The 72,089-nt window shown below is 34.6% G+C and overlaps 3 protein-coding genes and 1 long non-coding RNA gene across 8 annotated transcripts; 1 reads left to right on the top strand and 3 right to left on the bottom strand.

Annotated features, from left to right (window-relative positions):
* The first annotated feature begins 16,140 nt into the window (after positions 1-16,140).
* LOC107896443 (uncharacterized) lies at positions 16,141-20,291 on the top strand. Of its 5 annotated transcripts, none has more exons than XM_016821612.2 (9): positions 16,141-16,423; positions 16,606-16,709; positions 17,099-17,178; positions 17,253-17,312; positions 17,672-17,752; positions 18,061-18,138; positions 18,934-19,034; positions 19,658-19,702; positions 19,960-20,291. In XM_016821612.2, the coding sequence occupies exons 3-7, from the start codon at positions 17,143-17,145 to the stop codon at positions 19,018-19,020; spliced, it is 342 nt and encodes a 113-aa protein (XP_016677101.2). In that variant the 5' UTR covers positions 16,141-16,423; positions 16,606-16,709; positions 17,099-17,142; the 3' UTR covers positions 19,021-19,034; positions 19,658-19,702; positions 19,960-20,291. The 5 variants fall into 5 exon arrangements, 2 of the variants coding, with proteins under 2 accessions (XP_016677101.2, XP_016677102.2); XM_016821613.2 differs by having other exon boundaries at positions 16,166-16,423; positions 16,606-16,752; XR_005902660.1 differs by lacking the exons at positions 19,658-19,702; positions 19,960-20,291 and adding an exon at positions 18,321-18,408 and having other exon boundaries at positions 16,167-16,423; positions 17,253-17,752.
* A 32,267-nt stretch (positions 20,292-52,558) lies between these two features.
* On the bottom strand, positions 52,559-53,558 carry LOC107895451 (uncharacterized). The gene is made up of 2 exons (XM_016820729.1): positions 52,807-53,558; positions 52,559-52,739 (listed from the first exon to the last, which is right to left on the bottom strand). The coding sequence occupies exons 1-2, from the start codon at positions 53,556-53,558 to the stop codon at positions 52,559-52,561; spliced, it is 933 nt and encodes a 310-aa protein (XP_016676218.1).
* Positions 53,559-59,414: 5,856 nt separating this feature from the next.
* Positions 59,415-61,898, bottom strand: LOC107896442 (uncharacterized). The gene is made up of 4 exons (XR_001683760.2): positions 61,355-61,898; positions 61,201-61,269; positions 60,588-60,938; positions 59,415-60,485 (listed from the first exon to the last, which is right to left on the bottom strand). It is a non-coding gene; the product is annotated as an uncharacterized lncRNA (long non-coding RNA).
* A 6,360-nt stretch (positions 61,899-68,258) lies between these two features.
* On the bottom strand, positions 68,259-68,582 carry LOC107895450 (uncharacterized mitochondrial protein AtMg00310-like). The gene has a single exon (XM_016820728.1). It carries the CDS (start codon positions 68,580-68,582, stop codon positions 68,259-68,261), a length of 324 nt encoding a protein of 107 aa, XP_016676217.1.
* Positions 68,583-72,089: the final 3,507 nt, after the last annotated feature.

Here is a 72,089-nt window from a genome sequence, read left to right as displayed (position 1 = left end):
GTGGGAAACGTTATGATACAGGGGGCGTCAGAGTGGAGCCCACAAAGGCAAAAGGTATCGAGGTTGAGAAGGAGAAAGAGACAGCCGGTGAAGGAGGAAGAAGCTAAGGAGTTTTTAAAGTTACTTAAGCATAGCGAGTATAGTGTGGTCAAGCAGTTGCGTAAGCAGCCAGCGCGTATATCAGTATTAGCCCTACTTCTGAGTTCTGAGGTGCATCGGGATGCATTATTGAAGGTGCTTAACGAAACATATATCACCCATGACATATCCGTTAACAAATTGGACCGATTGGTAAATAACATCAGTGCTGACAATTTTATCTATTTCAATGATGATGAAATTTCACTTGGGGGCATAGGGTGAACCAAAGCCTTGCACATCACTACTCGGTGCAAAGGATACATGCTGCCAAGTGTACTCGCTAATAATGGGTTTTCTTTGAAGGTCCTGCCATTATCCACCTTGAACAGATTACCCATTGACAGTTCGCATATGAAAACATGTCATAATGTGGTAAGAGCCTTTGATGGAACTGAAAGGAAAGTGATGGGACGAATCGACATCCCTTTGGAAATTGGGCCAAATACCTATGAAGTTGATTTCTTGGTGAAGGATATCAAGCCCTCCTATAATTGTTTATTGGAGAGACCATGGATACACTCGACAGAAGCAGTGCCTTCCTCATTGCACCAAAAATTGAAATTAGTGACAGATGGACGGTTAGTAACCATCAATACTGAGGAGGACATTATAGCAGTAGTCACTAGCAAGGCCCCTTATGTCAAGGTGAATGAAGAGGCTATTGAGTGTTCTTTTCACTCTTTAGTAATCATCAATGCAACCTTCATTTTGGAAGGAAGTGAGGTGCCGGTACCCAAAATGTCTAGAGCCACAAGGATGGCCCTGCAAATGATGATGGGGAAAGGGGCATTGCCAGGAAAAGGACTAGGAAGACAGCTGCAAGGAGGGATTCAAATCCCAAAACTGATTGAGAAGAAAGATCACTTTGGTTTGGGCTTCAAGCCAGACCATAAGCACAAGAGGCAAGAGATTGAGAAGCGCCAAGCAAGAAGAAATGCATGTCTTAACGGAGGAGAAATGGAGTAGGAACCGATGACATTCTCACCTATATCCAAATCCTTTAAGTCGGGAGGAGTATTGGTAGAAGAAAGTCATCAAATTAATGTTGTGCACGATGAGGGATTGGAGCAAGGAAATCTCGAGGGAATTCGCCCTTACGAACTGGGGAGCTCTCTGAGCAATTGGACTGCGGAAGACCTTCCTGTAGTTTTTAGGAATTTTTCAGAGTAATTCTCGAAACATGTCTGTTACTCTAGGGCCTAGGAGTAGTAAGATTACATTTGTGAAATAGAATTATGTTCATCTATTATTATTTAAATAAAACATAACTTTTATCAATTTAAACGAGTATTGTTTCATTTTTATCAACCAATATTCCTTTAAATTTTGGCAATTCTTATTCTTTTATTCATAGCACATAAAAATTCATTCATTCTTTCTTTGTATATTCTTTCATACCCCCACAGGTCCCTAGATATCAATGATATGAGCACCAATACTGCAACTCCTGATTTCTCTTGCGAGCAAGACATGTGTCTAGAGGAACCTCAGGATTTTGAAGATTTTCAAGATTATGACGTATCTCTCGATCTGTTAAGAATGGTAAAGCAGGAGGAGAAACAAATCATGCCGCATGAGAAAGAGGCTGTAGAGAGTAGAGCCCTAGAGGAAGGGAATGAGTTAAAAATTGGAAAACTGATTACCAAAGACACAAGGCATGGTCTGGTTGAGTTGCTTCAAGAGTTCAAGGATATCTTTGCCTGGTCATATCAGGATATGCTCGGATTGAGTACTGACATTGTAGTACATCGTCTTCCGATATTGTTATGAAAATAAAGGACGAAGTCAAGAAGCAGTTCGATGCAGGATTCTTGCAAGAAGTGAAATACTCCAAATGGGTAGCTAACATTGTACCAGTTCCTAAGAAAGATAGGAAGGTACGAATGTGTGTTGATTACAGAGATTTAAATAAAGCTAGCCCCAAAGATAATTTCCCTCTGCCACACATAAACACTTTGGTGGACAACACAGCAGGATATCCGTTGTTTTCATTCATGGATGGTTTCTCAAGATACAATCAGATAAAGATGCATCTAGAGGACATGGATAAAACCACCTTCATAACCTTATAGGGCACTTTTTGCTACAAAGTAATGCCGTTTGGATTAAAGAACGTAGGGGCAACATACCAACGGGCCATGGTAAACTTATTCCACGACATGATGCATAAGGATATTGAGGTATACGTTGATGATATGATTGCCAAGTCGCATACAGAAAAAGAGCATATTGAGGTCTTGAGAAGATTGTTCTTGAGGTTGAGAAAATTTCAGTTGAAGCTCAATCCAGCAAAGTGTACCTTTAGAGCCAGATCGGGAAAGTTATTAGGTTTCGTGGTTAATGAAAAGGGAATTGAAGTCGACTCAAACAAGGTCAGAGCCATACGAGAGTTACCTCTACCACGCACTCAGAAGGAAGTTTGAGGATTCCTAGGAAGGTTGAATTACATCGCTCGGTTCATTTCACAACTGACCGAGAAATGCGATCCTATCTTTCGCCTCCTCAGAAAGCACAATCAAGGTACTTGGGACGAGGAGTGTCAGAATGCTTTTGAAAAGGTCAAGCAGTATTTGTTGAATGCTCCGGTATTATCTCCACCAAGCCCAGATAAACTGTTAATACTGTACTTGTCAGTGTTCAGTAATTCTATGGGATATCTGCTGGGTCAGCATGACGAGTCAGGGAAAAAGGAAAAGGCAATTTATTATCTCAGTAAGAAATTCACTGACTGTAGAATGAGATATCCACCAATTGAAAAGTTGTGTTGTGCGCTGATCTGGACAACTCGAAGATTAAGACAGTACATGCTATACCATACCACTTGGCTCATCTCAAAGCTTGATCCATTAAAATACATGATAGAGTCAACGGCTCTAAATGGGAGAATGGCGAGATGGAAAATTTTACTTTTAGAGTTTGATATAGTCTACGTAAGTCAGAAGTCTATCAAAGGAAGTGCGGTAGTAGACTTCTTGGCCAGTAGGGCTCTAGAAGATTATGAGCCATTGAACTTCGATTTTCTAAATGAGGAGTTAATGTGTATAGCAACGACTGAAGATTCTCCTTGGAAGCTCAATTTTGATGGGGCTTCTAATGCGGTCGGAAATGGAATTGGGGCAGTCTTGGTATCCCCGAATAGCGATCATTACCCTTTCACATGCAAGTTGGACTTTGATTGTACGAACAATATGACTAAGTATGAAGCATGCATCATGGGACTTCAAGCAGCTATAGAGCGGGGTATAAAAACCCTAGAAGTATATGGAGATTCTGCGTTGGTAATTTATCAGCTTAAAGGGTAATGGGAGACAAGAGACCCTAAATTGATCAATTATCGAAAGGTAGTTTTGGGGTTACTTGAGGAGTTCGATGACATCACCTTCAATTATCTCCCACGAGATGAAAATTAGATGGCAGATGCTTTGGCAACCTTGGCCTCAATGATTAAGGAGAATAAAGAGGAAGAGATGAGACCAATTCAAATGAGCATCTACGATGCTCCAGCTCATTGTTGTAACATTGAGAAGGAAGGAAATGACAATAACTCCTGGTATCAAGATATATTGCGATATGTGAGAGATCGTAAATACCCTGAATAGGCCAGTGAAAATGACAAACGAACTTTGAGGAGGTTAGCTTGCGACTATATCTTAGATGGAGATACCCTGTACAAGAGACGGAAAGACCAAGTACTTTTGAGATGTGTCGATGCTGTGGAAGCTAAGCTAATTTTAGAAGAAGTTCATGAAGGTGTATGTAGGACGCATGCAAATGGGTTCACGATGGTAAGGCAAATCATGAGGTTTGGCTATTATTGGGCCACTATGGAAGGGGACTATATCAACTATACCAAGAAATGCCATAAGTGCCAGATTTATGGGGACAAAATTCATGTACCACCTTCACCTTTACATGTTATGACTTCCCTATGGCCCTTCTCCATGTGGGGTATGGATGTCATTGGACCAATATCACCGAAAGCTTCGAATGGACATCGGTTTATCTTCGTGGTAATTAAATACTTTAGAAAATGGGTGGAGGCTGCTTCTTATGCGAATGTTACTAAGTCAGCTGTGAGTTGATTCTTGAAGAAGGAGATCATTTGTCGGTATGGAATGCCTGAGAAGATCATATTGACAATGCATTGAACCTGAACAACAAAACGATAGCAGAGGTTTGTGATCAGTTCAAGATCAAATATCACAATTCTTCTCCCTATCGTCCAAAAATGAATGGGGCAGTAGAAGTTGCCAACAAGAATATTAAGAAAATAGTGGGGAAGATGACTGAGACCTATAAAAATTGGCATGAGAAGTTACCATTTGCACTCCTGGCCTATCGAACATCTGTCAGAACCTCTACTGGGGCAACTCCATTCTCGCTAGTTTATGGGATGGAAGCAGTGTTACCTATTGAAGTAGAAATACCCTCTCTTCGAATTTTGACGGAGGTAAAGTTAGATGAAGCTGAGTGGGTTCAATCCCGATATGACCAGTTGAACTTGATTGAGGAAAAGAGGCTAAAAGCCATTCGTTATGGTCAGATGTATCAGAAACGAATGATGCGAGCTTATGATAAGAAAGTTCGACCAAGAGAGTATCACGAGGGAGACCTTGTGCTGAAAAGATCCTTCCTATTCAAAAGGACTTTAGGGGAAAATGGATGCCGAATTGGGAGGGGCCGTATGTCGTGAAGAAAGCTTTCTCTGGTGGTGTATTGATCCTAACGGAAATGGATGGGAAAATTTTACCCAATCCAGTGAATTCAAACTCAGTTAAAAAATACTTTGTCTAAAGAGAAGAGAATCTAAGGTGAAAACCCGCAAAGGGGGCTTTGAGATTAAAAAAAAAAAGAGAGACCAAGGTAAAAACCCGTAAAGGGCACCTTGTGACCAAAGGGGCTTTGAGTTGAAAATCCGAAAGGGCAGCTCAAATTTTGAAGAGTACACAGTGATCTTGCTATATTTGATCCAATAAAAAGCGAAGCACGTTGCATATTGGGGCATCAACAAAGTACTTTGGATTTTTTAAACATATGTTGAACTCAAGAAAGACTTCATGGAGCTGGTGTATAGACACTCAAGCGGCGATATCTCGAGCATCTAACTTTTATCCTGTTTGCTACCTTTAAGATTCTATTTCTTCTTAAAGATAGGCTTTCAGATTAATTTCCTTTGTATATTTTTTGATAAATTCATTCAAATCCAATTATTCTTAAAGATTTATTCATTTTCCATGTTGCATTGAAATAATGATAGATGAACTAAATATGTTCACAAACGAAGTTTTGTGCATTACTCTGGAATTTCTAGATAAAACAAGAAACTAAAACAGGACAATGGTTCGAGAAATTCACGTAAGTAAAGGATGAAGGAACTCGAGGAATTTCCTCTAGTCTAAAAGGAAAATGGACAAAACCAATGATTTAATTTTAAGGAAAGATTGTTTTACAGTCATCCTCAGTGGATAGTAGCATTGGAGGAAGGGAACAGGCCTACAAGCTGAGCAAGAATGATACTTTACAAGGAATGAGTGATGACGTCTAGGATAGGGGTCATGTGCACAACATTTTGCATCATAACATGTTTAATTAGGAACATTTGACTCACTTCGAGCATAGCATCCTAATTATCAGGCATAATCATTCTACAGGTTATCAAAGATAGCGCGCTTTAATCCCCTAAACAGTAGGGTAATAGGCCGCAGCATAGCAGATCTCATCTTCAGATGTTTATGCCGAAGTAGATCCAAGATGGTTTGGTATCCTTGTGCTTATAAGGAACAAATCGAAGACATAGCTGATTTGGCTTTCACGTGTTTATGATGAAGCAAATCTAAGATGATTTGGGCATCTCTGTATTGTCAGAGAACAAATCGAAGTCTGGCAGCTCCACTTTGACGGAGGGCAGACACATAGCAGATCTGGCCTTTAGCTGATTAGACTGAAGCAAGATCCAAGATGGTTTGGCATCATTGTGCTTACAAGGAACAAATCGAAGACATAGCTGATTTGGCTTTCACGTGTTTACGCTAAAGCAAATCTAAGATGATTTGGCATATCTGAATTGGTAGAGAGAAAATCGGAGTCTGGCATTTCCACTTCGACGGAGGACAGACACATAGCAAATCCAACCTTTAGATGTTTATACTGAAGCAGATCCAAGATGATTTGGCATCCTTGTGCTTACAAGGAGCGAATCGAAGACATAGCTGATTTGGCTTTCACGTGCTTACGGTGAAGCAAATCTAAGATGATTTGGCATCTCTGTATTGTCAGAGAACAAATCGAAGAAGTAGATTTGGCGTCTCTGTGTTCAACGAAGAGTAGATTGAAGATATCAACATAATAGTCATAAGTTTGCAAGCAGCAGATTGAAGATCATGATTTGATAAGACCGGTCAAACTTGGTCTTTCTAAATCTTTGCTCAATTCCCGTTATACAGCAATGAGCAAAGAGGGGTAGCTGTAATAGCCCAAATTTGACCGGGCTTAAATAAAATAAATAAATGAATAAATGTTTATTTATTGAACAGTCTATATAAAGTCCTTACAAGAGCCCAAACACAAGCCCAAATACCTCAGACCCGTTACAGCAAACCCAAAATAACCCAGACCCGTTATACACACATCCAAACAGACCGGTTACACCTTACCTAGCCCAGGACTAAACCAGACCCAAATAACAGAGGCCCAAAACCTAAAATTACCAGCTAGGGTTTCCAACCCTAGCTCTTTCTCCTCGCGCCGCAACAGGTTCTGGAAGGTTCAGGGAGTGTCTGTCCAGCTCCTGAATCGAGGCCACCATTTAAGGCTTTGCCTCCGTAATCAGCGCCTCACCGTCACCACGAATCCTCACCACCAGACTTCAGGCCTCTATCAACGCCAGCAACCCTTCCATCAGCGAGATCCTCGCAAGTTACCTGCAAGAAAAGGAAAGAAATCAAAGCAAAAAGGCAGCAGATATACTAGAACAGGAAATGGAAGGAAATCTTCCGATTTCTTTCCAAAATAGGCAGTAGTTTAAGGCTATAAAGCCTTTCGCAAATCTGTAAAGACATAGGTTGACAGAGATACACAATAGCAGAGAGAATACACACATAAGATATACAGAGAAAAATAAAGAGACATAGGGAGAAGCATACCACAAAAGATATTGTACACCGAGTATTCTTGAATAATATATCAGAAGGTTTTTGAGAGAAGCGAAGGTGATCTATCGTATCTATTTTTATTTCATTACTTTATTACAAACAACTTGCATATAATACATCAAAATAGATGAGAGAAATATACATTTTAGATTGGCTGAGAAAAACGAAGTTTTTCAGATCCCGACCGCCGTGTATGGCGAAGTCGGCAACCGCGCGTGAGGCTAGGCACGGAGGCCCGATGAACAGAGCAGACTGGCCTAGGGCCGGAGCTTAGAGGGCTGGGGAACTTTCAGAGGATTTCTTTTAGTTTTTTTTTAAAAAACAGTTTTCTAAATTATTTTTAGGTTAGATTTTGGCTTATATAGCCTCAACAGAACGACGTCGTTTTAGCTTAATCCAATGAGCTTAAAACGACATCGTATTAAGGATAAGGATCCACGCGTTGACCCGATTACTCGGGGAGGATCGCGTGTTTTTGAGAATTGGGTTAATTACCCAATCGGTCCTTCCACCTTTTTTGCGTTTATAATTACGGTTTATTTTATTTATGATTTGGCCCTATTTTTTGTTTTAGTTTTAATTTAGTCCCTGCGGTAGCTGTTTTTAAGTTCAAGATTAAAACGGTGTCGTTTTGGGATTAGGGCAAGTTGTCCAATGAGTCCCTTGTTGTTTTTAATTCTTTCAAATCAGGCCCAGAATTTTATTATTTTGCAAATTGGCCTTACAATTTTATTTGAATTCAATTTTAGCCCTTTCTTTATTAATTTAAATTTTGTTTTTTATATATAATTTATTTATTTAAAAACTATATATATATTATTATAAATACTATTTATCTATTTATATAAAAAATCTTATTTATCATATATTATTTTCCTATATATTTATATTATGCTTTATTATTAACATTTATTATATTTTTATTTTTATTATATATTACTTATTATATGATATGTATATCATATATTATCTATTATATTATTTATGTTTTATTATTCATTATATTATTTATAATTTTAAAATTTGTAAATTATTATTAAATTATATTTTTAACTCATACTATATACATATTTCATTATTAACTATTTATTTATTATGTGTTATTTCATTTTAAACTAATATTTTTATGAATTATATAGTTATTCTATAAATTCTTTTACATATTTTTTTATATATTTTTTTTATTATTCTTTCATAAATATTTTTTGTTATTATATATTACATATTGTATATTAAATATTATTTTAAAATTATTATTAAATATCATATTTTTATTTGTATTTTATGTATATTTTGTTAACAATTACTTATTTTTTTTTATCATAATCTTTTTTTTTACATTTTTTATATTATATATCATTCATGTATTAAATGTTATTTTATAATCATTACTTGATGTTATATTTTATGAACATGAACATTGATATTATATTACTTCTTTTTTATATATATTAAATTGTATATCATGCATCATTTCTTAATTATTACTTTATATGATTGCATGTTTTGCTTATTCATCTTCAATATATGCTATATGTATCTTTGTATATATGATGTTATGTAATTTTAAACATGTATGTATCTAGTGTATGATCTTTATATTATTGCTATCATATTAAATTCATGCTTTTACTTACCTATTATGATAATATGCCATATTGTATGTCATCCCATAATGTTAATATGCTCTTTCGTGCATCGGTTTTAAAAAAAGGGACTTCAAAGTTTTTGAAAAAAGGCAATGCTTGGTGTTTGGAAGCTTCGAGAAAAGTAATGCCCTAACTTATTTGGTTGCAATTTTTCTCGTTGAGTTTGAATAATCAAGTACCCTTCTAAGTTTTTAAGATTTTCAAAATACGAGCAACTGTCTTGGAATTTCAAAGCGCTGTGTCCTAACTTATTGGATGTGGCGATTTGTCGTTTCGAGATAGAGATTTCCAAAAGGTTAACTTAGTGTCAATGTTTTGATACAAGTGAATCCCAATTTTCAAAGTCAAGATATTTTAAAGAGGATTGTATCTTAAAATTTTTAAATTTCCGACCTTAAAGACATTTGATAATTAATTAGGTACCAATTTTTGGGCGTTACGAGGGTGCTAATCCTTCCTCGTACCTAACTGACTCCCGAACCCATTCTTTTATTTCGTAGACCAAAAATAATGACTTTAAAACAAAATATTTTAAAGGTGATCCAATCACACCTAAAAAGATTGGTGGCGACTCCCGTTTTTCCTAAAGTCGATTCCCATTTTCCAAAACTCGATTTTAAATGGTTTCGACAGTACATATCAACCTTTATGAACAGTACCAACTACCATGATTTTAATAAATTTTATATAAGTTAAAATGTATAAATACAATAAATAATAAAGAAGTAAGCAAAAGAAAATCGTATTCAAGTTATTCGACTCGAGAAAGGAGGATTTGGATCTGACATGTAAAGAAGAAATAACGAAAATGAAAACACTAAAAGAATAAATTTGAGAAAAAAGAATAAAAAGAATAAAAAATAAATAAACGAAAAAAAAGTGGAAGATGAAATGAGTAAATCGATAAATATGATGAATAGATGAATAAGTGTTCAATTAAACTCTTTGAGATATAAATCCTAACAAACTTAATTAATGACTCTAATAAATCCTCTTAAAAATAATTCATTGGCAAATTGAAGGATGAATAATAAATTTTCATGATTACTTGAAGAAAATCGAGAAGAAAACTACTAAAAATTACAAACAATTGTCTACAATGAGCAATGAAGAGGCCTTCATATAGGCTAGCTAAGTATATTCAAATAAAACTTTCAACTATACTAAAACTCTAATTAATCTAAATAAGAAGTAGTTTTAAACTAGACTTTCTTGTTTGACTAAGAAACGTAAACTCCTAAATAACTTAAAATACTTTTAAAAAATCCAAAATTTAAAATAAATAAATAATAAATTAATAATGCCTAATACATACAATATTGGGCTCATATGTAATAAAAATTAAGCCTAAAAATTGAACTAAACATGATTTAAACTCGAATTAAAAGTCTAAAACTCATAATTTTCGTAATAATCCCGTCCAGAAATTGTACTCGCACAGTCTTCACTAAAATAGTTATAACTTGAGCTCCCAAACTCAAAATCAAGTGATTCAAAATACATTTCGAAGCTGAAAGATAGATATTTCAATACTGTGAGAAAGTTCAACCCAAAAATGTCTATATCCCATCCAAAAACTCATTGCAAGTCAACTGATTTTTTGAACTTGAAAATTGGCACATTCAGTGAATGGAATTTAATAAATTTCACATCAATCTGTGCATGTATCAATAAATATAGTATTTATCTATAATATTGTAATTACCCATTTTTTCCCGGCCTATCCCAGTATTTAAAATAATAAACCCCCCCAAAAAAAAAGTCCAAGTCCAGTACAAAATTGCAAACATATAATTTGGCCCAATCAGAATGGCTCATTACTTGAAAAGATTTAAGGTCCATCTACAAGCTTGACTCATATGGAAATATAATATTCAATGATATGCAATCTTAGATATGATACAATCTTAGATATGATTGCAATAATCATAATCTTAGATATGATATGCAATCTTAGATATGATACAATCTTAGATATGATTGGCAATCTTAGATATGATATGCAATCTTAGAAGATATAATTTTGTAATCTTAGAGATTTAATTTGTAGATACCTTTTAATCTTAACCGTTGATGTAATTGATCTGTACCATTGGATTTGAGGAGGTTCAACTATATATAGAGGCCTCTCCCTTCATTGTAAACACACTTGAGTTTTGGGAAGCAATAAGAATTCTTGAGAGCATTCACTCAAATTTCTCTCCCTCTTGCGTTCTTACTCTCTGTGGTTTGTTCTTATTTTATTCTTTGTCTATCTTAGTTTTTCAACATTTTTTTATTTTAATTTCTTCATTTTTCAAATATGTATATTTATTCCTATCTTTTATACATTTGATTATGTATTTTATATATTATAATATTTAACCTTTTATATAGTTTATTTTCAAATATATATTTTCTATGCATGTATATATATTATATTATCATTTCATGTATTTTGAACTATTGCATTATATTTTTATAATTTGTAAATGTTCTATTTATTCATTTTTTTAGTGTATGTCATTTATCTTATTTGTGCATAGTTTTATTTTTTTATATGCTATGTTTAATTATTTCTTTTATATGCTATTTTATGATATATATTGTTGTATAATTTTTGCATGTATTATGTTTTTCTTTTAGTTTACTCTTGTTTTTATTTGTTTATTATCTTATATTTACCCTAGTATGATTTTTTTCATTAAACGTATGTTCATGTTATTTAGTTTTGTCTTAATGATATTATTTATGTTTGTATGGAAATATTAGAATATTTTGTACATCTATGCTTCATGATGCATTAATATGTCATCCTAAAACGTCATTTAAAATAATATTCCAAGGTTTTTTTAAAAAAATAAAATAAAAGGCAATGCTTGATGTTTGGAAACTTCGAGAGAGGTAGTGCCCTAACTTACTGGGTTGCGACTTTTCTTGTTGAATTCGAATAGTCAAGCACCCTTCTAAGTGATTTTGAGTTTTCAAAACTTAAACAATTATTTCAAGATTTCAAAACATAGTGTCCTAACTTACTGGATATGGCATTTTGTTGTTTCAAGATAGAAATTTTCGAAAGACGAGCTTAGTTTCGAAGGTTTTAAAATGTTGCGTCCTAACTTACTGGATGTGATGTTTTGACTCGTTTGAAATAAGTGAGCCTTAATTTTCAAAATTGAGACATTCTAATTAAAAGAGGTTTGCATATTAAAACTTTCAAATTTCCGACATTAAAGACACTTGATAATCAATTAGGTACCAATTTTTGGGCGTTACGAGGGTGCTAACCCTTCCTCGTACGTAACCGACTCCCGAATCCGTTTTCTCGACTTTCGTAGACCAAAATTAATGTTTTAAAACAAAACATTTTATAGGGTGATCCAATCACACCTAAAAAGATTGGTGGCGACTCCCGTTTTCGTTTTTCTTAAAGTCGATTCCCATTTTCCAAAACTCGATTTAAAATGGTTTCGACAAATATAATATATATAAGCTAGTTTGGAAAATTTTTGAATTAACGAGAATACCCTTTCTTTTTCATCGTATTATTAAATTCACATTTAAAAATACGTATAATATTTAATTTATAATTATTAGTTTAAAAGGTTGAAATAAAATAGAAGTTGTGATAATTATGCATTCAATAATTATTATAATATAATAGGAGTTGTGATAATATGGAAACAGTTGGTTCATGAAGAGAAATTTTTTGAGTTCATGAATATGCAACTCCCTGACTGGGTTCATCGTAATATATGTAACCCCCGTTATTTTGCTTGTGAGGATGTTGATTGGAATATTCTATTTGCTTTGTTGTGCTGGAATCTTTGGAGGCGTCGAAACAGGCTATTTTTTATGAAGACTTTGTGGAAACCAAATCTGTTTTGGAGGCTAGTTTAAAATTGCAGCAGCAATATGTATTTGCTATGGGTGTCCCAAGCAGCAGTATTAGAAACGAAAATTTAAAAAGTATGCCTTTATAAAGTGGGAGATCCATCTATCGCATGGTATAGATTAAATGTTGATGGTGCTTGCAAAGTAAATACGGATGTGGTCGCTTGTGGGGAAGTTATACGAGATTGGAATGGAGAATGGATTATTGGATTTTCTAGACTGATTGGTTTTTGTTTGGTGTTGGAAGCAGAACTTTGGGGGTGTTGTTGAAGGACTTTAGATTGCCTGGAGAAATAGACATCGAAGAATCATTCTGGAAATAGATAGTATGAAGGTTGTTAGTATGCTGTTTAGTATGCTAAGTTTGGTGAACATCAGTTGTGTAGGGAGACTTGGAAGTACATGAATAAGGAATGGGAGGTAATTATTCAACATACCTATAGAAAAGGTAATAAGCTTGTTGATAGCCTAGCTTCAATGGCTTACGATCAACCGTTACAATGTTTTGTCTTTTACTCTCCACCGGATACAATTTGTAACTTGCTGAATGCAGATGCAAATGGAGTTGTGACACCAAGATTGATGGTTGGTTAGTTATTATTTTATGTTCTCTCTTCTTAATAAAATAATAATAATTATAATTTAAATTACAATTGTGCTAATTTTAAAATAGAGCTATTACTTGAATAAAACTCTAAGCATAAAATATAGTAAAAAAGTTGTGATAATTATAATTATAATTATAATTTACAATTATTAATTTGAAAATTTTGACATAAATAAAAGTTTTGTTAATTTTATTGATGTACAATATAGTAATTACTTCAAAATTTTATTATGTTAATTAGTTATTATTTTGGATAATGTTACTTTACATTAATTACATAAAGTCAAGAGTACTCTCTCAAAGCTTCCCAAAGAGACAATGGCTACTGTACTTGGGTTGGAGGTGAGTGGTGACCTTTTCAAGAATGGCGAGGGATGAGATTTCCCTCCTTGAATAAGAACTTGTTCAATTGCCAGTGAAAAGTTCGTTAGTTGTTCTGAATGAGAGCTCGATGCTAATATTTTCTGCCTGAACTAGGAAATCTTATAATCTTAACAGTTTTCATGCCCGACTCAAGAGTATATGGAAGTTAAGAAAGAAGTTTGAGATTCAAGTCACTACAGCAAAACAGGTTCTTAGCGGCATTTTTAGTGGTGTTTGAATGAAAAACGCCGCAAAAGAACGAGCATTAGTGGCGCTTTTCAAAAAACACTGCTAAAGAATAAACATTAGTGGCGCTTTTCAAAAAATGCCTATAGGTTCACCATTAGCGGTGCTTTCTAAAAAAATGCCACAAAACTTATGCTCAACGCCGTCGTCTTAACTGAGCTTCAACAGCTTTAGTGGTGTTTTTTGAAAAGCGCCGTAAAAAATTTAACACAACACCGTCGTTTTATTGAGCCTTTAGTGGCTTTAGCGGCGCTTTTTAAAAACGCCACTAAAGATCAAGTATTAGCGGCGCTTTTTTAAAAAACGCCGCTATAGGTACACCTTTAGTGGCGCTTTTTAAAAAACGCCGCTAATGCTCGATCTTTAGCGGCGTTTAATTTTGAAAAACGCCGTCGTTTTGTATTAAGCTTTTAGTGGCTTTAGCGGCGCTTTTGTAAAAACGCCGTTATAGGTCGAGTATTAGCGGCGCTTTTTGAAAAACACCACAAAAACATTTCATCTGTGTATTTATAGTTTAACTGGTTTATTTATATTAAATAATTTATTTTTAATTGAATATTTAAATTCTTCAGAAAAAAATAATGACATGTAGAAAAAATTTGAAAGTAAAAACATAGGAAAATATTTGTTAAAAATGAAAAATTTAAAATACTATTATTTAAAATAATTTTAAAGATTTTTGGTATATGACTGATTGTTTTTTAATCTATATGTTAAATATTTTAAGATTTATGGATTATGGTTTATGGTTTAAGAGTTGGGGTTTAAAGCTTAGGGGTTAGGGGTTAAGTGTTAGGTTTTTAGGGTTTAGAGATTATGTTTATGATTTAGGGTTTAGGGGGTTTAAAATTTAAGGTTTAATGTCTGTGGTTTGGGATTTTAGGGTTTGTGATATAATTTTTATTATTTTGTGATTAGAGTTTTGATTTTAGGGTTTATGGTTTAGAGTTTAGGGTTTATGATTTTTTGTTTTATAGTTAGGGTCTTAGTACTGTTCATGATTTTAAGGGTTAGGATATTAAGGTTTAAGGGTTAGGGTTTTTGATAAAATGACCAAAAATTAATTTATTTTAGGGTTTAGTAAGCAATAAGATTCTTTTTTAATTACTTTTGTCCGTTGTAATACATATATATTTAAGGTTTATGGTATAGGTTTATGGTCTATATTTATGGTTTGGGCTTTGGGATTTATTTTTTAGTGTTTAGGGGTAAATATGGTGAACCTTTAACTTGTGTATTTTGGATTTTTTTATAACATAAACCTAAATAAGATAAATATAAGTTATTATTTTTAAAAATATATATATCAAAATGGGTTAAATCCCAAAAGCATACATGAACAATGGTTTAGTGTGCAATTGTATACATGAGCTTTAATTTGATCCAGTTCTTGTAAATTATTAACACAATTATTGATATAACATCATTTTATATTTATGTATTGCATACATAAATATTTATATTTATTCAATATAAAAATATATTGATGTATTATTTATTTTTTAAAATATGTATGATTAAATCAAAATTAAAGTTTCAGCTATACATTTAAACCACAATTAGAATTTCACGTCTACAATTACATATTAAACCGAAATTCATATATAATTCTGAGATGTATCTTTATCAAAATTTAGGTGTATACATATAATTAAATGCCATTTATATAAAATCTAAACAACTAATGCAGACCATACTTAAAAGAATAATGCTTGTATTGTTGTGTCATTTTCTATTTTTTTTAATTTATCGATTCCATTTTATTTCTGTTAAAGTTTCCTTTTGTATTTTATATGTTAATTTAAAAATTATAAAAATCTTCAAAAAATTTAAAATCTAAAAATTAAAAATTAAAAATAAAAAACTTAAAAATTTAATATTTAATATTTTAGTCCATATTTCAGTTAAAAAGTTCAATATTCAAAATTAAAAAAAATTCCAAAAAATGATAACCTCGGCACAAAATTTTTGAAAGAAAAAAATAGAAAAAAATATGTTCAAAATGAAAAAAAAAATTTAAATTAAGCAATAGTAGTGTTTTTGGGCAAAACGCCACAAAAAATTGAGCTATAGTGGCGTTTTTAGTGAAAACGCCGCGAAAGAGGAAATTAAAATCCCCAATTTTTTATTACCCACTCCTTACTCCCTCTTCTTCCCTCTTCTTCTCATCTCCATCGCGCGCCCTAAATCCCCGAAATAAAAGTTTGTACTTATTTCTTTTTCCCTTTTACTCTCAAAAGTTTTAGAATGCCAGATAACATGGTAAGTAATAAACCAGAGAGATGAGATGGGCACTAAATGATGGTTTTGGCAAAAAATTGGAAAATTTTCATGGAAAACTCGCTTTCATGATATGTTGTTCGGATTTGGATTTGGGCGAATGTTGAATATAGGTAAGTATATATTTAATTTGTTACTAAGTTGTTCTTTAAATTTGAAGAATCCTTGAAGACTCATATTTTCATACTCATATTTGGTTATTCGTCATCAAATATGATAGTTGGACGTGGGCAAGGGTATGCCAATACTGATTAAGTTAAGACTAAAATATGATGTCGTTTGTTCCTTGGGACAGGGATCTAGAAAAGATTGGTGTTGGAAGGGGATGGGTTCGTGGTGGTGTCAGCCGCAGATTTAGTCGAGGACGTGAACATGAACATGAACGAGATGGACCGATTGGTAAGAAATTATCTACAGAAGATCTTGATACTGATTTGGACAGGTACCATTTAGAAGCTACAAGAATTAAATAATGATATTTTACTTGTTCCATTACTCTTAGTTTTTGAGGGGAAAAAAGGGAAGAGGTTATTTCATTTGTTCGATTACTCTAGTTTCTTGTGGGGAAAAAAGAAGAGGTATATGGTTGGAAAATGGTCACTGACATTAAGAAGGTTGAAAGTGCAGATTCTTTCAAGTTTATAGGAACTTGAATTGGTTGGGAATTTGTAGATGAGATCTATTTGACTACTTTCTAGATTGCCTCTTGAAGTTTGTTAATGGTCATTGAACTTTGTTGTTACTGCATGGCCTGCACTATTTATTTCTGATGCTGTAACTCGTTTCAGTGGCTTTCAAGTTGTCAAAGAGAAAAGCTGATGATAATCTGTAGATGCTTCATATAATTCTCTTTGGAAAGAAAGCAAAGGTGATTGAGGGTTATATTGTCTTGTTGTTCCATGATGTGTTTTTTATGTACTTACTGTATTTTTCCATTTACAGCCTCACAGTTTGAAGAGAAACATTGGTCAATTTTCAGGATATGTTTGGGTTGAGAATGAGGTCTTTTCTTTGATCTTCTGGAAGTTCCCCCCCTTTTTCACCTATTTTCTGCCTGCATGGTTCTCTTGTTGCATTTCCATGAAGTAGGCTTTATTGAAGATACATTGCCTATGCTTTATTGTGTATAAGCTGTTTTTCATCAAGTGGAAATTTCTTAATGACCACTGTATTATCTTTTCAGCAGGAAAAACAAAAAGCGAGAGTAAGAGAAAAAATTGACAAATATGTTAAAGAAAAATTGGTTGATTTATGTGATTTGCTAAATATTCCATTTATGAGGACCAATGTAAGAAATGTATAAAATGTACCATTTTTATGCAATAATATTTCTTTGGGTATAAGTCATTTCTATTTTGAAGGAGGAAGTCACTGCCAAATTATTGGAATTTTTGGAATCCCCTCATGCTACTACAGACGTTCTTCTTGCTGACCAGGAACAGGTGCAAATGTTATTTGTATTGTTAATATAGATAGTACCGCATTGTTATTTTTTGGTCCAGTCATGTGGAAATTTTTTAATGTTATTTGTTATTTGGTGTGGTTTTTCTCATTCTGTATTGGTCCTTCTATAGTCCTTTTTAGTTGGCTTAGAAATATATTTGGTTTGATTATAGATTTAAGTGATATTACCAATGAATATTTATGGATTCAAAATAAATTATGTTTCACTTGCCTAGTAATGAATTACCAATGAATATTCGTGGCAGACATTGAGTATGCAATTAGTTATATTATTACTTTAATGCAGGTTGCAGAACAGGATTATGAGAAGGTAAAACTTAACAAAAGGATTGCTAAATTATCTGGTGGTGTGGCAGTGATACAGGTAACCACTAGTTAGTTGAAGGGACATTCTATATAGTTTGTCCATATGGAATTTGTTTTAAGAAATTTTATATTATTTCTATCCAATTTTTGATCTGATGTTCTTTTAAAAATTTAAAGGTTGGAGCTCAAACTGATTTTATGATACTGCATGTTGAATTTTATGATTTTTGGGACATGAAGGATGCGGTTCGACTTTGAAAAAAATTAATGAGTAAAAGCCGGATTAAATCTCATGATGTTACCTTGTTTATGTCGTTTAAACAGCCTGGTAAGAACAAGTTTTCCAGCATTTATACAAGAGTCTAGTATGTCTCATGTTGTTCAAATTCGAATGAATTGAATAGAGTTCGTTTTGATTAATGGCTGCATTATACTGTCTGATTCTTGGACAGATTAAATGTGTTTTGGCATGGATAATTTCTAGGTTTAATAAGGTCCAAATGTAGATATAATGAGTGTGAAATCAAATATTTAAATTTAGTGATGTGCCATGTTAAAGATTGTAAATTTTAGACAAAATTATGGTAACGTTAGCATGTTGAAGCCACAAATTATCCGATTTATGCTGATTGAAATAGTTTATGTATGGGGAGTTATTTATGCATACAAACTTTATTTCTAGACATATAATTAAAGCAAATACATATAATTATATACATAATCAAATTTTAAAATATTTCTTTTAACTTATTGTAAATATTTTTAAGGAAAACAATGTTCTAATATAATCTGCTAGTTTTAGTGTAAAGCAATTTGAATTTAATTTGTTTCATTTCATTTTTATGTGGTGTAGGGGGTATGTTGGAAATCGCAGTTCGGGATTCAGAGACTTTCTGCTGAAACCGGAGCTGCTTCGATCTATTGTGGATTCTGGTTTTGAACATCCTTCTGAAGGCAAAGTTTTAAACTCATGTCTGATTTTAACATTCGTGAATTCCATGAATTAAGTCATTTTGTTTTTCTTGCTTTTAATGACTTATAATGGTGGGCAGTATACAAATTTGGTGCTTTATTCTTTTGATTTACTGTTTTGGATGAAGCATTTGTTGTTACAGGATATGCTTTGTAGTAATCTTTGAAATACTTTGCCTTGAAATTATATTTTCTCAACTTAATTTATCTAGGCATGAAAGTCTTCAAAATTATCATAGCTTTTCTTTTCTGTTAATTCAAACTGTTCATTTAAACTCTTTTATTATATAATAGTAGTAAATATAATAAAATTTAAAGAGCAGAAAGTAGTATTTGAGTTAATGAATCCTAAAAATCGAAATAATGGACTGAATATAGAAATTAGATTATCAATTTATTAAATATTTATACTATATAACGTTAAACAACAGTTGTGCAGCATGTTTCTGTTCTACTTTTTTGCAAATTAATACTATTGTTCCTTGTTAAATAACAGAAGCATTCCATTGTATTGTGAAACCTCTAGTTTTTCTTGATATGAGTTAACTATGGAATATTATTTTCTTTTTCTCATATATATGTATTTGGTGATGCATTTATTGCAGACAATTGAGATTCTTTTCAGCAAAAGGATATTCTTAGATATGGAGGTTAGTTATTTTAATTCCTTCTTGCTCTTGAGCCTGTGCAGTTATGCTGTTCAGTTTTTTTTGTTCTATCCGATTATTAGCAACAATGTTTTATTTCTCTTTTTTCGAAACAAATTTTGACTCTTGCTTTATGGTGGCATTATTAAAAATTTATCTTTCCATATCATAATTCAAAGAGATCAGATAATGTGCTTTGACATATGTGGCTTTGAGGGTCATATAAGTGATTTACTTACTGGCCTGACTTTGGCTTACAGGTGCATAATTTGGCTTTCTGTTCTGGTGTTTTGGATTCTCTGGTGGTTGAATTGAAAGCATCAAAGGACTTCTCTAAGTTATATGCAGGCTTTGCAATACTTTGGCTTCATCTAAGCTTGAACCAGCCCTCTGTTGTATATTGTTTTTTCTTCTTTTCTGATCTTTTTCCTTTGATTAATGAGAGGTGATGATGATTTGGCATTCTTTTCTCACTAGGATGAATTTTGTTTTAGAAATAGTAATACTTTGCGAGTGTCTGTGTTTTTTTTTATGTATTAAATTACATATTGAATCAATGTTTATATATTAAATTTAAATTCATTAATTTTTATATTTATTTTTAAAGTTAAAATTTTAATAGAAAATTTAATTAATATTTTTATTTATCCTTAAATTACATAGTTTAAAGTTCAAATTTCAAAAATTAAACATAATATAATATTTATCATAGAAATAAATATTATTTAATTAAAATAATAATTTTAAATGTTCTTTAGCGGCGTTTTTGAGAAAAGCGCCGCTAAAGGTCTATATTATAGTGGCGTTTGTGGAAAAAGCGCCGCTAAAGGTATGTTCTTTAGCGGTGTTTGTGGGAAAAGCGTCGCTAAAGGCCATGTTCTTTAGCGGCGTTTTTGGGAAAAGCGCCACTAAAGGCCATGTTCTTTAGCGGCGCTTTTTGGGAAAAGCACCGCTAAAGGTCATGTTCTATAGCGGCGTTTTTTTTCATAAGCGCCACAATATGTTAGCGGAGTTGTCTTTAGCAGCGTTTTTTTGCGGCGCTTAATGCCGCTAAAAACCTGTTTTGCTGTAGTGAGTGGCAAAAATAACTTATTTTTATCTCTTTTGAGGCTGAGGAAGACCCAGAGATGATTATAGAAGGGCGGCCATGGTTTTTTTATAGGCAATTGATTATTTTTTATCGACTTCTCTGTCCAACTGAAAGGAGTAAAATCCAACTTTTCTCTTCTCCGTTTTGGCTAAAGATAGGTCTGTGTCCGCCAGAGTGTGATAAGAAGGATTTTATGCATGCAGTTGGTTATACTTTTGGTGGCTAGATTAGATTAGAAGTTAAAGGGGAGTTTTTTCGATTAAGGGTTCACTTGGATTAAAGGGGAGTTTTTTCGATTAAGGGTTCACTTGGATGCTTAGAAACCACTATGGAGAGGAATTTTTATATCTTCGAAAAATCGAGGAAATGAAAGTTTACAGTTTGGGTTTTTTGCAAAAAGAATAATGAAGCAGTGTTTCTATACAGGTGATAATGAAGTTGAAAAGGGAGATGTTTTGTCCAAAAGGCCACCAGAATCTAATCATTAGAAGGAAGAACAGATTGGACTGGAGGTGACGATTGAAGATTTGGCAACTGTTGAAGTGCAGCAAAATTTTAGGGATCATGCTAATTCTTTTTCTCTGCCAATTAAAGAATCGATTAATTTAATTAAGGATTTATTTCCTGATAAGTTCCCTATGATAATGGCGTTACCATAAATAAATAAAAAGAAAATATCGCATAAATTCCTAAATTAAAGTTGATGGGTCAAGAAGGACAAAGCCAATATGTTGTGGTGGATAAGTTGAATAGGGGAATATAGTTAAATAGGTTGGGTCGACCATTACCTGACAACTCCCATGATCATACGAAGAATAGCTGGTGCAGATTAAATAGAGCCGAGACTTTTAATTTATGTATGAATGAAAGGGTAATTGATAAACACAAAAATTGCATGAGAATATGGACATTTTTTACAAGTCCAACTATGATGAGAATGACAATAAAAGATCCAAAGTTGACATGAATGACTTAGATGTTTCTATTTTACTAGATTCGAAGAGGTCCAATTCGAAGTAAACAAATGCTCCACTTCAACAAATATCGACGACTACCAATAGGCAAGTCGACCGGGAGCAATGAAACTGTTAAGTTTGAATGTCCGCGGGCTGGGAAATCCGTGAGCTATTCGAAGGCTTCAACATTTGTTGAAGAAACATTGTCCCGAAATAGTCTTCTTTATCAAGACCAAATTAAATTGTCAAAGAATGGAAAAATGTTATCATAGGTACAGCTTTCAAAACGGTATTGTCTTCCCGACTGAAGAAACTCAAGGGAGTTTATGCTTAGCATGGAAGGAAGGAATTTCGATTATGTTAAGGAAGGAAGGGTATGAGTAGTTGGGAGCTAAAGATCAAAACAAAACGCAAGTTTAAATTTTATTGATATTTTAGATCCGTTAACTGATGATTTTATCGAAACTGATTTGTTTTATGATTTTTGTAGGGATGTGGAGGATCTCGATGATGAAAACGAAATCATTTCAACTCTTTCCTCCATTTCTAATTCTCGATTAAGTCCATCTAAACCCCTTCCCTCAATTTTGCAGGCACCACAACTAGAATTGAAGCAACTTCCATCGCATCTCAAATATGAATTTTTGGGCGATAACCGAACCTTGCCAATTATCATTTCAAGTGAATTATCACAACAGGAAGAGGAAGAATTGATTGCTGTTTTGCGCACCTATAAAAAGGCAATTGAATGGACATTAGCTGATATCCAAGGCTTAAGTCCATCCACTTGCATGCATAAAATTAAAACAGAGGAGAACGCAAAACCAACTGGAGAAGGCTAGCGACGTTTAAACCCGCCAATGATGGAGGTTGTGAAGGAGGAGATTCAAAAGTTGATAGATGCTGACATTATCTACCCCATTTCTGATAGCAAGTGGGTAAGTCTGGTCCATGTTGTGCCAAAGAAGACTGGAATTACAGTGGTCGAAAATGCCGAAGGAGAAATAATTCCGAAGAGAGTACAAAATGGTTGGAGAATGTGTATCGATTATAGGAAACTCAACTCACAAACCCGAAAGGACCATTTTCCTATACCATTTATCGATCAAATGATCGAAAGACTTGCTGGAAAAACACATTACTGTTGTCTTGATGGATTTTCTGGATTTTTTCAGGTTCCGGTGGCGCCTGAAGACCAAGAAAAAACAACATTCACGTGCCCTTTCGGAACTTTCGCCTATAGAAGAATGCCTTTCGGTCTTTGCAACGCTCCGGCCACATTCCAACGATGCATGTTAAGCATTTTCTCCGATCACATCGAGCGAGGAATAGAGGTATTTATGGATGATTTTACTGTTTACGGTAATTCATTCTCTCAATGTCTTTCCAATCTTTCTTATGTTCTTAATCGATGCATTGAATTTAAATTGGTTTTAAACTACGAGAAATGCCATTTCATGGTAAGTAAAGGATTGGTACTCGGTCATGTGGTTTCGGCCCAAGGAATTGCCGTTGATAAGAGAAAGATTGATGTAATTCGCTCACTTCCATACCCCACTTCGGTGAGGGAAATTCGTAGTTTTCTTGGCCATGCAGGTTTCTACCGACGGTTCATAAAGGACTTCGCTAAGTTGGCGCAACCTCTTTGCCGATTACTACAAAAGGATGTGAATTTTACTTTTGATCAATCTTGCAAAGATTCATTCGATGAGCTTAAGGGAAGGCTTATATTCGCACCAATTGTACAACCACCAAATTGGACTTTACCATTTGAGATTATGTATGACGCATCTGACCTTAGCGTGGGAGCCGTTCTCGGTCAAAGGAGTAAAGAAGGACCACACGTGATAGCCTATGCCTCTAGGACTCTCGACTCGGCTCAACGCAACTACTCGACAACGGAAAAAGAGCTTTTTGCTGTCATTTTTGCATTAGAAAATTTTCGTTCTTATTTATTAGGAACTAAAATTTTTGTTTTTTCAGATCATGCAACGCTGAAATACTTGATGAACAAAAAAGAAGCAAAGTTGAGGTTGATACGATAGATTCTCTTACTGCAGGAGTTCGATCTTGAAATCAAGGATAAAAAGGGAAGTGAAAACTTAGTAGCTGACCACCTAAGCCGTTTACCTACTTCACCAGTCGAACCTCCCCTACGAGAACAATTTCCAGACGAAACATTGATGGAAGCACACACATCATTCCCATGGTTCGCCGATTTGGCGAATTTTCTAGCTACGGGTAAATTTCCGAACAATCTATCTCAATCTGAGATCAAACGCATAAAAAGAGATTCTCGATACTACATTTGGGATGATCCATATTTATGGAAAAATTGCTCGGATTAAATAGTACGAAGATGCGTAAGTAACAGCGAGTTAAAATCCATACTTGATTTTTCTCATTCCTATGCTTGCGGTGGACATTTTGGCCCTAAACGAACCGCACACAAAATTCTTGAGTGCGAATTTTATTGGCCAACCTTGTTTAAGGACACTTACAACTTTTGCAAAGCATGTGACAAGTGCCAAAGAGTCGGAAATCTAAGTCGAAGGAGTGAGATGCCATTAAATCCTATACACATCTGTGAAATCTTCGATGTGTGTGGGCTCAATTATATGGGGCCATTTACCTCATCATTTGGAAATTTATACATTATTTTGGCCGTTGATTACGTTTCAAAATGGGTAGAGGCAAAAGCCACCCGAGAAAATGATGCGAAAACCACAACTAATTTTTTACGTGATTTTATTTTCTCAAGATTTAGAACTCCGAGAGCGATCATTTGCGACAGAGGAACACATTTCGTTAACCGAGTCGTCGAAGCTTTGATGAAGAAATACGGCGTGACTCAGCGGATAGCGACAGCTTATCATCCGCAAACCAACGGACAAGCAGAGGTTTCAAATCGAGAAATCAAGTCAATCCTAGAGAAGACCGTTAAACCAAACCGAAAAGATTGGAGCTTGAAGTTAGTTGATGCGTTGTGGGCATATCGCACGGCCTACAAAGGACCTATCGGGATGTCACCTTACCGACTTATTTTCGGTAAACCTTGCCACTTGCCTGTCGAACTTGAGCATAGGGCATTTTGGCCAGTGAAGGAATGTAATATGGAGATGAACGCTGTTGGTGAAGCACGGAAACTTCATATCCAAGAGGTTGAGGAGATTCGCCGCAACGCTTACGATAGCGCACAAAAGTATAAAGAGCGAACAAAAGCATTTCATGACAAGCGCATTTCATTAAAATCATTTTCCGTTGGGCAGAAAGTTCTCCTATTTAACTCAAAATTAAAAATTTTTGCAGGAAAACTTAAGTCCAAGTGGAGCGGACCATTTACCGTGATCAATGTTTTTCCTCATGGAGCCATGGAAATTGAGGATAGCTCAAGTGCACGATTTAAAGTTAATGGACAACGGCTAAAACCTTTTTTTGAGAGCACACCAATCGGACTAATTGAAGAAATCGGGTTGGAAGAGCCAAAAATCTAACAGGAAAATGTCGAGCTTAATGACGTTAAACAAAGCGCTAAATGGGAGGCAACCCATTTGTTTACTTTTCATCAATTTTAAATTTTTTTATTTGTCGTTTGTTCAGACCCCTACAGGCCCTAGAAGAGAATATCACGGAAATACTCTCCTTCCTTTACCTCAGCCATGGCTGCCGTCGTCATTGATCACAGGGAGTATCCTTTACCTTTTTTTGTTCTTAAATGTACTTTACATTTATTTTTTCGTATTGGGACAATACGATTAAGTGAGGGGGAGGGTAAAGGATGACATTAATTTCGCCTTGCTTGTCATATTTGTTTGATGATATGTTGGTTTGAATTGATTAGAAGAACAACTCCTTTGCCGTTGCTTGCCGCTAAGCATGTTATGATTATTTTAGTTCATAAAGATACTTGAATTCTAGCATGCTTGATAATCGAATAATATGAGTAAGTCCAATTTGACAACCCTTACAATTTGTCTTGATGTTGTTAGTTGAATTTCTCACCTAGCTTAATTAATTAGCCCATTTTGTGAGAACTTGAGCCCTTAGCATGTATAATTATATTTTCATGCTCCTTTTTCTTGCCTGAGAGTGTCAATTTGGGCTTTGGAATCTAGAACTTGTGGCTTGTATGCATTTTGAGATTACATTGGAATTTGATGCATTAATATGATTTAGGCATTAGGATTCACCCTTTCTTTTCCCTTAATGAACCAAGTTGAAGCCTAATCCCGTTTTCTTTGTTTTCACCAAGATTTTAACCCAAGCCTTTTCATTTATTCCTCTCTTCCACCCTTGACAAGACAAAGAGCATAAGTTTAAGGTTGTGAGATCATGTTCAACAAAAAAAAAGAGACAAAAAAAGCACAAAAAAAAGAAAAAAATAATTCGAAAAAAGAAAGAAAAAATAAATAAATAAGAGTTCAAAAATATATATATATATAATTCAAAAAAAAAATTGATGATTTGTTCATTATAGCTACCTTTGCTTAGTTTGCTTATTCTTGTTGCCTATGTTTTCTAAGGTTGTGGACATGATATAGTTACTTGTTGGGAAGCTCTTGTCTTGACTTTCTTTAGCCTCATTTTAGCCTTATTCCCTACCTTTACCTAAGCCCCATTACACCAGTTATTAAAAGTCCTAATGATTTTTGCATCTCATTTCTTTAAAGTAGTGGAGAATTGATCTTGCCACAAGCCTATGGAGACCCTTATTCAACTTTTGACTTTGAGTGAATTTGATTTCTACACCCGAAACACTTTGAGTGATTTGAGTGCATCTTGGTAAGAATTAAGCTTAGGTTAGAATTTGATTGATAATTGATAGACAATGGTAAGGTTGAATAATTGTTCTTACTTGCACCTATTCGTTTTTATTCATGTTTTATTCACGTCATTTTTTGTGCACTTGAACTCTCAAACTTTGTTTAAGACTTGCAACGGTTTAGGAGAAAGATGATGAAGCTTTTGATTAATTTATTTCAAACATACTTGAGGGCAAGTATGAGACAAGTGAGGGGGAATTTGATGTACCCTTATATTTGACACTTTTTGCTTGTTAATTCCTTTGTCTTGTGAATTTTTCACTACTTAATTGGTTGTATTTGATTTATTTATTGTGTAGTGAACCCAATACTGGAAATGGCAACAAAAAGACGTAATCTGCAGTTTTTTTTCTTTTTATTTTGTCACGGTTGGAGTCGTGGGCACGACGCTGGGCACGATGCGGATCTGACGTGGCAAATCAGAAGTCAACACGGGGAATATTCTGGAAACAACTTATCTTGATCTATTGACGTGATTTGGGGGATTTTGGATTTCATTTTCATAAATTTATAGATATTATCTTATCTTTTTCTGATTAGTTTTCCTTGTTGATTTGGGAATTTGAAGCCTATAAATACCCACCTTTGGGTAAAGCTAAGTATCTCTTGTCTTTTGTTCTTATTGCTACTTTGTTTTCATTTAATAAAATTTTCTTCTTTGTTTTATTTCTACTTTACTTTATTTTATTTTATGTTTTTACATTATCAAAACATGTTAAGCATGATAATCAATATCATGCTTGGCTAATTTTTCTCAAGCCAAGAGCTAGAACGAATCAATTCCTCGCGTGAGAATTGAATATTGCTTAAATCCCTTCGGGATACATTTTCGTCTTTCTGCTTAGAAAGTTTGGCAATCGGCCTTACTAAAATTTTTAAACATTTTCAAATCAAAAAGGATCCGTTGGTCTGGAATCGTTTAATTTTACAGTTGGGAGGAAGGATCAGCCTGTGGCATTTCGACTTCCTATGAACACTCTTAGCGGCGGTCCGCTAAGGAAAGACGAGATCGGAAATGATTCTTGATAAGACAACTTCCGAGTTGGGCTTTTCCTGTTTTAAAACTAAGTATTTTAACGGCGATAGACGTGGTAGATTTACTTAAGAATCGACTTTCGAAGATAGACTTGGAAAGATCGGTTACATGAGAGAAAAGCAAGTTACGATGGGTTGGGCCTCGTAGACTGTAACCGACATGAATCCCGGAGCAAAAATCTATTTTCGATGATCGTGGGAATTGACGAAACTAGCTCAAGGCGACTCTTATACTCGTGTTTATTCAACTTAATCTTTCATCTTCTTTATTTTATTGCTTTTATTTTAATACATCTTTCTTTGCACTTTTACTTGTTTATTTTATTTTCTTGTTACTTCTCAAATCACCTTTTTTTTATTTTCCATTTCAGCTTCTAGGTCGAGAACAAGAAATTTAATAAAAAATTCCATTAAAATCCCTGTGGATCGACCCTCTTCCACTATTCTACCTTTTTATTTATTTATTTTATTTTTGAAGAGGTTTATTTTATTTTTATAGGCAAAGCAACGCTTGTCAAAATTGGCGCCGTTGCCGGGGAGTTTTATTTTCGGCAATTATTGATTATTTTGTTTGATTTTTATGACCAGGAGAAACCCGGGGACTCTAGTTCAATATAACCCAGAAATTGAAGCAAGCGCTCGTAGAAACCACGGTCAAACACTTCGACGAAAGAAGCAGCAAGAGCAAAGAGAGCGACAATCCAATCTGGAATCTACTTCTACGACACCACCACGTGAACCGGAACAAACTCCCAACGAAAGACCATCTCCCAACACCACTAATCCAATAATAAATCCCACGTTTGAACCGGAGGAAATGGCGAACCAAACCATTAGAGAGCTTGCTGCCGCCCCCGCCGTACAACAACCGCTCTGCATTACCTTTCCTCAAGGCACAACCCCTTTTCAACTCAAAACAGGGTTAATTCATCTCCTCCCTACATTCAACAGTCTTCCTAGCGAAAGCCCACATAAACATTTCGCCGAATTCCACATGGTGTGTAGTAGCATGAAGCCGCAAGGAGTCTCAGAAGACCAAATCAAACTAAGGGCATTTCCTTTTTCTTTAGCCGGAATGGCTAAGGAATGGTTATTTTACCTTCCGCCCAACTCAATAACCACATGGGCTGAACTATCTCGTGTTTTCCTTGATAGGTATTTTCTAGCGGCAAAGGCGAGCGAGCTTAGGCGAAGCATTTTGGGAATCCAGGAAAGGAGCGATGAATCTCTCTACGACTACTGGGAGAGGTTCAAAAAGTTATGCGCAAGTTGCCCGCAGCATGGCCTATCCGAGCAGACCCTTCTTCAGTATCTCTATGAAGGGATGCTTCCGATGGACAAAAAGATGGTGGATGCTGCAAGTGGTGGCGCACTCGTCAATATGACGCCAGAAAATGCTAGAACTCTAATATCTACTATGGCCGCAAACTCGCAACAGTTCGGCTCTTCAAGTGAACCTAGCTGACGGGTTCACGAAGTAAGTACCGTTTCTTTGGAAAATAAAATAGACAAATTGACTGATATTGTCAATTCTCTTGTCACAGGTAAGATAGGAGCCGCGAAGGTTTGTGGAATCTGCACGATGCCGAACCACCCAACCGATTCATGTCCAATGCTACAAGATGAGACGGGCGCCCAAGTCAATGCCATAAATAAATTTCCAGGACCTCCTCAAAGGCCATACAATCCCTACGGTAACACTTTCAATCCCGGTTGGAGAGATCATCCAAATATGAGCTATGGAAACAAAAACCAAAATTACCAACCGAGACCACCTCCCTTTCCAAATCAATCACCACAAAAAACCTCTCTTGAGACCATTGTTGAAAAGTTGGCCATTTCACAAGAGAAATTCTAAACCCAAACACAATCTCATCTCTAAGAAATTGACAAACAAATAAGCCAACTAGCCCAAACCGTTGGTCGCCTAGAGTCTCAAGGACGATTGCCCTCTCAAACTGAAACAAATCCGAGAGAAAATGTGAGCGCGATTACTTTACGAAGTGGTACCGTAATTTCACCAGAGCCGACAAAGGAGCCCGAGAAAATCGAGAAAGACAAAGAAGACACTTCTTTGAAGAGTCAAGAAGAAAAATCCTCGCCTACCTCAAGTAAAGTGATTCCTAGTCCTTCTTTTTCTACTTACGAGACTCCTCCTCCCTTTCCAGTAAAGCTTGCAAGGCGTGACAAAAAGGAAGAGGAGAAGGAAATTTTGGATATATTCAAAAAAGTGGAAATCAATATTCCACTTCTTGATGTCATTCGGAAGGTGCCAAAATATGCGAAGTTTTTGAAAGACTTATGCACAAATCGGAGGCGGTTATCCGGCAATGAAAGAGTTAACCTCAACGAGAATATTTCGGCCATTTTTCAAAGATGCCTACCACCGAAATACAAGGACCAAGAGATGCTTGCAATTCCGTGCAAAATAGGAAAAGTCAGAATAAAAAGGGCAATGTGTGATCTAGGCGCATCTATTAATGTCATGCCGCTAAGCGTCTACAACAAAATTTCAACAGAACCATTAAAAGAGACGCGAGTGACGGTTCAATTAGCTGATCGGTCAGTTATCTACCCCGAAGGGGTACTAGAAAACGTGCTGGTAAAGGTAAACGATCTCATTTTCCCTGCTTAATTTTACATTATTGACATGGAAAATGACCGCAGCAACAATGGATCAGAAATCTTGCTTGGACGCCCTTTCTTGTCAACAGCGCATACAAAGGTCGATGTCCGTAACGGCATCTTAACCATGGAATTTGACGGGAAAGTGGTTAAATTCGATGTGTACAAAGCTATGAAGTATCCTGATTTCATCGCAAGTTTAAATTTTATTGATATTATAGATCCGTTAGCCGATGATTTTATCGAAACTGATTTATTTTATGATTTTTGTAGGGATGTGGAAGATCTCGATGATGAAAACAAAATCATTTCAACTCTTTCCTCCATTTCTGATTCTCGATTAATTCCATCTAAACCCCTTCCCTCAATTTTGCAGGCACCACAACTAGAATTGAAGCAACTTCCATCGTATCTCAAATATGAATTTTTGGGCGATAACCGAACCTTGCCAATTATCATTTCAAGTGAATTATCACGACAGGAAGAGGAAGAATTGATTGTTGTTTTGCGTACCTATAAAAAGGCAATTGGATGGACATTAGCTGATATCCAAGGCTTAAGTCCATCCACTTGCATGCATAAAATTAAAACAGAGGAGAACGCAAAACCAACGAGAGAAGGCCAGCGACGTTTAAACCCGTCAATGATGGAGGTTGTGAAGGAGGAGATTCAAAAGTTGCTAGATGCTGACATTATCTACCCCATTTTTGATAGCAAGTGGGTAAGTCCGGTCCATGTTGTGCCAAAGAAGACTAGAATTACAGTGGTCGAAAATGCCGAAGAAGAAATAATTCCGAAGAGAGTACAAAATGGTTGGAGAATGTGTATCGATTATAGGAAACTCAACTCACAAACCCGAAAGGACCATTTTCCTATACCATTTATCGATCAAATGATCGAAAGACTTGCTGGAAAAATACATTACTGTTGTCTTGATGGATTTTCTGGATTTTTTCAGGTTCCGGTGGCGCCTGAAGACCAAGAAAAAACAACATTCACTTGCCCTTTCGGAACTTTCGCCTATAGAAGAATGCCTTTCGGTCTTTGCAACGCTCCGGCCACATTCCAACGATGCATGTTAAGCATTTTCTCCGATCACATCGAGTGAGGAATAGAGGTATTTATGGATGATTTTACTGTTTACGGTAATTCATTCTCTCAATGCCTTTCCAATCTTTCTTGTGTTCTTAATCGATGCATTAAATTTAAATTGGTTTTAAACTACGAGAAATGCCATTTCATGGTAAGTAAAGGATTGGTACTCAGTCATGTGGTTTCGGCCCAAGGAATTGCCGTTGATAAGAGAAAGATTGATGTAATTCGCTCACTTCCATACCCCACTTCGGTGAGGGAAATTCGTAGTTTTCTTGGCCATGCAGGTTTCTACCGACGGTTCATAAAGGACTTCTCTAAGTTGGCGCAACCTCTTTGCCGATTACTACAAAAGGACATGAATTTTACTTTTGATCAATCTTGCAAAGATTCATTCGATGAGCTTAAGGGAAGGCTTATATCCGCACCAATTGTACAACCACCAAATTGGACTTTACCATTTGAGATTATGTGTGACACATCTGACCTTAGCGTGGGAGCCGTTCTCGGTCAAAGGAGTAAAGAAGGACCACTCGTGATAGCCTATGCCTCTAGGACTCTCGACTCGGCTCGACGCAACTACTCGACAACGGAAAAAGAGCTTTTTGCTGTCATTTTTGCATTAGAAAATTTTCGTTCTTATTTATTAGGAACTAAAATTTTTGTTTTTTCAGATCATGCAGCGCTGAAACACTTGATGAACAAAAAAGAAGCAAAGCTGAGGTTGATACGATGGATTCTCTTACTGCAGGAGTTCGATCTTAAAATCAAGGATAAAAAGGGAAGTGAAAACTTAGTAGCTGACCACCTAAGCCGTTTACCTACTTCACCAGCCGAACCTTCCCTACGAGAACAATTTCCAGACGAAACATTGATGGAAGCACACACATTATTCCCATGGTTCGCCGATTTGGCGAATTTTCTAGCTACGGGTAAATTTCTGAACAATCTATCTCAATCTGAGATCAAACGCATAAAAAGAGAGTCTCGATACTACATTTGGGATGATCTATATTTATGGAAAAATTGCTCGGATCAAATAGTACGACGATGCGTGAGTAACATTGAGGTAAAATCCATACTTGAGTTTTCTCATTCCTATGCTTGCGGTGGACATTTTGGCCCTAAACGAACCGCACACAAAATTCTTGAGTGCGGATTTTATTGGCCAACCTTGTTTAAGGACACTTACCACTTTTGGAAAGCATGTGACAGGTGCCAAAGAGTCGGAAATCTAAGTCGAAGGAGTGAGATGCCATTAAATCCTATACACATCTGTGAAATCTTCGATGTGTGGGGGCTCGATTATATGGGGCCATTTACCTCATCATTTGGAAATTTATACATTATTTTGGCCGTTGATTACGTTTTGAAATGGGTAGAGGCGAAAGCCACCCGAGAAAATGATGCGAAAACCACAACTAATTTTTTACGTGATTTTATTTTCTCAAGATTTGGAACTCCGAGAGCGATCATTTGCGACAAAGGAACACATTTCGTTAACCGAGTCGTCGAAGCTTTGATGAAGAAATACGGCGTGACTCAGCGGATAGTGACAGCTTATCATCCGCAAACCAACGGACAAGCAGAGGTTTCAAATCGAGAAATCAAGTCAATCCTAGAGAAGACCGTTAAACCAAACCGAAAAGATTGGAGCTTGAAGTTAGTTGATGCGTTGTGGGCATATCGCATGGCCTACAAAGGACCTATCGGGATGTCACCTTACCGACTTATTTTCGGTAAACCTTGCCACTTGCCTGTCGAACTCGAGCATAGGGCATTTTGGGCGGTGAAGGAATGTAATATGGAGATGAACGCTGTTAGTGAAGCACGGAAACTTCATATCCAAGAGCTTGAGGAGATTCGCCGCAACGCTTACGATAGCGCACAAAAGTATAAAGAGCGAACAAAAGCATTTCATGACAAGCGCATTTCATTAAAATCATTTTCTATTGGGCAGAAAGTTCTCCTATTTAACTCAAAATTAAAAATTTTTGCAGGAAAACTTAAGTCCAAGTGGAGCGGACCATTTACCGTGATCAATGTTTTTCCTCATGGAGCCGTGGAAATTAAGGATAGCTCAGGTGCACGATTTAAAGTTAATGGACAACGGCTAAAACCTTTCTTCGAGAGCACACCAATCGGACTAATTGAATAAATCGGGTTGGAAGAGCCAAAAATCTAACAGGAAAATGTCGAGCTTAACGACGTTAAACAAAGCGCTAAATGGGAGGCAACCCATTTGTTTACTTTTCATCAATTTTAAATTTTTTTATTTGTTGTTTGTTCAGACCCCTCCAGGCCCTAGAAGAGAATATCACGGAAATACTCTCCTTCCTTTACCTCAGCCATGGCTGCCGTCGTCATTGATCACAGGGAGTATCCTTTACCTTTCTTTGTTCTTAAATGTACTTTACATTTATTTTTCCGTATTGGGACAATACGATTAAGTGAGGGGGAGGGTAAAGGATGACATTAATTTCGCCTTGCTTGTCATATTTGTTTGATGATATGTTGGTTTGAATTGATTAGAAAAACAACTCCTTTGCCGTTGCTTGCCGCTAAGCATGTTATGATTATTTTAGTTCATAAAGATACTTGAATTCTAGCATGCTTGATAATCGAATAATATGAGTAAGTCCAATTTGACAACCCTTACAATTTGGCTTGATGTTGTTAGTTGAATTTCTCACCTAGCTTAATTAATTAGCCCATTTTGTGAGAACTTGAGCCCTTAGCATGTATGATTATATTTTCATGCTCCTTTTTCTTGCCTGAGAGTGTCAATTTGGACTTTGGAATCTAGAACTTGTGGCTTGTATGCATTTTGAGATTACATTGGAATTTGATGCATTAATATGATTTAGGCATTAGGATTCAACCTTTCTTTTCCCTTAATGAACCAAGTTGAAGCTTAATCCCGTTTTCTTTGTTTTCACCAAGATTTTAACCCAAGCCTTTTCATTTATTCCTCTCTTCCACCATTGACAAGACAAAGAGCATAAGTTTAAGGTTGTGAGATCATGTTCAACAAAAAAAAAAGAGACAAAAAAAGCACAAAAAAAAAGAAAAAAATAATTCGAAAAAAGAAAGAAAAAATAAATAAAAAAGAGTTCAAAAAAATATATATATAATTCAAAAAAAAATTGATGATTTGTTCATTATAGCTACCTTTGTTTAGTTTGCTTATTCTTGTTGCCTATGTTTTCTAAGGTTGTGGACATGATATAGTTACTTGTTGGGAAGCTCTTGTCTTGACTTTCTTTAGCCTCATTTTAGCCTTATTCCCTACCTTTACCTAAGCCCCATTACACCAGTTATTAAAAGTCCTAATGATTTTTGCATCTCATTTCTTTAAAGTAGTGGAGAATTGATCTTGCCACAAGCCTATGGAGACCCTTATTCAACTTTTGACTTTGAGTGAATTTGATTTCTACACCCGAAACACTTTGAGTGATTTGAGTGCATCTTGGTAAGAATTAAGCTTAGGTTAGAATTTGATTGATAATTGATAGACAATGGTAAGGTTGAATAATTGTTCTTGCTTGCACCTATTCGTTTTTATTCATGTTTTATTCACGTCATTTTTTGTGCACTTGAACTCTCATAACTTTGTTTAAGACTTGCAACAGTTTAGGAGAAAGATGATGAAGCTTTTGATTAATTTATTTCAAACATACTTGAGGGCAAGTATGAGACAAGTGAGGGGGAATCTGATGTACCCTTATATTTGACACTTTTTGCTTGTTAATTCCTTTGTCTTGTGAATTTTTCACTACTTAATTGGTTGTATTTGATTTATTTATTGTGTAGTGAACCCAATACTGGAAATGGCAACAAAAAGACGTAATCTGCAGTTTTTTTTCTTTTTATTCTGTCACGGTTGGAGTTGTGGGCACGACGCTTATTCTGTCACGGCTGGAGTCGTGGGCACGACGCTGGGCACGACGCGGATCTGACGTGGCAAATCAGAAGTCAACACGGGGAATATTCTGGAAACAACTTATCTTGATCTATTGACGTGATTTGGGGTATTTTTGATTTCATTTTCATAATTTTATAGATATTATCTTATCTTTTTTTGATTAGTTTTCCTTGTTGATTTGGGAATTTGAAGCCTATAAATACCCACCTTTGGGTAAGGCTAAGTATCTCTTGTCTTTTGTTCTTATTGCTACTTTGTTTTCATTTTAATAAAAAAAATTTCTTTGTTTTATTTCTACTTTACTTTATTTTATTTTATGTTTTTACATTATCAAAACATGTTAAGCATGATAATCAATATCATGCTTGGCTAATTTTTCTCAAGCCAAGAGCTAGAACGAATCAATTCCTCGCGTGAGAATTGAATATTGCTTAAATCCCTTCGGGATACATTTTCGTCTTTCTGCTTAGATAGTTTGGCAATCTGCCTTACTAAAATTTTTAAACATTTTTCAAATCAAAAAAGATCCATTGGTCTGGAATCGTTTAATTTTACAGTTGGGAGGAAGGATCGGCCTATGGCATTTCGACTTCCTATGAACACTCTTAGTGGCGGTCCGCTAAGGAAAGACGAGATCGAAAATGATTCTTGATAAGACAACTTCCGAGTTGGGCTTTTCCTATTTTAAAACTAAGTATTTTAACGGCGATAGACGTGGTAGATTTACTTAAGAATCGACTTTCGAAGATAGACTTGGGAAGATCGATTACATGAGAGAAAAGCAAGTTACGATGGGTTGGGCCTCGTAGACTGTAACCGACATGAATTCCGGAGCAAAAATCTATTTTCGATGATCGTGGGAATTGACGAAACTAGCTCGAGGCGACTCTTATACTCGTGTTTATTCAACTTAATCTTTCATCTTCTTTATTTTATTGCTTTTATTTTAATACATCTTTCTTTGCACTTTTACTTGTTTATTTTATTTTCTTGTTACTTCTCAAATCACCTTTTTTTTATTTTCCATTTCAGCTCCTAGGTCGAGAATAAGAAATTTAATCAAAAATTCCATTAAACTCCCTGTGGATCGACCCTCTTCCACTATTCTACCTTTTTATTTATTTATTTATTTTTGAAGAGGTTTATTTTATTTTGATAGGCAAAACGACGCTTGTCAATGAGTATGTGTAGGAAAAAAGGGATTCGGAATCAATGAAAAGGATTGCCCAAAATTATTTTGAAAATTTATTCACTACTAATGGGATTGGGAATCTAGATCACATTTTGGGAGCTGTGGGAAATTACATATCGTAAGATTTGAATAGAATGTTGATTAGGGATTACAAGGAGGAGAAGCTTTATTCGGCGTTAAAAGGTATGAGTCCCACAATGGTGTCAAGGTCTGATGGATTCCCTGCTTTATTTTTTCAAAAATTCTGGCATAATATGGGACGAGATGTCAGTGCCTATTGTTTGGAAATTCTTAATTGAGGTTTGTAATTGGAACCTATTAATGTCACGAATATTTTTTTTTATTCCAAAGACATCCCACCTGACAATTCTTAACATCACGTTTGGTTGGATGGAATTGCTATTCCATTCCTGCCATATTCCTCCCGCTACAGTTATTCTCTAGTTTGGTTCACCGTTTACTTGATTCCACAGCTTTTCTATTACAACCATATTCCCTCAGCTGTTGTAATAGGTATTTTGGGGTGGGGGATCTGAGTTGCTATTCAACACCAGACGTGTAAAATTTATCCCCAAAATAGCCTGCTTTCTTCTCCCTAAAATTCTGTTTCAGATTTCTTCCAGCATTTTTCCCCAAATCAAGGGTACGTTCACCCTTCATCTTCATCTCCGATACATTTTCTTTTTTTATGATAAGCTCCTAAAACAGGATTCTATTTCTCCTTCCTCATAACTTCATAACTCTTCTTGTATAAAATTTGAAATCCCTTGGAAGAAGGTTGCAAGCTTGGCCCCAGTGTTAGTAGAGGGAAGGTATTATTTCAATTTCGTTGTTTGATTTTTGGTGCTTTATAGTTTTTTAAGCTTTAATGTTAGCTGAAGAATCTCGTTTGAGCAGAGACCACTTTGTGAAAGGCATAGATTTTAGGTTTGGTCTCTACTTTAAGTGTTATATTCACCTTAATATTATACTTCGACGACTACAATTAAATGTGGTTCCTTGCTTTTCTATGGCTATGAATTCTTCTAAAAAAGCTTGATTAGGTTTTCTTTAGTTTGCTAGAGGTCTTCTATCTTGAATGGTAAAAAGTGAGCAGTACTGTTACTTTTAAAACCAGCCTCCTCGCCCCTCTCCAAAGGGAGCTGTTCTAGTTTGAATATGGTTCTCTGAGCATATATGTTATCACAACTAATTTTACTGCAATTAAAATGTGCATTTCATTTATATTTTTTAAGGAGATAATGTTGCAACTCATATTGAGGTAATGCCTAATTTTACTGCTATAACTGGTCTAGACATTCTTCTCAGAATCGAGAGTTTATAACCTATCAATTTGGAAAAATGCTATTTAATAATTTTGGTAATGATGGTTGCTTTTCTGTACTGATATCTTAAAGTGGATCATCATACAATAAAAATCTGAGTAGTTCAGTGGTATGCATTTCATTTATTTTTTTTTGTTTTATCTTTAACTTCCTCTGCTATGAAGTTTGAATTTTTGGTGTTCCATGATATCTATTTTCGTCCATTTCTCTTGTATGGCATTTGTATGTCTAACTACAAGTCCTATCAAAAACCTTGTCAAAACATATTGCATTTTTTTCCAAGCTTGTTTGAAAATGAATGGTTTTTTATAATTGTATTTGATTCAAATTTTGCTAAAATTTGATCACAAAATTTTGTCCACTAATAAAGCAAGGAGGATCTTGAGATTTGTATAAATCTCATATAGCTAGGCATTGTCTTTTCAAACACGTATAGGGTTGTGCATAGCTTGTTGCCTTTTCAATGAAGTTGCTGACATTGCATGTAGTTTGACCCCTATCCCCAAGCATTGTAGTTGCCTCTTCTACTTGCTAAGGATTTGTATTCGTGCAAGTTTACGCAATTATCACTTAGAGATAGTATTTAGTTTTTATTGTTTTGGAAAATATGTCCATAAGCATGGTTTAGATATGTATTTCGTATTTTGTATTTTGATGGGATATGATATATAAAATGCATGTTCTCTTATACTTCGTGTAAATGTCTGTAAAAAGAAAATGCATCATGAATTTGGAAGTTGAATTGACTTATTATTCTTTCTTTCTCACTCCCTCTATATATGGAAAGGTAAATTGTTGAGTTTTTTTAATCACAAAACAAAAACAAAAGAACTAAAAAATTTGTGTTGAAAGATGAAAAAACAGAAGCAAAACAGATGTTGAAGGAGAAACTAAAATTGACTTCTCTCTTCATTTTTGCTTAAATAAAAATGTACATATATTAAACTATTATATTGAAAGAGCAATAAATTTTCTGAAAAGTAACTTGCACAAAAACAGCTCAATAGTAACCTGCTGACTGTCTAAAGCTGCTTAGGTTGACTAAAATTTATCCAGGCAAAAAGTTGTCAGATCAAATATAGGTCACCTGTTACACAAAAATACTTCATCCGGATAACATTTGGTACTTTTGCATGTTGCTTTATTTTATCCGGGTAACTTGCATATGCTGTTTGTTGCCACCTTTTAACACTCCTCCTTGGCTACAAAACAGCAAACTCCAATTTCCTTCCTTAAACACTCAAACCTTGTAGCAACTAATGGCTTGGTCAAAATATCAGCAAGCTAATCCCTTGAACAACAATGGACTAAGCTGATTTCCTTAGTTAATTCTGCTTCCCTCACAAAGTGATATTTGATCTTGAAATGCTTTGTTTTGCCATGGAACACAGGGTCTTGGCTATTGTAACAGCTGACTGATTGTCTACCTTAATCTCTGTTGCTTCTGCTTGCCTAGCATTCAAATCATCCAACAGCTTTCTAAGCCAAATTGCTTGATTAACAGCAGTAGCAGGTGCAATATACTCAGCCTCTGCAGTGGATTAAGCTACTATCTGTTGTTTCTTTGAACTCCAGCTGAAAACTCCTGAACCTAGAGTGAAGAAGTATCCTGATGTGCTCTTCATATCATTAACTGAGCCAGCCCAATCACTATCTAAATAACCAACCAGCTTCAATTCTTTGGCTCTCTCAAACATCACACCATAGCTTAAGGTTCCTTTGACTTACCTTAAGACTCTTTTAGCAGCCTTAAAATGAGTTGTATTGCAGCAATGCATGAACCTAGAGAGAAGGCTAACAGCATACATAATATCTGGTCTTGTTGCTGTTAAATAGAGTAGGCAACCAATCAAACTCCTGTACCCCTTTTCATCCACTCGATCATGCTCACTGGTGCTTGACAGTTTCTCTCCTATTGCAACAGGAGTGCTAGTAGGCTTGCACTTTGACATGCTGAATTTTCTTAGAACTTTCAGTGCAAATGCTTGATGGCTTATGAAAATGCCATGCTAATTCTGATTCATTTCCATACCAAGGAAGTAGGTCATCAAACCAAGATCAGTCATTTCAAACACATCTTGCATCTGCTTCTTAAAATCCTCAATCAGCTCACTTCTGCAGCCAGTAACTAATAAGTCATCCACATAAAGTGAGACTATCAACAAGGTTTCTTTCTTAGCCTTCTTCACATAGAATGTAAGGCTCACCGATGCTCTTCTCAAATCCCAGCCTTGACAGGTATGCATCAATCCTGTCATACTAGGCCCTTGGAGCCTGTTTTAGGCCATACAAAGCCTTTTTGAGCTTGTAGACTTTATGTTCTTCACCAGCAACCTTAAATCCATCAGGTTGTTCTATGAAGATTTCTTCCTTAAGAAATCCATTTAGAAATGCTGATTTGACATCCAATTGATGGACTTTCCATTGCTTCTGAGTAGCCAAGGCAAATAATAGCCTTATGGTATCTATCCTTGCAATAGGTGCAAAGGTTTCAAAGAGACCAACCCCTTGCTGCTGACTGTAGCCCTTTACAACTAGCCTAGCCTTGTGCTTGTTCAGTGACCCATCTGCATTATTCTTGGTCTTGAACACCCATTTGACACTAATAACCTTTCTGTTTGCTGGCCTATCAACCAGCTCCCAAGTATCATTCTTATGGATCATTCTCAGTTCAGCTTCCATAGCTTCTTGCCAGTAGCTCTCTTTTGCTGCTTCATCATAGCAGGAAGGCTCAATCATAGTTACAGTACACCTTTCATAGATATCTACTAGTGTCCTAGTGCCTCTGACAGGTACATCATCATAATCACCTTCAGCTTCAGTTTCAATCTCAGCATGCTGCAATTCAAGATCATTTTGGTCCTCCTCAAGCAAACTTGCATTAGTTCCATCCTATTTCCAGTAGCCTGCTTCATTAAACTTCACATCCCTGCTTATTACAATCTTTTTGGTCAATGGATCAAAAACTCTGTATCCCTTTTTCATATTGCTATATCCAACAAACACTCCTGCCATGGATCTCTTCTCGATCTTGGTTCTTTTTTCAGCTGGCACCAATACATAGTACAAGCAACCAAACACTTTCAAGTGTGAAACAACTAGTTTTTGTCCAAACCAAGCTTCAAAGGGTGTTTTATCCCTAACTGCATTGGCAGCCTATTCAGCAAGTAGACAGATGTGTTTACAACCTCAGCCCAAAAATTGTTAGGCATATTGGCCTCAAACAGAAGGCACCTGGCCATATCGAGGACTGTCATATTCTTCCTCTCACAGACACCATTTTGCTATGGTGTCTAAATAGTTGTCAATTGGTGTTGAATCCCACCTTCATCACAAATTTTTTGAAACCTCTGAGACACATACTCAATTTCATTATCTGAGCTTATGCACTTCTGCTCACCCAACAAAATCTAGTGCAATCATTAATGAATAGTGCAAAGTACCTGCTTCCATTCAAAGAGGTGGTCTTCATAGGTCCACAGATGTCTGTATGAACCAGTTGGTGTAATACCCCCTACCCGTATTCATTTCCGGAATAGGGTACGAGGTATTACCGGAGTTTACGAATTAATTTTTTTTTTAGGAAAACTCAATATAATCCCTTTACAGATATCTAACCTTCCCTGCAATATTATATCGAGACCAATCCAAATCAACCAATCCAATTCAACATAATTTCAAGATAAATTCATGTATATTTATAAAATAACGTCATCACATACCCAAAACCAGGTTTGTTAACCATACCAATGGCTAACTCTACATTCATTTCACAGAATCATTTACTTTATTAGCTTATACATGCCATTGATTTCCAAAATAAAGTTTCTTTATATACCGAAGTCCTGAGGTTGATAGTGTGATGTGTCTCCGACCAAATCCGACCTTCGAGCTCTTAACACTACAAAACAGGGAAAAAGGAAACGGGGTAAGCACTTTGTGCTTAATAAGCTCATGTAACAAGAATTATACTTACCTAATATTTTCAATACAATACAATAAACATTCATAAATCCATTCAATGCATTATTACCCTAATATGCACAAACTCAACATTCAAGTTAGTACAATAATTTCCATGTACCAATAATATATACTATGATTGTTGAGCTCATCAATATCATAATTTCCATTTCCTTGTTATTTTTCCATATTTATCCCGTTGAATTTATCAGAATTTCGATTGATTTTCAGAGATACACTTTTAGTGTACAATTCTGGGTCCGTCAATTCATATTCATGTGCGCACATTTCCATTTCAGAGAGCACACTCCCGCGAACCTCATCCTTACAGTGGGATTACCAGTCCAGGCTAAATCCCCTGTAATATAAACTCATAGAGTATTGTCGGGATTACCAGTCCAGGCTAAATCCCCTGCAACGACAATTACTCTAATGAGCTTGGATCTGAATTACCAGTCCAGGCTAAATTCAGACCCTAATTTGGATTACCCGTCCCGGCTAAATCCATTTTCCACATATTCTTCGGGAGGGCTATATCAGAATAGGATCACCCGTCCCGGCTAGATCCTTTTTATCGTCAATTCCTTTTCAGAGATCCATCGAATTTTCTTTTCATTCAACCGGGATTTCTTCCCCTTTTATCAAATATATCAATGTTTCATAAATTTCATATAGCATTCAAATCATATTCATATCAAAAACATGCATTTCAAGCATTTAAGAATATAATTCAAGTTACATGAACTTACCTTGATACTTGTTTGTAAACAAAAAAAATCTACTAATCCCGAACTTTTTCCTTTCCTCGATCTAGCTTCGTATTTGAATCTTCTGGATCTAAATAAATAAATTTAGTTATCAATTTAATACATTTCATGTTCATATGCAACATTCTCTATAATTTAACTATTATTTATAGTTCATTCAAAGCTGTCTACTTGAGTCATAGTCACTAAATTATTTTTATCTTGAGATACAGAAATCCAAATTAGAATAAAATAATTTTCCCTTAAGCTAGACTCACATATATTCTTACCATGAAATTTTCAGAATTTTTGGTTTAGCCAATAAGTACAGTTTATTCTTTAAAGTCACCCCTGTTCTGCTGCCGACAGTTCTGACCCTTCTTCACTAAAAATTAATTATCTCTTCATACAGAATTCAAATAATGTTCTAGTTTGTTTCTCTTAAAAATGGACTCATTAAGTATTCTATACATATAAATTTAAGCCCCTAATTGTTTTTATTCAATTTTTTATGATTTTTAACAGTCAGAACAGGGGAACCCGAATTCATTCTAACCTTATCTCACAGAATTCATTATATCTAAAAATTTACAAATCCATTACTTACACTATTTCTTCTATGAGAAACTAGACTCAATAAGCTTTAATTCCATATTTTTTAAATCTTCTAATTCGATTTATACAATTTATGACGATTTTTCAAAGTTAGTCTACTGCTGCTGTCCAAACTGTTTTTGTGCAAGCTGTTTATTACCATTTTTCCCCTAAGCTTTTAATAAATGATAATTTCGTCCCTACTCAATTAGCCTCTCAATTGAACTTATTTTTCTCAATTAATATTTTATTCTATCACCTTAAACTAGTTTACAACCTTTAGGAATCAGAATTTCAGAAATAGACTTTAATTCCAAGCATTTTCACAATTAGGTCCTAAAAATCAATTTCTATTGAAATTACCTAATAAAATCATCTCATAAACAAATTAAAGCTTTAATTTCATTCTATTTCATCATAAAATTACAGCACTCAACCATGGTGACTTTCAATTTCATCCATGAAATCAAAAACTAATGAATTTAATAGTAGGACCTAGTTGTAAAAGCCTTAGAAACACAAAAATTACAAGAAAAAGGCAAGGATTAACTCACTTGGTGCAAAAATTATGAAATACCAGCTTAGAAAATCCTCCTATGGTGTTTTTAGCTGCTGGAATTGAAGAGAAATGAAGAAAAATCTAGATATTTCCTATTTAGTCCTAGCTTTATTTAGTTAATTTTGTAATATTCCAATTTTACCCTTAATTTATCAATTTTTCTGTCGTCCAGCCCAAATAAATTTTGAGTCTAATTGTCTTTTAAATCCTTTCTCATTAGACTCTTAAGCTATTTAATCATTCTAGCAACTTTTACACCTATTACAATTTAGTCTTTTCCATTTAATTGACTACCCAAACATTAAAATTTCCTAACGAAATTTTAATACCACACTAATAACATTTCATAAATATTTATAAAATTATTTTCGATTCGGTTTTGCAATATAGAGGTCCCGATATCTTGTTTTTACCCAATTTCTTCAATAATTTCTTTTTCTATCTAACCACTAAATCGGTAAAATTTTTCTATCAATATTTTCATACGATTTTCCTATCATATCAATTTTCATGCAAAAATATTGAAATAAATTTCTCTTTAAATCAATTTGAGGTTACGAAACCACTATTCCGATAACCTTGAATTTAGGCCATTACAACTCCCCGCCCCTTTTAGGATTTTCGTCCTCGAAAATCTTACCAGTAAAGAGATTTGGGTATTGTTTCCTCATTGCCTCCTCCGGTTCCCATGTCGCTTCCTCAGTCCCGTGCTTTTGCCACAATACTTTCACCAAATTTATCTTTTTATTTCTAAGCTCTTTTGTCTCCCGTGCCAATATCTTGACCAGTTCTTCACTGTAAGTCATATCCGGTTGAATCTCTACTTCTGTCAGAGAAATAACATGTGAAGGATCTGATCGATATCGTCGTAACATAGATACATGAAAAACATTATGGATTCTATCAAGTTCCGGTGGTAATGTCAATCGATAAGCGACCGGTCCAATTCTTTCTATGATTTCATAAGGCCCGATAAATCTTGGACTCAGTTTACCCTTTCGACCGAATCAGAGGACTTTCTTCCAAGGAGACACTTTCAGGAATACCTTGTCACTGACTTGAAATTCAATCTCTTTTCGTTTAAGGTCGGCATATGATTTTTGACGATCGGAAGCTGCTTTTAGACTATCCTGAATAACATTTACTTTTTCTTCTGTTTCCCGGATCAAATCAACCCCATGTATCTTCCTTTCACTAAGCTCTGTCCAATATAACGGTGTTCTACATTTTCTACCATACAAAGCTTCATACGGAGCCATTTTAATACTAGACTGATAACTGTTATTTTAAGCAAATTCAATCAAAGGTAGATACCTCTCCCAATTACCTTCAAACTCTAGTATACAACATCGGAGCATATCTTCCAATACTTGAATTACACGCTCAGATTGACCATCTGTCTGAGGATGAAATGCAGTGCTGAAATACAACTGAGTACCCAAGGCTTCTTGCAATTTGTCCCAGAAACGAGACGTAACTCAGGGATCTCTATCTGATATAATGGAGACAGGCACTCCATGTAGCCTGACAATCTCAGATATGTACAGTTCAGCTAGTTTATCTAAAGAATAATCCATACGTACTGGAATAAAGTGAGCTGACTTTGTTAATCGGTCAACAATCACCCAAATAGCATCTTTTTTCCTCGAAGACAAAGATAACCCCGATACAAATTCCATAGTGATTCTTTCCCATTTCCATTCTGGTATAGTAATTGGCTGAAGTAACCCCGAAGGTACCTGATGTTCAGCTTTAACTTGCTAACATATTAAACACCTTGATACAAACTCAGAGATATCACGTTTCATTATCGACCACCAGTACATCTTTTTCAGATCATTATACATTTTATTACTCCTCGGATGTACAGACATAATATCACTGTGAGCCTCGCGTAGAATCTTCTGTATGAGCTCTGAATTCTGAGGTACACATACCCTACCTCTGAATAATAAACAACCATCAGAATCAATTTGAAATTCAGAATCATTACCTGACTCACATTGTGCCCGTTTAACTTGTAACTTATCATCATTCTTCTAAGCTTCACATATTTGCTGTAAAAATGTTGGTTTAGCTCTTAATTCTGCTAGGATTGAACCATCATTAGTCAATGATAACCGGGTATTCATAGCTCGTAAAGCAAACAGATATTTCCGGCTCAAAGCATCAGCTACAACATTAGCTTTACCCGGATGGTAATCAATAATCAAATCATAGTCCTTTATCAGTTCAAGCCACCCGCGCTATCTCAAATTCAAATCTTTCTGTCATCAAATATTTCAAGCTTTTATAATCAGTATAAATATGACATTTCTCACCGTACAAGTAATGCCGCTATATCTTCAGTGCAAATACAATAGCAACTAATTCAAGATCATGTACCGGGTAATTTCTTTCATGTGGTTTAAGTTGTCTTGAAGCATAGGCTATTACTTTACCTTCTTGCATCAAAACACAACCTAAACCATTTAATAAGGCATCACTGTAAATAATAAATTCCTTACCCGGTTCAGGCTGCACTAATACAGGTGCTTTCGTTAATAGGTCTTTCAATCGGTTGAAACTTTGTTGACATTCATCAGTCCACTCGAACTTTACATCTTTCTACAATAATCGAGTCATTGGAGAAGCTATCATAGAGAATCCCTATACAAATCTCCGATAATAACCAGCTAAACCCAAGAAACTTCTAACTTCAGATACATTCTTCGGTGGATTCCAATTGACAATAGCTGATATTTTACTTGGATCTACCCTGATGCCTTCGGCAGATACAATGTGTCCAAGAAAACCCACTTCTCGGAACCAAAATTCACATTTACTGAATTTAGCATATAACTGCTTCTCTCGTAAAATTTGTAACACAATTCTCAAATGTTCTGCATGTTCTTCTTCATCCCGAGAATAAACCAAAATATCATCAATAAATACTACTACAAATATGTCTAAGTACGGTCTGAATATTCGGTTCATCAAATCCATGAATACTGCAGGTGCATTAGTTAGCCCAAACGGCATAACTAGAAACTCATAATGCCCGTACCTGGTTCTAAAGGTTGTTTTTGGCACATCTGACTCCTTTACCCGTAACTGATAATAACCTGATCGAAGATCAATCTATGAAAACACAGTAGCACCTTTCAGCTGATCAAATAAATCATAAATCCAGGGTAACGGGTACTTATTCTTTATGGTTACTTTATTAAGTTGCCGGTAGTCGATACACAATCTCAAAGACCCGTCTTTCTTTTTCACAAACAGAACCGGAGCACCCCAAGGTAAATGAGTCGGTCGAATAAAACCTCTATCAACAAGCTCTTGCAACTGTGTCTTTAACTCTTTTAATTCTGTAGGAGCCATCCGATACGGATCTATGGAAATCGGAGTAGTTCCTGGAATCAAATCTATAGAAAATTTCACTTCTCTTTCTGGTGGCAATCCTGGTAATTTCTCTGGAAACACATCGGAAAATTCACATACCACTGGAACTGCCTGTATTTTTGACTCAGATACTTTGGTGTCAAGTACATAAGCCAAGTAAGCATCATACCCTTTTTTGACATACCTCTGTGCTGCTATTACTGAAATCATATCAGATAACCCCTCTGTCTGATCAGATTTAACCCGGAGCAACTCACCATTCTGACATTTTAGCACAATATATTTTTGTCTACAATTTACTACCGCATCATGCTGGGTTAACCAATCCATGCCCAATATCACATCAAATTCATCAAATGGCAGTAACATCAAATCAACCGGGAAACAATAACCCCTTACCATTAGTGGACAATTTTTTACAAATTTTATCCACCAATACAGACTGGCCCAGGGGGTTCGAGACTTTAACCACAAATTCAGTAGGTTCAACAGATAAATTTTTAATAATTGCAAGTTTAACACATATATATGAATGCGTAGAACCAGGATCAATCAATGCAGTAATATCAGTATCAAGTAAAAAATATACCAGTAATAACATCGGGTGCTAAGGCATCTTCTCTGGCATGAATGGCATATGTCCTAGCAGGTGCTCGTGCCTCAGGCCTACCTGCAGTATCTTTTGTAGCTCCTCGACTACCACTGACATTACCGGATAGTCGAGGTGGTCTACCTCTCGAAACTGGATTACTCAGCTTCTATATTTGTTCAGCTTCTTTTTCACCCCTTTCTGGACAATCTCTGAGGAAATGGTCAAAAGAACCATATCGGTAACAAGCCCCACTCTTTAATCGACATTCACCAAAATGAGCTTTATTACAGTACTGGCATCTCGGTTTAGAAGTGCCAACACTGCCAACACTGGTCATTGATGGAGTACAAGGCCTTGGATTAGTGCGTTGAGAACCTCGCTCTCTGCCCGAATACCCAATGGCTGAAGTAGAACTATCCTGATACTTCTTCAATTTCTTTGAAGAAGAAAACTAGGATTTTCCCATCGGTCTTTTACTAAAAATTTGAGCGTTTTTCTTTTCTTTGTTCAATTATTCTGCTTTATAAGCTCTCTCTGCCAATGTAGCAAACTCTCGAATTTCAAGAATTCCGATCAGTAGTTTAATGTCTTCATTCAACCCTTCATCGAATCGTTTGCACATTTCAGCTTCTGACTGTACCCATTCTCGAGCATATTTACTCAATCGAACAAATTCTCTTTCATACTCAGATACTGATCTGTTACCCTGTTTCAACTCAAGAAATTATTTTCTCTTCTGATCGAGAAACCTCTGACTGATATATTTTTTTCTGAACTCGGTCTGAAAGAATTCCCATGTAATTTATTCTTTCGGAACAACTGAAGCTTTAGTATTCCACCAATGGTAAGCTGTGTCTTCTAGCAGTGAGACGGCACATTTCAAACATTCTTCTGGTGTACAAGATAATTCCTATAGAACCCGAGTAGTGTTTTCTAACCAGAATTTAGCCCGTTCGGAATCATCATCAACTGCTGCTCGAAATTCTTCGGCCCCATATTTTTGAATTTTATCTACTGGAGCTTTCCCTTTTCTGACAGATTCAGTACCTGTACCTTGTGGGATCTTGGGAATCAGTGGAGGAGCAGAAGGGAGACTTTGAACTTGCTGCACTACAGGGTTAGTTCTTAAGTATTGATTAAACCACTCATTCATCATTTGAAAGAAGGCTGTTTTTGCCTCGTCCCCTCGACCCTCTGTCTCGGGCCTTTTACTGCTAGTTTCTTCTCTTTGTACTGAAGCCGGAGCATGACTCCCAGCTTCCTCAGATTGAGCTCGGTCGGATGACATTACTATAAGAAAAACACATTTTAAATGGTTAGGAGATATCACACTATTAATAATAATTTAAATGACATGTATAGCTAATCTCATATTTGCTACATCGGTCCTAGAACCGGCTAAACCGTAGCTCTGATACCAATAAATGTAATACCCTCTACCCGTATTTATTGTCGAAATAGGGTACGAGGTATTACCGGAGTTTACGAATTAATTTTTTTTTAGGAAAACTCAATATAATCCCTTTACAGATATCTAACCTTCCCTGTAATATTATATCGAGACCAATCCAAATCAACCAATCCAATTCAACATAATTTCAAGATAAATTCATGTATATTTATAAAATAACGTCATCACATACTCAAAACCAGGTTTGTTAACCATACCAATGGCTAACTCTACATTCATTTCATAGAATCATTTACTTTATTAGCTTATACATGCCATTGATTTCCAAAATAAAGTTTCTTTATATACCGAAGTCCTGAGGTTGATAGTGTGATGTGTCTCCAACCAAATCCGACCTTCGAGCTCTTAACACTACAAAACAGGGAAAAGGAAACGGGGTAAGCACTTTGTGCTTAATAAGCTCATGTAACAAGAATTATACTTACCTAATATTTTCAATACAATACAATAAACATTCATATATCCATTTAATGCATTATTACCCTAATATGCACAAACTCAACATTCAAGTTAGTACAATAATTTCCATGTACCAATAATATATATTATGATTGTTGAGCTCATCAATATCATAATTTCCATTTCCTTTTTATTTTTCCATATTTATCCCGTTGAATTTATCGGAATTTCGATGGATTTTCAGAGATACACTTTTAGTGTACAATTCTGGGTCCGTCAATTCATATTCATGTGTGCACATTTCCATTTCAGAGAGCACACTCCCGCGAACCTCATCTTTATAGCGGGATTACCAGTCCAGGCTAAATCCCCTGTAATATAAACTCATAGAGTATTGTCGGGATTACCAGTCCAGGCTAAATCCCCTGCAACGACAATTACTCTAATGAGCTTGGATCTGAATTACCAGTCCAGGCTAAATTCAGACCCTAATTTGGATTACCCGTCCGGGCTAAATCCATTTTCCATATATTCTTCGGGAGGGCTATATCAGAATAGGATCACCCGTCCCGGCTAAATCCTTTTTATCGTCAATTCCTTTTCAGAGATCCATCGAATTTTCCTTTCATTCAACCGGGATTTCTTCCCCTTTTATCAAATATATCAATGTATCATAAATTTCATATAATGAGCATTCAAATCATATCCATATCAAAAACATGCATTTCAAGCATTTAAGAATATAATTCAAGTTATATGAACTTACCTTGATACTTGTCTGTAAACAAAAAAAATCTACTAATCCCGAACTTTTTCCTTTCCTCGATCTAGCTTCGTATTTGAATCTTCTGGATCTAAATAAATAAATTTAGTTATCAATTTAATACATTTCATGTTCATATGCAACATTCTCTATAATTCAACTATTATTTATAGTTCATTCAAAGCTGTCTACTTGAGTCATAGTCACTAAATTATTTTTATCTTGAGATACAGAAATCCAAATTAGAATACGATAATTTTCCCTGAAGCTAGACTCACATATATTCTTACCATAAAATTTTCAGAATTTTTGGTTTAGCCAATAAGTACAGTTTATTCTTTAAAGTCACCCCTGTTCTGCTGTCGACAGTTCTGACCCTTCTTCACTAAAAATTAATTATCTCTTCATACAGAATTCAAATAATGTTCTAGTTTGTTTCTCTTAAAAATGGACTCATTAAGGATTCTAAACATATAAATTTAAGCCCCTAATTGTTTTTATTCAATTTTTTATGATTTTTAAAAGTCAGAACAGGGGAACCCGAATTCATTCTGACCTTATCTCACAAAATTAATTATATTTCAAAATTTACAAATCCATTACTTACACTATTTATTCTATGAGAAACTAGACTTAATAAGCTTTAATTCCATATTTTTTTCATCTTCTAATTCGATTTATACAATTTATGGAGATTTTTCAAAGTTAGTCTACTGCTGCTGTCCAAACTGTTTTTGTGCACGCTGTTTATTACCATTTTTCCCCTAAGCTTTTAATAAATGATAATTTCATCCCTACTCAATTAGCTTCTCAATTGAACTGATTTTTCTCAATTAATATTTTATTCTATCACCTTAAACTAGTTTACAACCTTTAGGAATCAGAATTTCAGCAATAGACTTTAATTCCAAGCATTTTCACAATTAGGTCCTAAAAATCAATTTCTATTGAAATTACCTAATAAAATCATATCATAAACAAATTAAAGCTTTAATTTCATTCTATTTCATCATAAAATTACAGCACTCAACCATGGTGACTTTCAATTTCATCCATGAAATCAAAAACTAATGAATTTAATAGTAGGACCTAGTTGTAAAAGCCTTAGAAACACAAAAATTACAAGAAAAAGGCAAGGATTAACTCACTTGGTGCAAAAATTATGAAATACCAGTTTAGAGAATCCTCCTATGGCGTTTTTAGCTGCTGGAATTGAAGAGAAATGAAGAGAAATCTAGATATTTCCTATTTAGTCCTAGCTTTATTTAGTTAATTTTGTAATATTCCAATTTTACCCTTAATTTATCAATTTTTCTGCTGATTTCATACCCTTGCCGTCCAGCCCAAATAAGTTTTGGGTCTAATTGCCTTTTAAATCCTTTCTCATTAGACTCTTAAGCTATTTAATCATTCTAGCAACTTTTACACCTATTACAATTTAGTCCTTTTCATTTAATTGACTACCCCAAACTTTAAAATTTCCTAACGAAATTTTAATACCACACTAATAACATTTCATAAATATTTATAAAATTATTTTCGACTCGGTTTTACAATATAGAGGTCCCGATATCTTGTTTTTACCCAATATCTTCAATAATTTCTTTTTCTAACTAACTACTAAATCGGTAAAATTTTTCTATCAATATTTTCATACGATTTTCCTATCATATCAATGTTCATGCAAAAATATTGAAATAAATTTCTCTTTAAATCGGATTTGTAGTTACGAAACCACTATTCCGATAACCTTGAATTTAGGCCATTACAGTTGGAGCCTTTCTTGAGCTCTCCAAGCTTTGTTGATAGGAAAAGGCAGTCTGGTCTGCTTGCCAAGTTGACAAACCTCACATACATCATTCTTGAGCTTGATCCTTGACATGTCTTCAACTAAGCTCATTTTGTGCAGCAAACTTAGTGACTTATAGTTCACATGCCCCATTCTCTTGTGCCACAAACATGATTCATCAGGTAGAGCAGTATGTGCCTTAGCTTGTAGCTGATTCACATTTAAAATGAAGGATCTATCATACATAGCTACTGTCACTAGCTCCTGACCAAAACAGTCATTTATCATACATGTTTTTCCCTCAAAAATAAGGGAGTAACCTTCTCCAGCAACTGACCAGCATTATGCAAATTCTGGTCAATGTTAGGTACATAAAGAACCTCAGTAATAGTCTTGTTACCTTATTGAGTACAAATTACAGCCTTACCCTTACCTTTGGCCTCTAAAAGCTCACCATTGCCGATTCTAACTTTGGACACAAAACTGGTGTCTAGCTCCCTGAACATACTTTTGTCTGAAGCCATATGATGAGTACATCAACTGTCAATCAACCAATTTTTGCTGATCTTGCTCGAGCTTGCAAAATAAGAGGCGGTGAAGACATGTTCTTCTTGTGCTTCAACATCCTCAGCAGCTTGAGCTTGGTTCTGGTGCTGTGGTTGTGCTCTTACTTTGTTGTTGCAAACTTTCTCAATGTGGCCAAGTTGCTTGCAGCTTCTACACTAAATGGCAGGTCTGTACCAGCAGTATTTTTCAAGGTGAGCAGTCTTCTTGCAATGAGCACAAGGTGGAAACTTCTTCTTGGCAACATCCTTCTTCCATTTCTCTTTCTTTTCTAGCCAAGGCTTCTTGCCTTTGTAACTTGAGCTTGAGCTTGAGCTTGAGCTCTCTGCTCCTGGCTTGAAAAGCTCCCTCAAAGTGCTCCTCCATTCTATTTGCTCTTCTTTGCTCTTGTGCATAAAGAGCATTGATCAGCTCTATCAAGGGTATAGTTGATAGGTCTCTCGAGTCTTCCAAAGAAGAGATTTTTGACTCATACTTCTCTGATAGAGTTGTAATGACTTTTTCAACTATCCTCTTGTCACTAAACTCATCTCCAAGCAGTCTTATGTTGTTGACTGTGGCCATAATCCTGTCAGCATACTGCTTGATGGTTTCTGAGTCCTTCATTCTCAGATTCTCAAAGTCCCTTCTCAAGTTGATCAGTTGTTGCTGTCTGGTCTTGTCTGACCCTTGAAACTCCTCCTTGAGTTTGTCCCAGGCCTGCTTTGGAGTGTCACAAGCCATTATCCTTGTGAAGATGACATCTGAAACTCCACTCTGAAGGCACGACATGGCCTTGTACTTCTTGGCAGTGTCCTCACTATGCTGCCTGATTTGAGCTATGGTCAAATTAGCTCTCAAGGGAGGTGGCTCTGTGTCATTTAGAACAACATTCCATAGGTCATGTGCCTGCAGATGTGTCTTCATTTTCACAGCCCAAATGTTGTAGTTTTCACTAACAAAAACAGGTGGTGGTGGTGGTGAAAAACTCATCTTTGCAGCAATCAAACAAGCCAACAAAAATAGCTCCTGCTTCTTTTCTTTCAAACACTAGTCACTCACAAACAAAACACAACCAAGGCCCTCAAAGACTTAGGCTCTTGATACAATTAGTTGAGTTTTTTAATCACAAAACAAAAACAAAAGAACTAAAAAATTTGTGTTAAAAGATGAAAAAATAGAAGCAAAACAGATGTTGAAGGAGAAACTAAAATTGACTTCTCTCTTCATTTTTTGTTTAAAGAAAAATGTACATATATTAAACTATTACATTGAAAGAGCAATAAATTTTCTGAAAAGTAACTTGCACAAAAACAGCTCAATAGTAACCTACTAATTGTCTAAAGCTGCTTAGGTTGGCTAAACTTTATCCAAGCAAAAAGTTGTCAGATCAAATACAGGTCGCCTGTTACACAAAAATACTTCATCCGAATAACATTTGGTACTTTTGAATGTTGCTTTATTTCATCTGGGTAACTTGCATATGCTGTTTGTTGCCACCTTTTAACATAAATCTTATCGATATGAGAACAAAATATGTGCAGATATATGTATATACGAATAAAGTGGCTAGGCGAGTATCGGTGTTGTCCAATGAGGTGTTTGTCAAGTTTGGTGTTATTTTGTTTTAGGCGAGTATTGGTCCTTGTATTTGAAGATCTCTAGGTATATGCCTATGCTCTACTTTTGTAACCCCACTTCTGGACCTTCAGAATAAATAAATTGTATTGTATCCTCTTTGCGATATAACTTTAACTAATTAAAAGCAAGTTCAGAATGCAAACACGGTACAGACCAAGAAGTACTTGATATAGGAAAGCCTTCGCGTATTGTCTAATTAGTTAAGGATTAGTGAGTCATGCTTCTATTTGCCCACGAAAATTTATTGATCAACCCCTTAATAGAATTTTCTTTGAAATACTGTTTTTTTTTTTTTTTTGTTTCTTGATTGACTAATGTCGCCTGGTAATGAGTATCAAACTTTTTTTTTGGATTTGGTGCCAAAAGTATGTAAATAATTCATGCTTCTGATATTTGCCCGCATAAACTAATAATACTAGTGCAATGTAATGCTAACTGATATTTGGGAATTGAAATGGTCAAAGCTACATGCTACTCCTTTAAATAGTTTTACTTCTACTGTCTGGTGCATAAGTGTTATGTTCTTTTCTTCTCCATTTTGGTGATTTGCTTGTTAGGTTTTTCTAATGGAATCTCAAATGCTGCTACTTTTATAAAAAAATTCACCTTTTGTGCTTATATTTTTAAGGGTGTTTTTCTAGCTTGCTATTAGTTTTTTTTCCCTTTCTGGTAGGAAATTAAGTTCATGCAAATAAGAGTTGATGATATGTGCAAATTATCTAACCTCTAATCCGCACTAGAATAGTGAAGAGGATTGGTGTTGATGCTGCGGTTAGTTGTTGGCATACTGCTGTTAGTTTTTCTTTTTAAACAGATATCAAATAGAATTAATAATCAGCAAAAATATGTATTTAGTTTTAAAGTATAATCTTTGATGTAAACTAAAATCTTATTAACTACAAAAATAGAATTATATGGGATATATGTTTTTATTTTTAATAAACTATCTATTATTTTATTAGTTGACAATATATTCTTTGAATTCAATAAATCATCAATTTTCAATCCAATCAATTAACTAATATAATTTTATTTTATTTTTTATTCAGTATCATTTATTAAGCATAAAACATTTAAGAGTAATTATTTTAAACTGGTGGAGTAAAAAAAACTCTACAAACATGTCTAAGATAATATATATATATAAAATATCTTTTTTCACTATTTAATCATTATCCAACTACATCCTAAAAGCAAATGGCATCATCTTGAACTCGCTTATAAAGTTTTAATAATGTAAGCACTCAAAAGTGCATGTAAGATTTTATGTGGTGCTAGTAAAGCTTTGGCATTGTTAGTTAAAATAGAAATTTTAGGTCTTTAAACTCTCATTTTTTAATCTCGTTATGCACAAATGTGATAGGTGAATGTTTAGTCATAATATATATGTTTTAATTTGATTTTTGTTTGGCTTTTTTCTAGTTTTTCATTCATTCTGTTTTATAACAATCATTATTCAAATATATATTTGTACTTATACAATATTTATGAATTTATCGCATTTATAATAACAAACACCAAAAAAGTTATTCGGATAAAATAATATTTGATAAAATTAAATTTTCTTTTATACAATGTTTAATTTCCTACCCAATTCGTACGTGTATTTGCGTCGGATATTTTGAATTATAATAAATTAAGTACGTAGTTGAGTAATATATCTGTAAGGCTGATCATGCTTTTTAATTCCATTAGTGTATTTCAAGATTAGATATTAATTATTAATTTCTCTTTTAATGTGCAGGATATTATTATTTTCTAAATAAAGAGTTGATTTTGTGGAATGAGATTTGATAAATATTTATTGTTTATTTTTCTTTGACAGTGTGTTATTACTTCCTCTTTTTCTTTGGCTTGCTTGATTACTTCTTCCACCCACAGTTGAGCTTCTTGTATTCACTGAACCACTGTAAGTTCTTTACATATCATTTCTTTGATTTTGTTTTATTGCTATTGAAATTAGTATTGAAGAAATGTGACTCTTTCACTATGATTTGAAGATATGTAACACTTTAATATCTTGCAATAATGGCTCGTCTGCCTTTAATAGTACAAAGTGTGAGGCGTAAAAGAATTGGTCTTGCATTGACAATATGGTTGCAATTATGTACAGTTGCGAGTTGGTTCTTACTTTCATTGGGTGCTATTCATAGCCTGCATACTTATAGACCAAGGATTAGATTATATATTTTAGATTTTTATGCAAAATGAGATTATGTAAAAAGACTTGTATATGCTAGTGACGAGACCTGTATTGAACAAGTTAGGATGAATAGAACTACTTTTTTAAAATTATGTGAGATGTTACAAACTTTAGGGGGATTGAAGTCGTCAAGGAACATGCTTATTGATGAGCAAGTGGCAATGTTTTTACATATCATTTCTCATCATCTTAAAAATCGAGTTGTCAAGCATCACTTTAATAGGTCTGGGGAAACCGTTAGCATATCATTTCACAATATTTTAAATGCTGTCATACGTTTACAAGATGTGCTATTTAAAAAGGCAGAGCTAATTACAGCTAATTCTACAGACCCAATGTGGAAATGGTTTAAGGTATTGGAGTGAGTTCTATATATAGCTCGTACATAATTTAGTTGACTTAGATTTAAATATAGGATCCTAACTTGAGGTTTTATACATATGATGTAGAATTGCTTAGGTGCTTTAGATAGAATCCACATCAAGACTAGGGTTCCAACAGTTGATAAACCTAGATATCGAACACGAAAAGGTGACATAGCAACAAATATGTTAGGTGTTTGTACATCTGATATGTATTTTGTTTATGTTCTTCCTGGTTGGGAAGGTTCTGTTGCTGATGGACTGGTTTTTCGAGATGCCATTAGTAGGAGACATGGATTAAAAGTTCCTCATGGTAAAATGCAAAATTAGAGGACTTTGAATAAATCTTTAAGATCATATTTTTTTAGGAAATTAACCATGACAAATAGTTTTTTTTATAGGTTGTTATTATCTAGTTGATGTTGGATACACAAATTGTGAGGGATTTCTTGCACTTTTTAGAGGACAAAGATATCATTTGAATGAGTGGCGTCAGGGTTACTAGCCAAGTACTCCGGAAGAATTTTTCAATATGAAACATGCTTCAGCGCGTAATGTTATTGAAAAATGCTTTGGGTATTAAAACTTAGATGGGGAACACTTAGGAGTCCATCATTCTATCCTGTGAGGGTGCACAATAGAATCATTATTGCATGTTGTTTGCTTCATAATTTTATTCGAACCTATATGAATCTTGATCCTATTGAAGCGGAGCTGGAAGAAGAATTACCTAGTAATGTGATAGATGACGATGAACTGAATATCGTAAATATTCATCCATCGGATGCATGGGCTATTTGGAGGATGGAACTAGCCAACCAAATGTTCGATGAATGGCAAGCATCTAGAAATTAGTTAGGTTTAGGGTAAAAGTAGTAAACATTAATTTGTTTATGTTATTTCATGTATCTAGTTTATGAAACTTTGATGGTGTTGGAATTGTTTTTTGTATTATACTAGACTTGTTGAATTATAATTTATTTTCTATTGATTCATCATGTGTTATAATTTTATAAACTGTTAACTTTTTGATTCATAATATTGAACCTATGTTTAAATTTTTCTCTCAAGATAGTTATGTCAGGTTTTTCACAAGCAAGTGTTTCTTCCCAAAATTCTCGACGAACCAAAAGGAAATAGGTTCCAGAAGAAGATGCTGCGTTGGTTGCCTGTATGGTCGACTTGCACAATGTTTTGGAACCTTTAATGCTGATACTGGATTTAAAGTCGGTTATGTAATTAAGTTGGAAAAAATGTTAGAAAAAGTTTTACCCAATGCCAAGTTGAAGGCTAAACCTAATCTTGAATCGAGGATTAGGACATTGAAAAGGGATTGGTCAATCGTTTATGACATGCTCAATGGAAAAAAACAATAATGGTTTTGGTTAGGATGAGCATAGGCAGCTTCTTATTGCTGAAGATGCGACGTGGAACTCATATATAAATGTTAGAATTATTTCAAGTCTTTATTATCTTATTTTGACCAAAATTATATCTAATATGAATTCCTCATTTTTACAGAGTCATAAAGAAGCCGATCAATTCAAACATCGTAGTTTCCCTTATTATGATCAACCTACTGCCATCTACGCAAAAGATCGAGCCACTGGGAAAGATGCTCAAATAGCCGCTGATATTATTGAAGAAATAGATGCTAATGATGTAGCTACTACAAATACTCATGAAGAAAGAAATTATTTCCATGGATGCGAAGCTGATGTTTCTTTGGATGACATGGATCTTTCGGGCACACAACAGCAACCAACTATAAACCAAGGTGATTCCACATTTTCAAAGAAAAAAAAAATTTGATGCAAGTGATCATATTTCTTCTACTTCATTTAATGATACTGCCACTTTATTGGCGGAAAAGATCGAAACCGTTGGCGTTGAAATCAGTAGGAGTATTGCATCCGAGGTGCTAATTCAACAAAAGTCAGAAATGACGATTCAAGAAAGTGCTCTAAAATTATATCCAACATTATATGAAGTAGAAGGTTTAACTGAAGATGAGCGCTATCGCGCATTGAGCAAAATTCCAGATCATCCAACGCAAATGTTCATTTTCTTTAGTTTACCTTCTTCTGTAGGATTGGAATGGGTCAAAAGATTTCTTGCTGACCATTAAAAATCATGGTTGTGTTGATGATATTTTGGTAACTTTTTGTGTTAGTAATATTTGGATAGTATAATGACATGATAGACTGTCATTACAATGTTGTAACTTTTTGAGGTTGTAAAATTTTATAACATATGGATTATGACATATAAACTAATTAAATCATGTAACTTTTTGTTAATATATGAATATTATATTTAGATGTGAAATATAATTCTCAAGTTATTTATTACTTCTTATATTTTGTTTTTTATTGTAGAATAATCAAATTATTTGTTTCACTAATGATATTTTAGCACATTAAATATGTAGTGCAATTTAAAAATAATAAAATAGATTATATATTATTTTTATAGTATTAAATATTATGATTTTTTAATTCATATAATAATAATTATATTAAGAATTTTATTAAATTATATATTATTTTATTAAATTATTTATTATTTTTAATAATAATCTTATTAAAATTTAATAATAATAACAATAACCATCTACCTAACAAAAAAATTCTGCTAAGGGTATTCTGGTCATTTTAATTTTTTTTCTTATTCTATTACAACTTCATTCCATTCAGCCAAACATAAGAATACTATTACAGTTCTATTCCATTCCATTCAATTAAACAGTTCAATTACTGATTATAACTCTATTCCATTACAGCTCTATTCAATTATAGTCCTATTCCATTACAGTGAACCAGACGTACTGTAAAAGTTTTCAACCTATAAACCTTTGTATTGTCTTGTATAAAATTATATCTAAGACTATTGCTAATAGGCTTCAAAAAGTTTTAGAGCTCTGCATTTATGAGGCGCAAAGTGCATTTGTATCGGGGAGGTTGATTACTCACAATGTGATGCTGCCTATGAACTTTTGCACACTTTTAAAAACAAGAGATTGGGAAAAAAAAGGGTTATTTGGCACTAAGGGAGTATGAAAGTTATAGGAGCCAATGTATATACTTTGATAAACCTACCAGTTTTTTTTAGCACGAATGTTGATGTAAGCAGGTGGTGGAAGATACTTTGGGTGTCAGTAGCTCAGAAAATCCTGAAGTTATTTTGGGGCTCCCAAGTATGATGGGAAGAGCGAAACGTAAGGCTTTCCAAAAACTCAGACTGTATAAATACAAAATTGATAGTTGGAGTAATAGATTTCTTTCGTAATGGGGTAAAAAAGTTTTTATAAAATCGATTTTGCAGTCAATTCCAGTGTACTCAATGTCTTGTTTTCTTTTGTTGAAATCGCTCTGTATAGGAATGGAAAATATCATGGGGAAGTTTTGGTGCAGGTAAACACGGATGCAATGGTGGTCCCAGTTTTCGTTGTTTATCCAAGTTCAATTTAGCGTTTTTAGCTAAGCAAGGGTGGCACTTAATTCTTATCCGAATTCGTTGTTAGCTAGAACGTTAAAATTGAAATCCTAACCGTTACCAGACTTCATCCACGCAGGTTTAGGTAATTTACCTTCCTATACCTGGCAAAGCATGTGAGCTGCGAAAGGGCTCCTTCATGAAGGCCTTTGTTGGAGAGTGAGTACAGGGACTTCCAATTTTTGTTTTGGGTGATTCTTGGGTCCTAGAAAGTGCTAGCTACAAAATTCAAGACGGTGTTAAAAATCAGAATGTACAAATAGTGGCAGACTTGATCGATCCTAACACTAGAAGATGGAAGAGGAATGTGATTTTCAATACATTTAGTGAGAGGGATGCTGAATGGATCCTAAAAATTCCTTTATCATGGTGCCCGAGAGATGATCATTTGGCATGGAGGGGTGAAGCTTCTTGAGAGTACTCTGTGCGCAGCAGTTACAAACTTCTAATACAGGGTTTGTCCTACTCCTAGACAGGTACATAATACAGAATGCAGCCTTTACAAAAACATGTGGTTGCTCAAAGCGCCACTAAAAATAAAATTATAATATGGCGTAATATACAGAATATTATCCGTACTTTTAGTAATTTACACTATAGGAGACTAATGAACACTGCTAGATGACCGCGATGTGATGATGATGCAGAAATTCTCCTACATATGTTGCGCGACTGCAAAATAACAAAAGATGTATGAAGAATTTGGAGTTTAAATTGCCACAAGATTTGAATAACAGAAGCCACATTGACTGGATTTCATACATATTTTCTCAGTATTTACAAAATCAGTGTCGATTGTTTGTGTGTGTTTTGTGGGCAATATGGATGAATCGGAATAAATGAGTGCATGAACAGTGCTTTCAAGATGGTTTATCTACTGCCAGATTTGTCAAGAACTATCTTAAAGAACTGGATGACTTGGAAAGAGTCTCACCTTTGCGAAGAGAAGCAGTGGAACGGTAGAAGGGCCCGAAAGATGCTTGTATAAAAGTAAATTTTGACGCTGCATATTGTCAAAGAGAAGCAATTTCATGTTCGGGTATATTGCTTAGAGATCAAAGAGGGAATGTAATTGCTTCAAAAATTACCTGTCATGAGAGTATCTCATCGCCTTTTGCAGCGGAAGCAGTGGGTTGCACAGTGGCCATGAAGTTGTGCTTAGATCTAGGTTTGAGGAGATTGGAAGTTGAAGGGGATTCCCTCACAATGATTAAAAAAGCGAAAAGCAATGAGGATGATAGATCGGAAATTTCAGCATATATTGAAGACATGAAAAAGATGACTAAGGATTTTTAGGTCTATAGCTTCATGCATGTTAAGCGATCGGCAAACGGCGTGGCGCACCAATTGGTGAGTGAAGGGCTTAAATTGAAACTAGCGTTTTTTGAGTCAAACGGTGTTCTAGATTTTGTAGAGGAGTTGGTTGAACAAGATCGCTGCTGGAGCGAGGCACCAGATTGAACTTTACTGATGCCGAGAGAAGGGGAAGCATAAGGATGGTTCGTCTGCTAGGTGTTTTCATAGAAACCAAAGGGTTTTCGCTCCCTGATTTTGTTGTTTCTCAGGTACTAGTATTAATTTTGCAGGTTCTAGATTTTCTTATCTTTCTGCTTATTGAAGCAATCTAGCGTAAATAGCTGGGTTTATGTACTGGGCAGCCCAATGGACTTGTTTTGAGCTTTAATTTTTTAATCTAACTTATGATTAAAAAAAACTATATTTTATATTGAACATATTAAAAATACTTTAATTATTATTTAATATTTTCTATTATATTATTTGAATTGATAAATTAATATATTTTTAATTATATTCAATAATTTAAATAAAAAATTATTATCTTACACTAATTATTTCAATTAAAAATAAAATATTTTTAAAAACTAACTAAATATTAAAGACGTAAAATCACATGCGTTAGCTAATAGTACTAAATATGTGAAAATTACATAATTTTCCTTTATTGCCTATTGGAGTATTTTAAATTAAGTAGGATTGTATTTATAGGAATAAAATATTCCAAAACTTCAAAAGAAATAAAAATATATTATGAAAATCTGATTGATTATTTAGTAAGAAATTTCTTGCATTTAATTTATGAAAGTATATTCTTTAATAAAATTATATTAATAGAAGTTGTTTTAAATAAAAGTAAATAATTTAATTTTTTTCTACTAAATATGGGTATAATCTTGAGAATAAGTTGAATTTTGGTTTAGTTATAGGGATTAAATTGAATGTTCAATAGTCAATGAAGGACTAAATTAGAAATTAACCCTTTTAAGAGAGTAAATTGGCTAATTTTGCCGTGAAAGTAAGAGAGTAAAAAAACTAACACTAAAAAAATGTCAAAGAAAACCATGTGAGGTTAGATTTCTTTTGATAATTAGAGCTTTAATTTAGAAAAGATAATTAGGAATTTAAATTAAATTAATAGGTTAGATACTCTTTTAGATTTTAGTTAAGACAATTAAGAGTTTAAATTAATTTAATTTTAATTTAGATAAGATACTTAGGAGTTTAATTATTGGTTAGATTTCAGTTAATAGAATTAGGAGTTTAAATTAAATAAGGATAATTAGAGCTCTAATTTATTTAAGATAATTAATACTTTAAATTAATAGGTTAGATAATATTTTATATTTTAATTAAGATTTTGAATTAAATTAGGATAATTAGAGTTTTATTTTAGATAAGATAATTAGGAATTTAATTAATTGTTTAGATTTTAATTTAGATTTCAATTAAGATGATTATGAGTTTAAATTAAATTAGGACAATTCTAATTCTGATTTATTTAAAATAATTAATAATTTAGATTAATAGATTAAATAATAATTTAGATTTTTAATTAAGATAAGTAGGGTCACAAGTTGATTTGATATTGCTGTTGTAACCCTTTGCATTCTTGTTCTGCCAACAATAGGTGATCTGAATTTATTCCCTGACTGGCCTTTGTTGGATTAATATCTTCATTTTTCTTGAACGGAAGATTAATGAAGAATTCTGAGTTTTTCCACAAAGAATTTAGGCATTTTTTCAAGAATTCTAAATGAGAATTATATTTATGATTATGTCTCCATTAATGCGGGGGATTTTCAGTTTTTAATAATTTATTTGTTTAATAATAATTTATTTTTAAATTAAATATTATTAAATAACTATTATTTATTTTAATTTTTGTTAATTATGAAAAATAAATGTCAACTAGACCCCCGTTCGATAGTGATTAGTAAAAGACTTGCGTAGCATTTAAACAATTTTTTTGTTCCTTTCTCTAAATAAATTATGAAAATTAAATTCATTTAAAACTTAGTTAAATTTGTATACTCAACTATTTATAAATGAATATATTATATATGGAGCTTTTATTTTTTTATTTTTTTTTTGAAAAATTTAAACCGTTTATTATTAGGGCCTGAAAACCACCGGAGAAGACCAAAAAAGAACCCAATCAAAACCCAAAAGTAAACACAAAATGAAATAAAAACAATAAAATAAGAAAACTAAAAGCATCGTTTTCTCCGCCCTGCAAAATCGAGGCTTATTTCGCATCAAAGCTCCAGTCAATAAACGGCAAAGTCTTCCAAAATCCGACAATGGAACGCCCGGAAATAAGGAATTTGTTGAGACGGTCATCCATATTTCAAGATTTTTTCAACCTAGTTGTTGTCACAAAGAAATGATTATGGAGGTTGACTGTACCGACGATCAGCATCGACCACTTCCACAACTTGCAAAGGCGTATCTTCAACCCACAACAAATCTGCTTCATTTCACAAGCCCTCAACAGCCATCGCATGTGCTGCTCGATTACCTTCATGCGCAATAAATTGGATTCGGCAAGAATGAAAGAGCCTTACCAAATTCTTCACATCCCAGGTAAAAGGTCTTGATTTCGAGTAATCCTTACTTGTTTGTTGAATATTTTGAACAATCAACCTAGAATCACTCTCGAGGATAACCTTTGTAAATCCCAACTCTAGAGCAAACTGAAGCCCATGAAAAACTGCTATTGCTTCTGCAATTAATACCGAATGAGTCAGGTGATGACCCTTGAACCCCGACTCCATTATGAGACCTTCATCATTTCTAACAATGAAGCCTGAAATTGCACGATTTTTGGTTATAGATATCCTTGCATCAACATTAATCTTAACCTACCCTTGCGGAGGAGGCATCCATTTAACCATGGATCTTGGCTTGGGGTGCTTCAGATTCAAAGCGCAACCTCGATACTCCATACTAAAACTGCTAATAAAGGTAACAATCTCCTCAGCCCTCTGTATCTTATTCTCATAAACATATTTGTTGCAAGAGAACCAAAGTGCCCAAATTGCAATGGCAATCTCACCTTTTTTATTACTGTCTGAGCTCTCCAGCACCTAACTCAGCCATTCTTTAAAATTAGAATTTGTCATTGAATTTGGCCACTGAACATTTAACTTGGACCAAACTTGTGCAGCAAACAAGCAATCCCGAATAGCATGAGTGATGACTCACAAACTAGTTTGCAGCGCGGACATTTGTTATCTGTAATCAATCTCCTAAAATGTAAGTTCTGATAGATAGGGATAAAATTTTTCACAAATTTCCAAATAAAAATGTAATGGCATAAATTCAATGTTATCGGAACAATGGTTTCGTAACCATAGATCCGATTTAAAGAGAAATTTATTTCAATATTTTTGCTTGAAAATTGATATGATAGGAAAATCGTATAAAAATATTGATAGAAAAATTTTACCAATTTAGTGATTGGATAGAAAAAGAAATTATTGAAGAGATTGGGTAAAACAAAGGTATCGAGACCTCTATCTCGTAAAACCGAGTCAAAAATAATTTTATAAATATTTATGAAATGTTATTAATGTGGTATTAAAATTTCGTTAGGAAATTTTAATGTTTGGGTAGTCAATTAAATGAAAAGGACTAAATTGTAATAGGTGTAAAAGTTACTAGAGTGATTAAATAGCTTAAGAGTCTAATGAGAAAGGACTTAAAAGGAAATTAGACCCAAAATTTATTTGGGCTGGACGGCAAGGGTATGAAATCAGCAGAAAAATTGATAAATTAAGGGTAAAATTGAAATATTGCAAAATTAACTAAATATAGCTAGGACTAAATAGGAAATATCTAGATTTCTCTTTATTTCTCTTCAATTCCAGCAGCTAAAAACGCCATAGGATGGTTCTCTAAGCTGATATTTCATAATTTTTGCACCAAGTGAGTTAATCCTTGCCTTTTTCTTGTAATTTTTGTGTTTCTAAGACTTTTACAACTAGGTCCTACTATTAAATTCATTAGTTTTTGATTTCATGGATGAAATTGAAAGTCACCATGGTTGAGTGCTGTAATTTTATGATGAAATAGAATTAAATTAAAGCTTTAATTTGTTTATGAGATGATTTTATTAGGTAATTTCAATAAAAATTGATTTTTAGGACTTAATTGTGAAAATGCTTGGAATTAAAGTCTATTGCTGAAATTATGATACCTAAAGGTTGTAAACTAGTTTAAGGTGATAGAATAAAATGTTAATTGATAAAAATCAGCTCAATTGAGAGGCTAATTGAGTAGGGACGAAATTATCATTTATTAAAAGCTTAGGGGGAAAATGGTAATAAACAGCTTGCACAAAAACAGTTTGGACAGCAGCAGTAGACTAACTTTGAAAAATCACCATAAATTGTAGAAATCAAATTAGAAGATGAAAAAATATGGAATTAAAGCTTATTGAGTCTAGTTTCTCATAGAAGAAATAGTGTAAGCAATAGATTTGTAAATTTTGAGATATAATGAATTTTGTGAGACAAGGTCAGAATGAATTCGGGTTCCCCTGTTCTGACTTTGAAAAATCATAAAAAATTTAAGAAAAACAATTATGGGCTTAAATTTATATGTATAGAATCCTTAATGAGTCTATTTTTAATAGAAATAAACGAGAACATTATTTGAATTCTGTATGAAGAGATAATTAATTTTTAGTGAAGAAGGGTCAGAACTGTCAACAACAGAAAATGGGTGACTTTAAAGAATAAACTGTACTTATTGGCTAAACCAAAAATTCTTAAAATTTTATGATAAAAATATATATGAGTCTAGTTTCAGGAAAAATTAACAGATCTTAATTTTGAGTTCCGTAGCTCAATTTATATATAATTTAGTGACTATGACTCAAGTAGACAACTTTGAATGAACTATAAATAATAGTTGAATTATAGAGAATGTTGCATATGAACATGAAATGTATTAAATTAATAATTAAATTTATTTATTTAGATCCGGAAGATTCAAATACGATGCTAGATCAAGGAAAGGAAAAAGTTCGGGATTAGTAGATTTTTATTGTTTACAAACAGGTATCAAGGTAAGTTCGTGTAACTTGAATTATATTCTTAAATGCTTGAAATGCATGTTTTTGATATGAATATGATTTGAATGTTCATTATATGGAAATTTATGAAACATTGATATATTTGATATAATGGGAAGAAATCCCGTTTGAATGAAAGGAAAATTCGATGGATCTCTGAAAAAGAATTGACGGTAAAAAGGATCTAGTCCGGACGGGTGATCCTATCCTGATATAACCCTCCCGAAGAATATGTGTAAAATGGATTTAGCCCAGACGGGTAATCTGAATTAGGGTCTAAATTTAGCTTGGACTGGTAATTCAGATCCAAGCTCATTAGAGTAATTGTCGTTGCAGGGGATTTAGCCTGGACTGGTAATCCCGACAATACTTTATGAGTTTATATTGCAGGGGATTTAGCCTAGACTGGTAATCCCGCTGCAAGGTTGAGGTTCGCGGGAGTGTGCTCTCTGAAATGGATATGTGCGCACATGAATATGAATTGACGAACCCGGAATTGTACAATAAATGTGTACCTCTGAAAATCCATCGAAATTCTGATAAATTCAACGGGATAAATATGGAAAAATAGCAGGGAAATGGAAATCATGGTATTGACGAGCTCATCAATCATGGTATATATATTATTGATACATGGAAATTATTGTACTAACTTGAATGTTGAGTTTGTGCATGTTAGGGTAATAATGCATTGAATGGATATATGAATGTTTATTATATTGTATTGAAAATATTAGGTAAGTATAATTCTTGTTACATGAGCTTACTAAGCACAAAGTGCTTACCCCGTTTCCTTTTTTCCTGTTTTGTAGTGTTAAGAGCTCGGAGGTCGGATTTGGTCGGAGACACATCACAATGTTAACCTGAGGATTTCGGTATATAAAGAAACTTTATTTTGGAAATCAATGGCATGTATAAGCTAACAAAGTAAATGTTAACGTGAAATGAATGTAAAGTTAGCCATTAGTATGGTTAACAAACCTGGTTTTAGATATGTGATGGCGTTATCTTATAAATATACATGAATTTATCTTGAAAATATGTTGAATTGATTTGGTTGATGTGGATTGGTCTCGATTTAATATTGCAGGGAAGGTTAGATATTTATAAAGGGGCTATATTGAATATAAAAAAAAAATTAATTCGTAAACTCCGGTAATGCCTCGTACCTTATTCCGGCAATGAATACGGGTAGGGGTATTACATAAAATGCAAACTTTGGATGGACACATTAAAGTCCATATCTGCTTGAACAGCTTTTGCTCATTGACATTTACACTTGGAGGATCCAAAAGTAATTTATACCCACTTTTCACTGAGTAAATGCCTGAATTTTCCTTAAACCAAACTACTTTATCAGATTGATTAGTAGTAGGAATAGGAATACTCACAATTTGATCCACTTCTTCCTTCGTAAAAATCAAATAAATGATATCTCTATTCCAACGGTTAGGATTCTGCAGAATTAAGTCAGACACCTATTCCATTCCAGCCACCTTTTCAATAGTAATAAGCCTTTGATCATTCCCGGGCAACCAATAATCTTTCCAAATTGGCACCCATGATCTAGCTCCAATCCTCTATTTCAAACCCGAACCAAGAAGACCCTTTGCACACTAGATACTCTTCCATACAAGCGATGGATTTGTCCCTAACGCAGCCTCCAAGAAATTAGATCCATTAAAATACTTTGCTCTAAGGACACGCACAATTAGAGAACTTGGATTTTTCATAATCCGCCATCCCTGTTTCGCTAGAAGAGCAATATTGAATTTTGACAAATCACAGAACCCCATTCCACCCTCCTCTTTTGGCACAGACAACTCTTTCCATGCACACCAATGAAGGCCTCTCCTCCCAGTCTTCTTTTGCCACCAAAATCGAGCTAAAATCACTTCCAACTCTTTACACACGGTTGACGGCAACAAGAAACAATTCATGGTATACAGTGGAATAGGCTGTAGCACAACTCTAATCAATACTTCTCTCTCGCCTATAGAAAGTAATCTCGAGTTCCAACTTGAAACTCTCCTTCGAGTTCCAACTTGAAACTCTCCTAGTTAGTTTCTTCTTAAGCTCCTTAAACACCCACTTCTTATTGCGTACCACTATTGCAGGAAGACCAAGATATTGTTCAGGGTTGTTACTCCAATCAACCCCCAAAATCCAACACACCTCCTCCATTCTATTATGTTCAACATTTGAGCTAAAGAAGATCCCCGACTTATCAAAATTGACTTCTTGGCCTGAATATTAGGCATAAACCTCTAAAGTATCCATAATCACGTAGCCCCAAAGACTGTTGCATCCCCAAAAATAAGACTATCATCGGTAAAAAATAGATGAGTGATCTTGGACCATGCTTATTCACCCTAAACCCATTAAGATCACCTCTAGTAGCAACCATTTGAAGGAGAGTCGACAGCCCTTTGCTACAAATGAGGAATAAATAAGGACTAATAACATCCCCTTGACGAAGACCTCTAGACGAGAAAACCATATTGCCTACCTCCCCATTCATAACCACAGAGTACGACATCGAAGAAACACAACGCATGACATTCTCCACCCACATATCCGAGAAACCCATTTTTTGACAAATAGCTTGCACAAATCTCCATTCAACCCGGTCATATGCTTTGCTCATGTCAAGTTTTAAAGCAAATGGTCCTTTTGAACCTACTCTCTTTCGCTTCATAGAGTGCAAAATTTCATAAGCTACGATAATGTTATTAGTGATAAATCTTCCAGGGACAAAAGCACTTTGTGCTTCGTTAATACACAAATGAAGAATTTTTTGAAGCCTATTCGCAAGCATCTTTGAAATTATTTTATAGAGAATATTACAAAGACTAATAGGCCTAAATTGAGTCATGTCACGAGGCGAACTAACCTTAGGAATCAAAACAATTCACGTACTGTTGATATCAGCCATATTATGGAGCCCATGCAACGTTTCAATACAAAAATCAACCACAACTTTGCCTACAATATGCCAAAACCATTGATAAAAAATCACCCCTAAACCATCTTCCCTAGAAGCTTTCAAATGGCTCATTTCTTTAATTGCCAAACATACCTCCTCATAAGAAAATCCTTCTCGAGATCCTCCTTCATCAGTTGAGTTATGCACGGTTCAATTCCTTCTAAAATTGCACTAGTCTCACCCACACCTTTCGATGTAAATAAAGAGTTAAAGTAATTAGTGGCCAGCTCTAGTAAATCTACATTGTTCTCATGAATAATACATTCACTATCCATCGACACCTTCACCCTATTCCTCCATCTACGGTTCGTTGCCATTTGATAGAAAAACTTTGTATTTCTATCCCCATTATTCAACCAATTCGCTCTCGCTCTCTGCTCCCAATAAAGCTCATCTTTATCAGCCTCCATGTTAAGAGCTAGTTTAGTATCCACTAATGCGCCCAAAACATCATTTGTGGGAATAGCTTTATTTAAATTAATCAACTGTCTTTCCAACTTTTTCCTTGTAAGAGACTTCTACTTCTAAATTCTTTGGAACCATCCCTCTAATCCTACTCCCATTGCCTTAATCTTATTTGAAACATCCCCCAGACTCTCAGCCTAAATCCTACTCACCTCCCTTTCACACGATTCCTCCATAAGCCACGTAGCTTCAAATCTGAAATGCTACTGCTTTGGCTGATGGTTTCCAGCAAACGAATTCAGCAACAAAAGACAACGATCTGAAAACGCATGTGGTAAATGAGATAACTTAAAATTAGGAAATAACTCCCACCAAGTAGGATTCGCAATACCTCTATTAAGGCGTTCCCGAATATTATTGACACTTGTATGACCTTTTTCCCAAGTAAACCATTGTCCATTGTAGCCAATATAGTAAGAGAACAGTCTTCCATAACTTCTCAAAATCGACACATTTGCCTTTCCCTTCTTGGAAGACCGCATTTCTTCTCATTTGAGAAAGTAATTTCATTGAAGTCTCCTATAACAACCTAAGGGATATTCGGAGAGTCATTCAATATGTGTAACAAGTTCCAAGAAGCTTCACGCATATTCTCCTCCGGTGCTCCATAAAACCCCGTACATCTCCAAGTTTTCCCCTCCAAATCCTCCTCAATCATTACATCGATGTGCCTTCTTGAAAAAGATCGAAGAGTAATCTTGCACTCACTATTCAATCTTAAATATAAACCTTCGCTTCTACCATCCAAATCCACATCAATTCCATTCAGCAGACGAAACTTGTGCCTAACCTTCTCCATCCTACCACCCTGCAACTTTGTTTCAATTAAAAACACCACTATGGGATTAATATCTCTCAGCATATGCCAAAGACGATTAACAGTTTGAAGCCTCCCTAAACCCTGAACATTCTAGTTTAGGAGTTTCATTGCTCCCGACTGGCTTGTTTGGTAAGGGCTGCCGATCGTAGATTGTCTTGTACTTGCAATGAAGTACCAAAAGTTTGATTCGAATCCTCATAACCAGAATGAAACAGTAGCATGAACACGGGGTCATTTCAGACCATCAATGTACACAATTGGACTGCTTACTTTTTCACGGGCTACTATTTCCTCATCAAAATCCTCATTAAACTAGACCCCATCCCCATTTTTTAAGTGGCCCAAAACATCTGTTAACTTTCTTTTATCTTTAACAGCAACAAAATTAAAATCTTTTGTGATTAAAACCCAATTCCCGCCTTTATTTACTAAATTTGGATTCAGAATCCCTTTATTCCTTCCATCCCCCGTTAAAATCGGGTTTCCAAAAATAGAAGATTTCCCTCCGTCATCTTTCACAAGCCATTTACTCTTCCATGACTAATTCCTTCTCGTCTGAGCAAGCAGAGAAATATCCCAGTTAAAAACATATTCTGGCTATGGCTGTGTAACTCTAACCGAAAAAAAATTCCCCATGTCCCACCCTTTCACACAGAAAATAAAATAAAGTCAATTTTTCATACTCAAATCGAACATAGACAGATTCATCATTCTTCAGCGCAATCTTCTTCTTTCTCTTTAGAGGCTTTCTAACATCCACTTTCACCCTTATTCTCATTATACGCTTGTATCTTAACTGAACTGCAACTGTATCATACTCACAAAATTCCCCAATAAAATTTTCCAACTGCTGGGCAACAGATTCTGCCATAAACCAAAGAGGGAGATCATATATAAGCACCCAAAATTCCACCTAATTTAATTGAACCACTATGCAGCTTTTATTTTAAATACATGATTCAAGGTATATTAAAAAAAATCAAAGGTAAGAATTTATTTTGAATAATATTGTTATAAGTTGTAATCATATCTGCTCTTTTTAATATAATCTCTAAAATTATTCATAGTCCATTTCCAACTTATAAATAGGAGAATAATGTGCTTCAACATACTTCAACCCGCATCCTTCTGTATTGGCAACAATACTAATACTAATCGAGCTAAGACATATTACAA

This window comes from Gossypium hirsutum, chromosome A10 (genome assembly GCF_007990345.1).
Source record: "Gossypium hirsutum isolate 1008001.06 chromosome A10, Gossypium_hirsutum_v2.1, whole genome shotgun sequence".
Classification (NCBI taxonomy): Eukaryota; Viridiplantae; Streptophyta; class Magnoliopsida; order Malvales; family Malvaceae; genus Gossypium; species Gossypium hirsutum.
The sequence above is the reverse complement of the archived record's forward strand: the minus strand, read 5'-3'. Positions and strand labels throughout refer to the sequence as shown.

Bases quoted from the DNA above. Each gene is read 5' to 3' on its own strand.
- LOC107895451 (XM_016820729.1), bottom strand. From the start codon at position 53,558: ATGAGTTTTTCACCACCACCACCACCTGTTTTTGTTAGTGAAAACTAC. The intron at 52,740-52,806 runs GTGCTCATTGCA...CATTTAGTGTAG, and splicing joins CAAGAAGAAGTTTCCACCTT to AAGCTGCAAGCAACTTGGCC.
- LOC107895450 (XM_016820728.1), bottom strand. From the start codon at position 68,582: ATGAATTGTTTCTTGTTGCCGTCAACCGTGTGTAAAGAGTTGGAAGTG.
- LOC107896443 (XM_016821612.2), top strand. From the start codon at position 17,143: ATGCTTCATATAATTCTCTTTGGAAAGAAAGCAAAG. The intron at 17,179-17,252 runs GTGATTGAGGGT...TTCCATTTACAG, and splicing joins TCTTTGGAAAGAAAGCAAAG to CCTCACAGTTTGAAGAGAAA. The intron at 17,753-18,060 runs GTGCAAATGTTA...ACTTTAATGCAG, and splicing joins TTCTTGCTGACCAGGAACAG to GTTGCAGAACAGGATTATGA.